The sequence below is a fragment of the Helianthus annuus genome, chromosome 17 (genome assembly GCF_002127325.2).
Source record: "Helianthus annuus cultivar XRQ/B chromosome 17, HanXRQr2.0-SUNRISE, whole genome shotgun sequence".
NCBI lineage: Eukaryota > Viridiplantae > Streptophyta > Magnoliopsida > Asterales > Asteraceae > Helianthus > Helianthus annuus.
Genome location: NC_035449.2, coordinates 39,113,864 through 39,178,674, shown reverse-complemented (window position 1 = coordinate 39,178,674; position 64,811 = coordinate 39,113,864). Strand labels below are relative to the sequence as shown.

The window sequence follows — 64,811 nt, the reverse complement described above, 5'->3', positions numbered from 1 at the left end:
CTTTCTATATCAAAACTGATTTATTATTTTTTAAATTAGGTTAATACTATTTTAAATTTTTGGTTTGATTAATAAGTTGTTTAATATAATTTCTTATAGTTAACAATAATAATACTAACATTAACAATAAATAATATGCATGTTTATCTATTGTTATGTGAAACAATGCTTTTTAGTTTAGATAAGAATTTACGATTTGAAGTTAAGTTTATGCCAATAATTTAGAGTTGATAAGATTTATATTAATTTAATTAATACTTAATAATTTAAATTAAATAATAATTATCTACAATTAAGGATTATTTAGAATAATGACAAGTGTCTTTATTGATTTCTTTTATTATATAGTATGAATGGATATGGATGGATGAATTATTATTATAAAAATTAAAACAAATACTTAAAAATATTGGTTACTATTCTACAAAGTTACCCCTAATATATTTTATATAATTTTTAAGGCCACACGGGGTGGCACGTTATTTTATCGTGATAAACTCTATCACGCGTTAGCACACCGCTGCCTCCACTCCCTTCACGCGTTAAACTTATAACTCGTTAAAAAGTTCACGCGTTGAACTTCAACAAATTTGGTGATGCATGTCCTGTTGCATGTTGACACCTGTTGCATTGATGATGCTCTGGACCCATTGCATGTCCTGTTGACCAACTTCACCAATTGCATTGATGATGCTCTGGACACGTGTTGTTTGTGAGAGTAAATATTTTTAAAATTTGGGAGTGGTAGAATTCCATCACTAGTGATACCACCCCCCCTCCCTACATTTCTATCACTAGTGATAGAATATTGGTTGTACACATGGCATGACTTGATTGGATAGTGGGAGTGATAGAATCTATCACTAGTGAACCACCCCCTCCCCTAAGTATAAAAGTGTGTGCTATGTGTCGGACAACGCGGCTCTTCCACGTCTCATCCCACACCTCCTATTTTTGCATCACGTCCTATTTCTGACACGTACTTACGTATCGTCTACATGTCGCATAACGTCCTATTTAGAGCCTGATATTCCAACATATATTATGTCCTTTATAACAAGGACATTGATCATTACTTTTTTCCCATCATCACGGCCTTTTTTACTCACTTTTTTTTTAACCTGGCTAATGTTTCACACCAAGTGAGGATCAAACCCCATACCTCCAAGTTAGATTGTTAGAAAGTTAGTCAGCAAGATAGTTGCCACCACACCACAAGGGGTGGGACTACCTTTTTTACTCATTTAAATAACAAAATTACTCATTATAATATTCATTATAATATTCTTTTAGTTTTCATTTGAGTAGTGAGTCAAATTTGTCATTGCTAGTTGTTTGACACATGACATTTCAAGCAGTAATAAAGACACTGCAAAGTGTCAACCATGCACTAGAGGCGGAGATCCCATAACCATTTTTTATATAAAACTGAGCCCATAATAATGAAGAACACAAACCACAAATATTCCAACAAAACTCATGGCAAAACCTCATGTTATAGTAATACCATACCCTGCACAAGGCCATGTTATTCCAACATTAGAGCTTGCTCAATGTTTAGTCACACAAGGAGTCAAAGTCACCTTTATTAACACAGAAGTTAGTCACAATCTAGTGACAAACAATTGTTTAGACAAAGATGGTTTTGGTGGTCTGATGCAGATGGTCTCACTCCCTGATGGGTTAGAGCCATGGGATGACAGGAGTGACCCTTGTAAGCTGGCCTTGTCAATATTGCAAACCATGCCACTCAAGCTTGAAGAACTAATAGTGAGGATTAACAAAGAAGAAGAGAGCAGTAGAGTAAGTTGTGTTATTGCTGATGATTGCTTGGGATGGGCTATAAAAGTGGCAAAGAAGATGGGAGTTAGAAGAGCTGCCTTCAGGCCTGCCTCAGTTGCTACTTTGGCCACCATATTGTCTTGTCAGAAATTGATTGATGAAGGGATTATAAACAAGAATGGTGAGTGAGAGGCTTATATTGTTTTGTATGTTGGAGGTGTCATTTTTTTTATAAACAGATTAAATCAAAAATTTTGGGAAAATCACTAATATTAACATTTTGAACCTTTTTTTTGTCAAAATAAACATTCACTTTTACCTCACTCACAAATAAACATTTTAAAAAACAACCAATGAAAATAATACACGTGTAAAGAGCTGGCTAAAAAAAAAAAAAAAAAAAAAAAAACTAGATTGATTTTAGAAAAGAAAAAAAAATAGGTGTTAGAATGCTTATATTGGTGATTTTTCCTTGTAAAAATGAATGTTTATTTTGACAAAAAGAAAATAGAGTCAAAATGTAAATATTAAAGAAAATAGAGACAAAAATGTTAATATTGGTGATTGTCCCAAAAATTTATGGCAACTTTTTTTTTCATTCAAATATATTTAGATTATTATTTAACAGAATTGTTCCTGTAGTTATACTTAACACGTTTATATATATATAGAGAGAGATTATTACTTTAATAAAAAGTTTCATTAGCAGTAAACCCAAACTAACCAAATTAAAAATGAGCTATTTCAGGGGTCCATTTAATCTTTCTTGAACCTTTTATATATTGCAGGCATACCTCTAAGTGATGAGATGATTCAACTATCTGAAACCATGCCACCTATAAAACCTCAAAACCTTGCATGGGCATGCTTTGAGGACTCAACTATCACACAAGTATTTTTTAAATTTGTAGTACAAACCGAAGAAGCTTCTAGACTGATCGAAAGATTTATATGCAACTCGTGTCCTGAGCTTGAGGCTGCAGCATTCAGCATGTACCCGCAGCTGCAACCGATAGGCCCACTCCTCGCTAGAAACCGACTAGCTGACCAAGCAGGCCAGTTTTTGCAAGAAGACACCACCTGCTTAACATGGCTTGATCAACAACCACCATGTTCAGTCATTTATGTTGCATTTGGGAGCTCCACTACTTTCAACCAAACTCAGTTCGAAGAACTGGCACTTGGTCTAGAACTTAGCAATAGACCGTTCTTGTGGGTGGTGCGACCGGGTATGACCAAGGAGACTGCAACTGGTTACCCGGATGGGTATGTCAAAGCAGTCGGTTCGCGTGGAAGAATTGTGAAATGGGCACCGCAACAGAAGGTCTTGGCTCGTCCTTCGGTTGCATGTTTCATGAGTCACTGTGGTTGGAACTCGACTTTAGAAGGTGTCACAAACGGAGTGCCTCTTTTGTGTTGGCCACATTTTTGTGATCAGTTTCAGAACGCGAGTTACGCTTGTGACATCTGGAAGACTGGATTGGAGTTTGAAAAGGATGAAGAAGCGGGTATTGTTACTCGAATAGAGATAATAAGTAAGGTGGAGCAGTTGTTGAGTGACAAAACATACAAAGTTAAGGCGTTAGAGATTAAAGAAAAGGTTACTAGTAGTGTTAGTAAAGGGGGGTACTCACACAGAAATCTTGACAGTTTTGTCCAGTGGATACATAAGAACGATGCAGATGCCAAGGATGAACCTGACTTTATGTGAACAACTGATCAACATGAATTTATAGAACAGGTTTTGGTGGAATAGGGGGAGGGGTGGTGAAACAAGATGGTGACAATAATGAATAAATGTTTTAGTGATTTGAATGATTTATAGAATATTTACAAATATAGAGTTATTAGTGGTGTGCACGGTTCGGTTCGGTTATTAGCATTATCCGTAACCGTAACCGAAGTCATCCGTTAATCGGTTCGGTTAATTCAGTTAATTTGTCGGTTTTCGGTTGGGTTGGTTAATTTTCGGTTAATAACCAATTCAAACATGGGCTAATTTTTTTTGCTTAAAAATACATGTAATGGAGGTATAAATACATGAAATACGTGTATAAATACATGAAATAGATCTATACATAAATGAAATAGATGTATAAATGCATGAATAGATGTTTAGGGGACCGCTAGAATGAGAACCACCTCGAGTTGTAAGAACCGCGAGAACCACACCGTACGGGGCGAGGTGGACCAAATTTTTTTTTTTCAAAAACGTAAATGCATGTATTATAAACACATTCGTAAAAAAAATTAAAAAAAATGTCGTGCGTGTAGTTTTTTACACCACAAGTTTGTGGTTTACGAGTTCCGTAAATTTACGGAACTCGTAAACCACAAACTTGGGGTGTAAAAAACTACACGCACGGCATTTTTTTTTAATTTTTTTTTTTTTTACGAATGTGTTTATAATACATGCATCTATGTTTTTGAAAAAAAAATTGGTCCAACTCGCTCCGGATCAAGTAGTTCTCGCGGTTCTTACAACTCGAGGTGGTTCTCATTCTAGCGGCCCCCGGATCAAGTAGTTATGTGATTTATGTATACATAAAATGGAGGTATAAATAAATGAAATAAAGGTATAAATAAATGAAATAGAGATATTATTATAAAAAATGAAAGTACGCCCCGCTTGCGGTATGCGCATATAATGGATATATGTGTGGACCATCGGGGGGCAAAAGTGAAAGTGCACGAATTTTAACGTTATTTTACTAACTTCGTGAAAATAACGTTAAAAGCTGAGGACGGTTAATTTTGCATCATGTGGTGGCTTAGAGACAAAAGGGTACTGTAACAACTGTCACTAAAATCAATAATTAGGACGATAATTAGTCAATAAGAAAACCCTAATTGAGACACCCAAGTAATTCTGCACTAACCCTAAAATTTTCAGAATAATCAGAATCAGGATCAGGGCCCCTAAAACTCGAGGGGGGCAAACCCTAGTTGATAATTATCTAAAATAAAACGTTGCTAGCATCTGATTGGCTGAAATTTTGATTCAGCAAGCCTAGTCCCGAGCCTAGGCAGCCTATAATTAGACTGCTTAGCTTACGGACCGTAAGGGGATCAGGCATACGGTCCGTAAGCGAGTCCCAAAAATTACTATAAATAGCTGACATTGGCACTTACCTGTAGAAGTTAAAACGTCGCTCAGATTCTGTCTGTACGTCGTGTTACACTACAATCAGTTCACAACACACACACACGATCACGAGGTGCTGCCGCAATCAGGGTAATAACTCGATCGCTATTACGATTCAACGTCCGATCGATTATAACTATCCAACGATTGTCCGAGTGCTGCTCAAATTGAGCTTGTACTTTGTTATTCATTGTGATTTCAACTTGAATGTTTGAGTGTTGTTCGAATTCGGACTATTCTCTGTCATTCGTTGTGAATCCATTGAATTGTTAAGTATCGCACTTGATAATAGTTGTGAGGGTTTAATCTCGTGAATTGACGTAACTGCTGAATTAGTTACTAATCCCGTTTGTGTGTGCATTATTATTTAAATTAGGTTAGAAGGCTAATCAGTAAAGCTTATACTCTGCTCGTAAATCTGCAATGTGAGTCATTCTCTTTTTATCAACTGTTTTACAAAACTCCAAATTATTTTCAAAGTTATAGTTACCGTGATTAAGTCTATGTAATCACCAAGTTACAGCCGGTATGTGGGGTTTTGTATACATTACTTATTTCCCGTCACACTTGGACAACGAGTTAGCCAAGGGGTGATCTGACCACAGTCACAGACACCATTTGGACAACGAGATAGCCAATGGGTAGTCGAGTGACAAGTACTGTGGGTAGTTGGTTTGATATCAGAAACATTGTAATTCCCCTTAATACTGTAATTATAACAAATGCATCATTTTAGTAAAATGAATGATTCACTCAGTATTTCCCCACTGACAAAACCTTTTTCAAACATGTTTCAGGTGATATGGTATGAGCAAAGAAAAGTGCCGTGGAGCACTCCCAGCTTAGAAAAGTGGCTCAATGTAAATAAATAAAAGAAGCATGTTTTGAAAATAAAAGATTTCCCGGAGAAATCATATTATTGTAAATTATGGGATTTATCCCTCAGCTATAAAACGGGCAGTTTGAATTATTAAAAGATCCTGTTTTAAAAAGACTTCCGCTGTCGCCTAAATTAAATACCACGGGATTCCTGTCCCCCGGCTCCTGAAACGGGTCAAACCGGGTCGGGGGCCGTAACAGGAAAAGGTGGTATCAGAGCCACTGTTTTAAGCTTACTGATTAAGCTCACTATTTTAATTTAAGTACTTAGGAAAATTTTAATTGTCATTCTGTGAATATATGCTTATTAACTGATTAATTGTTAAAATTACAGTATGGGTAAACAAAAGATTTCTGCTATCTACCGCAAATTAGATAGTACACCTACAGAACAGAGAACCTCTTTCTCCAAATCTCCCACCGATATAGAGGAAGGAATCTTTGTTCGTAAGGCAAATTATGAAAACCCTCTTACCCCGGAGAAAAGGAATTCAATTCTTAGAAAAGGACAAGAGAAAAAGAAACCCCAACCCAAGAGAGTGAGGTTTAACCCAGAAATTCAGGAAATTAGCAATAATCCACCAGGGGAAAATAACTTAGATGAAAAATGGGCAAATCTGTATCTGCTCGCTACTATAGCAGAAAATGCAAATCTTTAAAAACTCTAAATCTAGAAATAAGTACTTCCCAGTAAATAAATAAATAAATCTGATTGTGTTCTCCTTCCTGTTATGTTGTACAAATTAATGTGCAATAAAAATGTTTATTTGTTAAGCTTTGTTCCAAAGTTTTAACTTAACATTTTGTGCATTTTGCATATATGCCGTACAGCATGAATGAGATGTCAGAAGCATTTCAGAATCTCAACCTCTATCCTGTGCCAATTGAAGTCTCCCACAACTTCACTGGTTACATTGCTGACATAAAGGAACCTCTGGAATTCCAAGCTCCACCGCTGGAAAAAGCAAAACCTAAAAAGAGGAGAAGATATATAGGGTGGCGAAAGGTGCGCAGAAGGAAACCTAGGAGACTCCCTAAAATAGAAAATCCTGTGAGTGTGAGCAAGGGAAAAGAAATAGAAACCGGAGAAAGTTCCAAACCAGCAGAAATAGGGATAGACCTAAAGCAAAAGGGAATAGAGATCGGAGAAAGCTCTAAACAGCCTGAAGAAATCACATTCCAGGACGAAATAGACCGCCTACTGGATAATTGTGATGTACTAGAGCCTATCAACGATAATCTCTTCTCTTACCCCGTTACAGCCCAATTCCCAATAAACCTAGGACCAGCTATTCCAGACCCACTAGTTCACACCCGACCATTAGGCCAAATGGAGGAATGGTGGACCAATGACTGGCAATTCCAAAATATAGTCAATAGTCCCTATAGTTTTCTCCCACAGTTTGATCCAGAACCTATCCCTAATCCGCTAATGAGCTATGAAAATTTAGCTGAACTGTGTCAGTTTGGTGAAGAACTGATAGGCACCGGGAATAGGATTCGGGAAATGGGGGAACAAATCTCCTGGAAGTACGACGAGAGGGAGCGTCGTTACTGAAACTGCCAGTGAACCAAAAGATAGGATGGGTTTGGAGAAGATTGTTTGTATTATAACTAATATAGTAAAACTGACTCTGTAAAATGGGCAATAAAACAATGTAAGATAAAAAGTGTGTATTGAAGCAGGTATAATATATAAAACAAAACAGAAGTCGAGGCATCGACAATTTTGGCTATGCTTGCATGCTATAATGATTTATGTGTTTATCTGTGATTTTATTATCAGTAATTAGACACTAATAATTAATACTAATTAGCAGATGGAAAACGCTAATAGTGAACCAATTAATGAAGTGAATCAGTCTGAGCAAAATCAGGAAGATCAATATATAACTAGACAAGATATTGAGCACTTTATTGCTCAAGGGATAGCCAATGCTATTCCAGAAATTGTGGCTGCTGTTCAGAAACCAGCCGAACCACAATTAATTCCTAGTAAACGTACTCCGGAAGATAACGGCAGTAACAGCATAAATGGAGGCGGCAATCATGACGATCATGATCCGCAACAGGCCCCACTCCCTAAGAGAATAAAAGCTGCAACGCCTGGTTGCACTTACAAAGAATTTCTTGCCTGCAAACCCGCAGAATTTGCAGGTAATGAAGGGGTAACTGCAACACTGCGTTGGTTAGAGAAAACCGAGGCAGTAATTGCAATAAGTAAATGTGCTGAAGAAGATCAAGTGATGTATGCTTCAAATCTATTCAAAGAATGGGCGCTAGAATGGTGGAACACGGTGCTACAAGCAAAAGGAAGAAGGGTGGCCTATGCAATGAATTGGGAAGAATTTAAGAGTCTTGTAGAAAGAAAATTCTGTCCCGAATACGAGAAGGAACAAATGGCAAACAAGTTCCTGAGCCATCGTATGATAGGTGTAGACTGTCGAGGATATACTTCGACATTCTTCGAATATGCGAGAGTGGTACCTTCCCTGGCTTCGCCAGAACCGGTACTCATTTCCCGTTATATTTGGGGATTAATCGGAGAAATCCGTAACATCGTTAAAGCTGCGAGACCACGCACGATTGACGATGCTGTGGAATTAGCTAATACCTTAACCGATGAACTAGTCCGCACCAGAGAAGAAGATCGCAAGAAGGAATTGGCTCAGAAGATTACCCAAGGACTTCGTGTGGGTAATAATAGCAATAAATTCAAGAAAAGAGGAACCGGGCAATACTCGTCACCTCCTTTCTGTAGAAATTGCAAAAAGAAACACTATGGACAGTGCAATATATTTTGCAACTTCTGCAAGGCGAAAGGACATCGGGAAGAAGACTGCAGAAGAAAAACAAGAATCTGTTATAACTGTGGAGAAACAGGGCATATCAAACCTGAATGTCCTAAATTAGCCCAACCAGCAGACAATAAAGCTAAAACAGCCGACGGAACAACCAAGAAGAATGCTCGCGCATTCCAGCTGACCACTCAAGAAGCTAAACTTATTCCAGACGTGATAGCGGGTACGTTCTTAGTACATAACGTCTATGCAAAAGTATTATTTGACTCTGGTGCAAACCAAAGTTTTATTAATACTGCATTCTGCCAAGCTCTTAACTTACCTCTAACTCACCTTAGGCAGAATTATACAGTCGAAACAGCAGAAGGGAATTCTGTTAACATAGATAAGGTTCTGCAAGAAGGAGAGATAGAACTGTTAGGCCATAAGTTTTCTGCAAACCTGTTACCTATGAATTTAGCCGGATTTGATGTAGTATTAGGAATGGATTGGTTAGTCACCAACCATGCTCGAATCCTGTGTGATAAGAATTCCGTAGAAATCCGTACCCCCACAGGAGAAGTAATTCTAATTACAGGAGATAGACCTCGAAAGCCACTGAAATTTATTTCAGTAATGAAATTGGCTAGTTATTCAAGGAAACAATAAATGGTGTATATGATTTCTGTAATCATTAACACTAAAAGTAAGGAACTCCAGGACATCCCTATAGTTTCAGAATACCCAGATATTTTTCCTGAAGAATCACCTGGGTTACCACCTGATAGGGAAGTAGAGTTTAGAATTCATATAATTCCAGGCACTACACCAATAGCTAAGACACCTTATCGATTAGCACCTACCGAAATGCTAGAATTGAAAAAGCAGTTAGATGAATTACTAAGCAAATGATTTATACAACCTAGTTTATCCCCTTGGGGTGCACCAGTGTTGTTTGTGAAAAAAAAAGATGGATCAATGAGAATGTGTATCGATTATAGGGAATTGAATAAAGTTACAATTAAGAACCGATACCCATTACCTAGGATTGATGATCTTTTTGATCAATTGCAAGGAGCTAGGTATTTCTCTAAGATAGACTTAAGATCAGGATATCACCAGTTCAAAGTACAAGAGGAGGACATACCTAAAACTGCTTTCAGAACTAGGTATGGTCATTATGAGTTTACAGTCATGCCCTTTGGACTAACAAATGCTCCAGCTGCATTTATGGACATGATGAATAGGATCTGTAAACCATACTTGGATAAATTTGTAATCGTGTTCATTGACGATATACTCATTTATTCCAAAAGTCAGGAAGAACATTGTGAGCACCTGCATGCACTTTTAACTTTGTTAAGAAAGGAAAAGCTTTATGCCAAATTCTCGAAGTGTGAATTCTGGCTACAAGAAGTGCAATTTTTAGGTCATATGGTGAATCACGAAGGAATTCACGTAGATCCTGCTAAAATAGAAGCAATCACAAATTGGAAAGCTCCACGAACAGCTATGGAAGTTAGAAGTTTTCTAGGATTAGCTGGATACTATAGACGATTTATTAAAAATTTCTCTAAAATAGTTGTACCTTTAACTAAGCTAACTTGTAAAGCTGTTAAGTTTGAATGGGGATCTAGACAAGAGGAAGCTTTTAGGATTCTAAAGCACAACTTAACAAATGCTCCAATTTTAGCTTTACCTGAAGGAACAGAAAACTTTGAAGTATACTGTGATGCTTCAAAATTAGGATATGGATGTGTGTTAATGCAACGCAAAAAAGGTAATTGCGTATGCCTCTAGGCAATTGAAAAAGCACGAAGAAAATTATACAACTCATGACTTAGAATTAGGAGCCATAATTTTTGCCCTTAAAATTTGGAGACATTATCTGTATGGAAGTAAGTTTACAATCTATACCGGACCATAAGAGTTTAAGGTATATATTTGGGCAAAAAGAGTTAAATATGAGGCAAAGAAGGTGGATGGAAATCTTAAGTGATTACGACTGCGATATTCAATATCACGAAGGGAAAGCGAATGTAGTCGCAGACGCCTTAAGTCGTAAGTATCATGAAAAGCAAAAACGAGTCCGTGCTCTTAGGTTAAATCTACAATTAGATTTAATGGAACAATTGAAGGAAATTCAGGGAACGGCAATCAAGGACGATGCCGAAGGAATGAAAGGTTACCTAAAGGAATTAGAACAAGGAAAAGATGGAATTTGGAGATTCCACAAGAAACGAATTTGAGTACCTAAGCAGGGAGAATTAAGAAATAAGATTTTAGAAGAATCTCATAAATCTAGGTATACTATACATCCAGGAAATAATAAGATGTACCAAGATTTAAGAAATAATTTTTGGTGGATAGGAATGAAAAAGGATATAGCCGAATACGTATCTAAGTGTCTAACCTGTTCACAACTTAAAGCCGAACATCAGAAACCTTCAGGACTACTACAACAGTTAGAAATGTCTGTATGGAAATGGGAACTCATAACAATGGACTTTGTTACTAAGTTACCCAAAACCAGAAAAGGTAATGATGCTATTTGGGTAATTGTGGATCGATTAACCAAATCAGCTCATTTTCTACCAATGAAGGAAACCTTTAGCATGGAAAGGTTAGCCAAGTTGTATGTAGATGAAGTAGTATCCTTACATGGAGTCCCACTCTCCATTGTATCTGATAGAGATAGTCGTTTCACTTCCCGTTTCTGGACAAGTTTCCAAGAAGCAATGGGAACTCGACTTAATTTAAGTACTGCATATCATCCTCAAACGGACGGACAGAGTGAAAGGACGATACAAACTTTGGAAGACATGCTCCGAGCATGTGTAATTGACTTTGGTGGTAATTGGGATAGCCATTTACCATTAATTGAATTCTCCTATAACAATAGTTATCATTCGAGCATCGAAGCTGCTCCATTCGAAGCACTGTATGGACGCAAGTGCAGAACTCCCGTTTGTTGGGCAGAGATAGGAGAAAGTCAGTTATCAGGTCCAGAGATTGTACAAGAGACCACAGACAAAATAACTCAAATCAAGGAAAGACTGAAGACTGCTAGAGATCTCCAGAAGAGTTATGTGGACAATCGCCGCAAGCCATTAGAATTTCAAGTCAGAGACAAAGTACTTTTGAAAGTATCTCCTTGGAAAGGAGTAGTACGATTTGGTAAGAAAGGAAAACAAAGTCCAAGATATGTTGGACCATTCCCAGTGATCCAACGAATCGGACCAGTAGCTTATCGTTTACAACTACCAGAAGAGTTAGCTGGAGTACATGATGTGTTTCATGTATCCAATCTCAAGAAATGTTTATCAGACGAATCCCTGGTAGTACCTCTTCAAGATATAGAGGTAAATGAAAAGCTGAAATTCGTAGAGAAACCTCTACAAATAGAAGACCGGAAGATCAAATTTCTCAAACATAAACGACTAGTACTAGTAAAAGTCAAATGGGAATCCAAGAGAGGACCAGAATATACTTGGGAACTGGAATCAGAGATGAAGCGAAAGTACCCTCATCTATTTCAGTAAATCTCGAGGACGAGATTTTTCTTAAGGTGGGGAGGATGTAACAACTGTCACTAAAATCAATAATTAGGACGATAATTAGTCAATAAGAAAACCCTAATTGAGACACTCAAGTAATTCTGCACTAACCCTAAAATTTTCAGAATAATCAGAATCAGGATCAGGGCCCCTAAAACTCGAGGGGGGCAAACCCTAGTTGATAATTATCTAAAATAAAACGTTGCTAGCATCTGATTGGCTGAAATTTTGATTCAGCAAGCCTAGTCCCGAGCCTAGGCAGCCTATAATTAGACTGCTTAGCTTACGGACCGTAAGGGGATCAGGCATACGGTCCGTAAGCGAGTCCCAAAAATTACTATAAGTAGCCGACATTGGCACTTACTTGTAGAAGTTAAAACGTCGCTCAGATTCTGTCTGTACGTCGTGTTACACTACAATCAGTTCACAACACACACACACACGCGATCACGAGGTGCTGCCGCAATCAGGGTAATAACTCGATCGCTATTACGATTCAACGTCCGATCGATTATAACTATCCAACGATTGTCCGAGTGCTGCTCAAATTGAGCTTGTACTTTGTTATTCATTGTGATTTCAACTTGAATGTTTGAGCTTCGAATTCGGACTATGCTCTGTCATTCGTTGTGAATCCATTGAATTGTTAAGTATCGCACTTGATAATAGTTGTGAGGGTTTAATCTCTGAATTGACGTAACTGCTGAATTAGTTACTAATCCCGTTTGTGTGTGCATTATTATTTAAATTAGGTTAGAAGGCTAATCAGTAAAGCTTATACTCTGCTCGTAAATCTGCAATGTGAGTCATTCTCTTTTTATCAACTGTTTTACAAAACTCCAAATTATTTTCAAAGTTATAGTTACAGTGATTAAGTCTATGTAATCACCAAGTTACAGCCGGTATGTGGGGTTTTGTATACATTACTTATTTCCCGTCACACTTGGACAACGAGTTAGCCAAGGGGTGATCTGACCACAGTCACAGACACCATTTAGACAACGAGATAGCCAATGGGTAGTCGAGTGACAAGTACTGTGGGTAGTTGGTTCGATATCAGAAACATTGTAATTCCCCTTAATACTGTAAATTATAACAAATGCATCGTTTTAGTAAAATGAATGATTTACTCAGTATTTCCCCGCTGACAAAACCTTTTTCAAACATGTTTCAGGTGATATGGTATGAGCAAAGAAAAGTGTCGTGGAGCACTCCCAGCTTAGAAAAGTGGCTCAATGTAAATAAATAAAAGAAGCATGTTTTGAAAATAAAAGATTTCCCGGAGAAATCATATTATTGTAAATTATAGGATTTATCCCTCAGCTATAAAACGGGCAGTTTGAATTATTAAAAGATCCTGTTTTAAAAAGACTTCCACTGTCGCCTAAATTAAATACCACGGGATTCCTGTCCCGCGGCTCCTGAAACGGGTCAAACCGGGTCGGGGGCCGTGACAGGTACATTCACTAATCGGTCTTTGTCCCGAGTGCTGAGTGTTATGTGCCTTATGTCCAAGGCTTGATGCAAAACTACTATCGAGCCGGGAGTCTCACTGGAAGCAGCCTCTCTATTTCTATGGGGTAGAGGTAAGGCTGTCTACATCTTACCCTTCTCAGACCCTACCTTTGCTTTGCTATTGGTGGGATTTGCTGAGTATGATGATGATGATTATAAAAAATGAAAGTATAAAACATGAAATACTTGAAATAGAGGTATAAAAGCTAGAAATATATAAAAAAAATAAATGATTCGATTCGGTTCGGTTAATTTCGGTTAACCGATGGTAAAAAAAATATCCGTTAACCGACTTTTGGTTAATTCGGTTTCAGTTAATTTCGGTTCGGTTTTGTCGGTTTTCAGTTCGGTTTCGATTAACGGTCCAGTTAATGCACACCCCTAGCTGTTACAAGAGTATAATAAGAAAGATGAGTAACAAATAAGGGTGCAAACAAGCCGAGCAGCTTGCGAGCTCCTCGAGATCGGCTCGAGAAAAAGCTCGAAACGAGCCGAGCCTTATCGAGCCCGAGCCGAGCTTTAGCCTCAAAACAAAGCTCGTTTGTTTATCGAGCCCGAGCTCGAGCCTCACATGTGAAGCTCATTAGGCTCGTCGAGCCTTATCGAGCCTTAGTGTAAACGAGCCGAGTCGAGCCGAGCTTATTTAAACTTGTTTACAAGCCGACCTCGAACCTAAAAATAAGCTTATTTAGTAAACGAGCCCGAGCCCGAGCTTTACTTATCAAGCTCGCAAGCCAAAAAATCTATTATTTATATTATTTTTATTTAATATACTAATTAATAGATAATAAACGAGCCGAGCCCGAGCCAAGCTCGAGCTTGATAAAATACAAACGAGCCGAGCTCGAGCTTTGAAAACAAAGTTCGAATCAAGCCGAGCTCGAGTCCGAGCTCTCATAAGTTAATCGAGTTCGAGCTCGAGCTCGAGCCTAGCCGAGCTCAGGCTCAGCTCGGCTCATTTGCACCCCTAGTACTAACAAAGTACAAAAAATATGGCCTACCCAACATTTTGAAACCGCCTCCAAAAGACGTACAACGCTTTGGTTTTAGAGGATGGTCAAGAAGACGAAGACAAAGATGAAATACTGGATAATGAATTACCCGATAAAGACGAGTACGATATCATGACAAAGCCGAAATAGACCGCGGGTATTATAACAAATGGGACCATCCACGCTTTAATCCATACGACGACAAGTATGAGATGGACTCAGATTGGTCAAACGACGATAGTTGCTAGATGTAATCAACCTGTGTGTTATTTTTATATATATATATATATATATGGAATTGGTTTGTATTATTTTTTGTAATTCTAGTTGACGTGTGTTTTTATTTTTATTTAAGGAATGTTTTTAATCCATATTCTATCATTACTTTATAAACGTAATATAAAAAACAAATTATTATAAAATTAAGAAGATTTATATAAAAGTTAAAATGTAAGAGCATCTCCAATGCTTTCAACCAGACCAAGTCCGGAATCCAAACTTCACAACCGGGCTCAAGGCAGCCCCAGAGAGGATGAGTTGGATTAGTCCGGTCTGTTCCACCGGACTCATTCCGGACTAACGTGTGGGACCACACACATTTACATTGTTTTTGGAGGTTTGCATTGGAGGAAAAATGTAATTTTTTTATGGTAGAGATGATGTGACAAATCTGAAACCAAACCCACCCTTAACATTGAAGATGCTCTAATAGTAGGTAATGATGTGGAGTGTGAGGTGGTGGTTTCTAAAAATGTTTGGTGTTGTAGGAAAAAATAAAGATTAGAGTAAACTCCTAAAATGGTCCTTGTGGTTTGGTATTTTTGTCACTTTAGTCTAAAACTTAAACATTTTGAATTTGGGTCCCTGTGGTTTCAACTTTTTTGTCATTTTCATCCAAAATCAAAATCTGATCAATTTTTCAGTTAACATCCAGTTTTTTTGTCTTTTTGCTCTCTTTTAATGAATGGCAAAATGGTCATATTTATTTAATTTGTTATCATAAAACGTTAAAATACCATTTTGCTTTTCATTAAAAGGGAGGAAAAAGACAAAAAAAAAAAAAAAAACTGGATTTTAACTGAAAAATCTGACCGGATTTTGATTTTGGATGAAAATGGCAACAAAATTGAAACCACAGGGACCTAGATTCAAAAGGTTTGAGTTTTGAACTAAAGTGATAAAAGTAACCAAACCGCAGGGACCATTTTGGCAGCTTACTCTAAGGATTATTTAGGAGATTTGAAATCTGATGTGATATGCTAAAATGGAGATTTGTTGAGTTCTATGTTGTGGATTGTTCGTTGGATTTTTTAGGTAGGGTTGTAAACGAACAACTTTATTAAGGGATGAACCTGTTCAGGAACGTTTATCGAACGAGATTTCTTGTTCGTGTTCGTTCATTAAGAGAATGAAAGTGTTGAATTTGCCAAACACAAAAGAACTCTAATAAATACACACAAACATATATTTGTTTTGGAATAAAATCTTCATTATTCATCACAAAAATTACGAAGAATCCACCAAACTTAACATAATTATCCAAACACAGTAGACAATTATCAGAAACATGATTAACACAAAATTAAGAAGTTTGTCAAACATTAAGACAAACTGAAATTAAAATGGTCAAACGAGAGATATTGGGAGAGACATATAGCATAACCATGGTTTAAAATTATTAAAAGTTAAAACAATAAAACAAAAATACAACATATAAGAACCTTTAAATGAACGAATACAAATGAATATAAACGAGCGAACATAAATAAACACATTACCAAACGTTCACGAACATAGATGAATGGACGCAACATATGTTCATGTTTGTTCGTTCAACTTAACGAACAAAATATCTTGCTCGTCTTCGTTCATTTATTAAACGAAGGAACATAAACGAACTTACCGCCAAACAGTTCACGTAATGTTCCTTGAACTTTCGATCCGTTTAGTGCCATAGTTTTAGGGGCTATATTACAACTTTTAAAACTTAAAAGGCATAAACGTAATGAACACATAAACCAGGGCACATTTATGTAACCAAACAAGCATTTGTTTCGTACCAAAGTCCATACATATCCCCATCCCCAAGTCTTAAATCCTGTAACAACAAACGACACCATGACAGAAGACGGTCGATCTAGGGTTTCCATTCCCGAACCTCCATCTGCAACCGATTCATCCCATACAAAACAAAGGTACCCTCTTTCTCACCCCTCTAATTTCCCATATTCACCATCATTCATTAACACAATCACACCCAATATTCATTGTTAATTGCCATTAGGGTTTTACAGTTATGGTTTTAAAGTAATTATTCATAACTGGATTGGTGGGATTGTTAATTTTTTGTAGGAAAAAGAGGAAATGGGATCAGCCTGCTGAGTGTTTGGTTTCAGCTGGATTAACTGTTCCTGGTGTTCTTCCATTGGGTAATATGGGAGGCTATGTCGGGCCCGTGTATCCCGGTGTTGCTCCGGTTTCGACTGCGGGGTTGGTGAATCCTGTTACTGGTTGTTATGGGAATTTGCAGCAGGTTCCTGTGGCGCCGTTGATGCCGCTGCATGCTTCCTTGCTGGCTCAAAAGATTCAAGTATGATACCATGGGAGTTATTAGTTTTTTTCGATTGTTTGGTAGTTTACTTGTGTATGTTGTTACTTGTGTTTTGAGATGTGCACGATATAAGTTAGTTATAGACTTATAGGCAAGGTCAAGGTTTAAAAGAACGGAAACGAGTTTCGAGGCGTTTTCCCTTCGCCTCACGAGGCGTAAGCCTCGAGGCGAAACGAGGCGTAAGGCCAAGGTCGTATCAGTAAATAAATATAAAAATTATGTATATTATAAAATAATTATACTAACTAATTTCATCATCAGATTCATCAAAATCATCAAAAGCACACTTAAAAAAGACATGAAATGCTTGAAATTGACACAAAAAGTCAAAAACATCAAAAACAGCTGTCAAAATCCCCTGAGGCGCACCTGAGGCGCAGCTTTCTTAGCGCCTCAGCCCCTCTAAGACGCATATACATTAAAAACACCATGAGGCGCGCCTCAGACTCGTTTTTTGGCAGTTTCACCTCGAGGCGCGCCTTGAGGCACACGCCTCAAAACGTTTTTTAAAACCATGGTTATAGGAGTCTAGACTTGATTCGCTGTATGATTATGCTAATTGAACATCATTCTTGTAGCCGAAGATTCAGGAGGAGTTAATTGCAAGAGAGATTGTAATAAATGATGCAGAATCGTCTGTGCGGTACAGGCTCACGAAACGACAAACACAAGAGGAGGTTAATCTACATTTTATTGTTTTTTAAGTTATTGGTGAGGCTAAAAAAGTGAGATATACACAAGACGTTTTCTTTTGGGTGGAAATGGATTTGAAAGTTTGTTAATTGTTACCGAGCACTGATTATGTGTTTTAACTTGTGCAGATACAAGTATGCACTGGTGCCATAGTGATAACTAGGCAAGTAGCTCAATTTGATACTTTAATATGATTCTTTTTTCTTGTTTTCGTTATGTGTTACTGAATGGCTTCTGCAGGGGTAAATATCGGCCACCAAACGCACCATCTGACGGTGAAAAATCGTTATATCTTCACATTTCAGCTGGCACTCATGTGAGTTTGCTTTTTGTTGTCTTTTCCAGACTATAAATTTTGGTTGGCAGGATACTTTTGGTGAAAACACATGATTTGTAAAGCTAAGGAAATTAATTAGAAATTTTAATACGCTTATTATTGTCCAAATCAATTAGCGTAGTAAATGGTTGCTGACGGGACATCATGTGTGTGTTATATTTTTTGCAGACCACAACTGGTTTAGGATAGAGGCTTTCATGATTCAGGGTGTATTCTTATAGCTAACCAGTAACCAAACAAATATCAGTGTCCAAAATTAAATTCCCTGTCTTAGTCTAGGAGCCGACTTTTCTGATTATAATCCTATGGTTTCTCATTTTTTTTAACCAAACAAATAGAGCCGACTTTTTGTAGTGTGGTCGTATTTTAGATTTAGTGAAAAAGGGTAAAGGTGTTGCTTGAAACAATGTTGTAGAAGGCGCTAGTCGGGCGGTGAGGTACCGCCTAGGGATTAATCGGGATTAATCGGATTGGACTTTTTAAGTATAATTTTACAAATTTTTATATTTATATAGATAACTTTATACTTTTTATTAATAAATTTACAAGTTTAGGAGATAACTTTATACTTTTTATTAATAAATTTAAAAGTTTATGAACCATATGTAAACTAGTGAAAGATAGAGGGGGTTAAATGTTAAAATACCTAAACTTAAATGTTAAAATAGGTTTATAACTAAAATTTGGGCTTTAAACCATGGCCAGGTTTCAAAAATTGGGTTTTTTGGGTCAAAAAACATGGGCCCGATTAGTCCGGGTTTTACCGATTTTGTCCGACTTTGACCGATTTTGACCATAACCAATTTTTTGACCGACTAGCTTAAATTTAGGCAGTAACCCACCGACTAGCGCCTAGGCGCCGATTAATCGGCCCCCTAGGCCGATTTCTGCAACATTGGCTTGAAATCAACTTAACAGTCATTTTTAACGTCAACTAGTGTTTGGGTTGGGACCAAACGCATTACAAAGTACAAAGTAGTGAGACCAAGTTCATAATGTCTCATAGTTAGGAACAAAACCCAAAATATGGTCATACCAGAGGGCCAATCATGTAATTTAGCCTATATGCTTTTTTCCTTACGGGTGATGCTGTTCCAAATTCATTATTTGGTTTGCGACTGTAGTTGGAATCAACAGCAGACAGGATAAAAGCAGTCGATCAGGCAGCTGCCATGGTAGAGGAAATCTTGAAGCAGGGTCCTCTAACTAACGGATTAAAGGTGAAATGTAAATCATGATTTTTTTTAAACAGTGCACTGACCAAATCATTGACGCTAAATGCTTCATATGGTCGTGTTTGTCAGGTGGTTCAACCATTTAGTACATGTGTGTTCTTAGGCTTTGAACCAGACCCCTCGTTGAATATCACCGCTCGTATCCGTGGACCAAATGTGAGCTTCTCTATAGTTTGTCTTGTGCTTTTACAATATTGATTTTTTTTCTGTTATTTCTTTTTAATAATTTTATAAAGCTTCTATTACTCAAGTTGAAAAGTGCTAATTTTGAAGCTTTCCCTGACATCTCCATACGATTGGGAGAGTTCTTTTTTGTTGCTTCGGTTCGGTTTTGTACATGCAGGATCAGTATGTAAATCACATTATGAATGAAACAGGATCAAAAGTGTTATTAAGAGGGCGTGGTTCAGGAAATTTAACAACAAATGTCGAAGGTAGTATTTATTTTATATCGCTTTTTTATGTTTATCGTTTCTTTATCTAAATGCTTAAGTTCTATTTTCATTGCAGAACAACAGTCCTTACATCTCTTTTTGTCAAGTAGTAATCCTAAAAGCCTCGAACACGCAAAGCTTCTGGCTGAGAATCTTCTAGATACAATATGTGCAGAATGTGGTGCCTCTAGGTAGTCATGCGGACATGCTGTACATGAACATGAAAGATATTTACATTTTGTTGGAGTAAAATGCCATTTTCATCCTTGAGGTTTGGCCAGTTTTGCAACTTTCGTCCAAAGGTTTGTTTTTTCGCATCTGGATCCAAGGTTTGAAATCTTGTCATTTTCATCTGGCTTGTTAACTCCAACCAGTTTTCTCGGTTAAGTCGGGGGTATTTTTGTCTTTTTTGTTAACTAAAAGGGCAATTTGGTCTTGTATATTATGCTAAATGCTTGTACCTAAAGTAAAAGAAAAAAACAAATTGCCCTTTAAACTAACAAAAAAGACGGAAATACCCATGATTTAACGAAGGAAAATGGATGGAGTTAACGAGCTGGATAAAAATGGTAAGATTTCAAACCTTTTGGATCCAGATGTGAAAAAACAAACCTTAGGTCGAAAGTCACAAAACGAGCCAAACCTCAGGGACAAAAATGGCATTTTACTTTTTCATTTTATAAAAAAGTATTATTTCTGATTTTCATTTCACTATCTAAGGGTATCGTCGGTTAAGGTTTACGGTGCTGTCCCACCACCACAGAAGTTGTTGGCAGGGGTCCCGAATCCGACTGCTGACTTGGAAACCCCTGCCAGCTCAGCAACATCAACCGCAGGATATGTTCTACCCCCAGCAACTTCTTTGGTTACATACCCTGGCACCACCCCTGTTGTTTCACATGGTACGAGCTATAACGGATATGGGGGAATATATCCACAAGCAACGCCTTTGCAACAAGTTGCCTTGGCGCTTAAACAAGTAACTTCTCCCGTCACTTCTACAGTTTCCGTTAGCCAAAAAATTGGAAACACCACCGCAAGCACCGTTTCTGAGAAGGAAAAACAACCCGCTCACAAGCGCAAGTTTCAGGAAGGGCCCGTTAAAACACATCAGGTATCTGTGCTGTAACCGTGTATGGATAATTATATATTTGATCCACTATAAATAAAAAAGAGTAAAGTACACAGATGGTCCCTATGGTTGACCAAAATTTTGGATTTGGTCCCTAGCTTTTCAAAAGTACAAGGATGGTCCCTGTGGTTTGCACTTTGTAATGCATTTAGCCCCCAGCCAACAAATCTAAAGGTTTCAGCAAGTCCAAGTTAGAGACTAAATGCGTTACAGAGTGCAAATCACAGGGACCATCCAGGCGACTTTTGGCAAAGTTGGGGACTAAATGCGTTACAAAGTCTAAACCACCAGGACCATTCGTGTACTTTTAGAAAGCTAGGGACGAAATCCAAAATTTTGGTAAACCACAGGGACCATGCGTGTACTTTACTCAAATTAAATGATAACCCAAAGCTCCAATGGCTTGAAATGCCTGCTCTAGCTGGCATCTGATGAGAAAAGCTTGTGTTACATATGTTAGGTATATTTAGGAGTGGGTAGTTAAACGGATATTCAAGTTGGATCATGTGAACAAAACAAACTAATGTAGGAAATAATTAGATTGTTTTAAGAATCTAATATTCTTTTACACATGCGAATTCTTTTGTTTATATATTCGTCAGCATTATTTCGGCTCTGACTTTTGTTACTTATAATTACAGGTATTTTCTCTGACCTTGTATGAAGTTTACTGCTGATAGTGGACCTGTGTGTTGGCCATTTGTGTTTTCACAGGGTTTATAAATGCGTAGGAAGTTTCAAGACTGTTGCCGCTTTGGTGCTTTTATGTTTTAACTGGGATTTACCAATTCAGTCCGCTTCATAAATAATTAGTTAATTCAGTCAATAATAATCTATGTTTCTGAATAAAATAACTTTGTTTATTATTGATCTTATTTTTTTGTCGATTAACGGATCATTGAGAATCCTATTGGATTGTGTGCTTATGACGTGTCACAGGAATCAGGAATCTTAAACCCGAGTGAAGTGACATCATCAATTCCAGCTCCAAAGAAGCTGGTCAAACCCGCATCCAATGGCATGATGCCGCCACCTTCTCCGAGGACCATGCCCCCGCCTCCACCAAGGACACCGGCCCCACCACCTCCACGATTCGAATCATCGGTTTCCGTCACAAAGGCGGTGGAGGTGAAGAGCCCCTCCGAACCAGACACCAAATCAGTGCCTGGTAAGCTTACAATCTTAAGCGCTTGCAGTTTCCACTAGCTTAAATGTTATTGTGAATTTATGACCCACTATTCCAAAATATTTCAGAAACGTTAATAAGTCTTATGGAATATGGAGATGAGGATGACGATGAAGATGAAGAGACCCCTGAAGATCCCGTAACAAAAGGTTCGAAGTCATTGTCGGCTTCTAAACCTTTCTGGGCCGTGTGAAACTGTAGGTGCTTGCTTGTATTTTAACTGCTAATTTCAATGTCCACACACTGATGTCTTTTTAACTTGAGCATCAAGAAGTTGGGCTAATGGCAAACTCAACTTGATTAGAGCAGAACACAAAATGTATAACCCACACCAGTTATGCCACGCTTCACAACAATAGCGCGGCTGCTTTTTTTTTTTTATTACTTCTTTGGTAGTTTTGCATCGGTATTTCTACTTGCTTGATGAACATCAATAGTATATAAGCTTAAGATGATCTCATTCCCATGCTGTTTTAAGAATCTTATGGTTTTAGATTTGCTTATAAAAAAAGGTGCCAATCTAAAATAGAATCTGTGATTAAGAGTCCATTGTTGACCATAGGATCATATGATCTTGATCTGAAATGAAGATTCCATTGTTATACATGAATTTTTGTATCATTTTGTTTTTTATTGTTTTGAACCATTGTTAATATATCTTTTTCTCTTTTGATGATGCGATAACTTGTACGCAAAAAGCGACAATGAACTAACCACCAAGATGATATGTCAAAGAACATTCATACAAACACCGAACTTGGGATTGTTATCCGATAACCTTTAAACATTAAAGATTGCTTGTCGTTGGATGGTGATTTCACATGAGGGTCATTACAGGGTTATAATTGCGACATCAGGATCTTGGAATCCTTCATTTCAAAAAGGGTGGGATTGTATTAGTTTTATTGATGGCCGGTGTGGCGACAGTATTGGATTCAACAATCTGTGTACGAACGAGGGTAGAGTTAAATCGATCAAAAGATTGTAATATATCTTGATAGGAATTGACATCGCCATATGGCGACGATGGTGGTGGTTATTGTTGATACCAATTGATTTTTTTCTTTTTCACTTTGTTCTTCCCAACAAATTACACATAAAAAAGGTAAATGCGCAGTACCCTTGACCGCGGAAGGGATCCCCTTCCCAAGCTAGCGACCCGACAACGCTGCTTGGCGGTGAACACATCAATGTTAGCGTTTGAAGTTCCTTTTTTAAAAACTAAACATTTTATCCCTTTGTTTAAAAAAACATTAAAAAAAATAAATAAGTAACATTCTATCCCTTTGTTTAAAAAAACAAATAAACTTTTTAAAAACTAAACATTTATCCCTTTGTTTAAAAAAATAAATAACATTCTATCCCTTTGTTTTAAAAAAAATAAGTAAAAGCTAGAAAGACCGAAAACTAGGAGACGAGGTGATGAGCAAGAGTGCTCTTAAAACTCATCTTTTAGATGGGGAAGAGGAAGACCGAAAATTAGGAGAGGAGGTGAAGGGTAGTAGCGGACTGGTGTTGTGTCAGATTGCGTCGGTGACCAATGAGCATCTGACATGGGTTTGTCGAAGGAAAAAATAGTAAGTTTACACGATATAACAGGTTTGTCTTAATAAACATCTATATTAGAGACGGAAAGACGAAATTTGATCAAAACTACATGGAAAACTAGTTTTAGAAAATCTTAGGGCTGGCATATCGTGTATACCCGTACACGATAAGACACGACACGATAAGACACGATACACGAAATCCCATACACGAACACGACACGATAACTTATCGTGTCCTTTTTTTCAAACACGAACATGAACACGACACGATATACACAAAAATTACCTGTTAATACCTGTTAACACGGCTGTTCGACTGTTATACATGAAAATTACCTGTTAATACCTGTTAACACGAACACGACATGCTATCTGAGAGTTACAGAGGGAGTTTAGGGTTTTATTTATTTTTTTTAATTGAATGAGAAATGAAAATAGAAAGGAATTAAGGAACCCACACGCACATGGCTAATGAGTTTTATTTAATTTAATTTCTTATCGTGTACTAACGGGTATTAACAGGTAAACATGTATTTAACCTGTTTATACATGAAAATTAACAGGTAATCTCGTGTCTACCTGTTTGGTACACGATACCTGTTAAGGCCATACACGATACTTGTTAACTTCGTATAGGTTCGTATCGTGTATTCGTGTAAAATTGCAAGCCCTATCTATAACCAAAAACCGTATTCACTAAAGTTGCAACTTTTAATCAGCAAGGTTAAGAAAAAAACAATACAAAAGCCAACTATAACGGTAACGGTTAACAGGGTCGTCAACGTTGACCCTGGTCCAACCACAGACTTTCCCAACAACCAATACCCAGTTGCCACGTTAGCACAAGCCCCCATGCTTCATCTACGCCGGATTAACCGCTGGATAACGCCAATTAACAAAGCATCCAACATCCACCAGCTGCCCCTATTCATTCTATATTCAACCTTGACCTCCTTCACACTTTGAAACTTCCGAAAAAAGAGGAACAGGTTGTCTGATCTACCCTTTTTCTTGATTTTAAAAGCTTCAATTAGGGTCTGTTAGTTGGTTGGATGGTTGTGTTTCTTTTTGTCAGCTTATTAAACATCTTGATACCTAACACATGCACCCATAAGTGTAAGTTTTGTACTTTAGTCATCATTTAATTATTGATCACGTTCTAGGAGATGAAGTTTCTTTAGATTAATTAATAAAGTTGGGAGCTTTTTATATGGGATCTGCTTTTTTTCTTCTGTGTCAGTAACAGATTAGGAATTCTTTGATTTCAGCCTCTTTTTGGGACTTTTTGTTCAGGTCTAGTACTGGGTTTTATTATTTGCACACCAAGTGTTTGTTGAAATGTCTGTGTGAGTTCAGAGCGTTATTTGTTGGTTATTTTGTATATTTTGTTATGGGAAGTTGTAACCCCATGATGGAGGTAGTGGAAGAGGAGAAATTGATAGCTGCTGCAAGGCTGATTCTGCGGGAATTGGAGTCTAACAAGAAGTTATCGAATGAAGCGGTTAGGATCTTGGAAGATTTAGGCGCGCGATTGGCAGCGATGGCGAAGATTGATGAAAGTAAAGAAGACGAAGAAGATGGGAATGAGGAATTGAGTGATATGAAGGGGCGGATTGATTCAATATACGATAAGGTTATGACATTGGAAGTTGGTCAATCTATGATATGGGATTCTGGTACCGATGAAGCTAAGGAGTATTTGAAGACGGTCGATGAGGTTAGAAGATTGATCGAGAGATTAGAGGGTTTGAATCCAAGTAAAAACAGTGAAGAACACGAGCTTTTAAGGAAGGCTAACGATGTTCTTCAGACATCAATGGCGAGAATCGAGGAGGAATTCAAACATATGCTTGTTCATAACAGGCAAAACTTAGAGCGCGAACGGTTTTCCTTTCGGTCTACTGAAGACGAAGGGTTAGACGATAGCTCAAGATTCTCTTTCGGGGATGATTCGGTTGATGATTCGATTCAACGAGATAGTATAAGCCGAGGGTCCGAGGTTTTCATCATGGATTTGGTCAATCCTAATGTTATTCCCGATCTGAAAAATATCGCTAATTTGATGTTTGATGCGAATTATAACAAAGAATGTTCTCAAGCGTTCATTAGTGTCCGTAAAGACGCTTTAGATGATTGCTTATATATTCTTGAAGTAGAAAAAACGAGCATTGAAGATGTGTTGAAAATGGAATGGGCTGCATTGAATAACAAGATCAGGCGATGGACAAAAGCATTGAAAGTATTCGTACGGATTTATCTTGCAAGTGAGAAGTTTTTGTGTGAGCAGATTTTCTGTCAAAGTGAGTCAATGGCCTTGTTCTGTTTCGCTGAGTCATCAAAAGCGTCAATCTTGCAGCTTCTAAATTTTGCGGAAGCGATCGCGGTTGGGACTCACCAACCTGAAAAATTACTCAGGATTCTCGACATGTATGAAGTGTTAGTAGATCTTACGCCAGATATCGAGTCGTTTTATCCTGACGAAAATGGGTCGTATTTACGAGCCGAATTCCAAGACGTGCTTACGCGTGTTGGTGATTGCGTTACCGCAACATTTCTCGATTTCAAGAACGCGGTGGGGTCGAACGTGTCGAATGCAGCGTTTCCTGGAGGTGGGATACATCATCTCACTCGTTACGTGATGAATTACATTCGTACCCTTATCGAATACAGTTATTCCCTAAATACCCTTTTGAAGGACCATGGTGAAGATCAAGGTCAAGATCAAGGTTCATCGTCTTCACCGGACACAAGTCCCGCGTTCGAAGACGACAGCGTCAATGAAAACTCATGTTTATCTCCAATGGGGTTGCATTTTCGATCACTAATGTCGATTCTCGAATCCAACCTTGAAGAAAAATCAAGATTATACAAAGAAGAAGCATTGGGACACCTTTTCTTGATGAACAATATCCATTACATGGCGGAAAAAGTCAAAGGGTCAGAGCTAAGAACCTTACTCGGCGATAACTGGATTCGAAAACACAACTGGAAGTTTCAACAACACGCGATGAGTTACGAAAGATCCACATGGAGCTCAATTTTGAGCTTACTTAGAGATGAGGGGCTTTATCATTCCGGTAATTCCGGTTCGATCTCGAAGACGCTTCTTAAAGATAGGCTGCAGGGGTTCTACACTGCCTTTGAAGAAATTTACAAAAGTCAAACCGGATGGTCAATACCGAATAATCAACTATGTGAAGATCTCAGGATCTCAATGTCACTCAAGGTGATTCAAGCTTATAGAACTTTTGTTGGCAGGCATGCGAATAATATAAGTGAAAAGTATATCAAGTATAGTGCTGATGATCTTGAGAATTATTTGTTGGATTTGTTTGAGGGTTCTCCAAGATCATTACACAGTTTCCATAGAAAGTGATTTCATTAGCTTTTTTTTTTTTTTGTGTTTTTGTTCAGATATCTTGTGTTGTTCAGGTGTTGTGTGTGAATTCTTTTAAGTTACAGTTGTTATACTTGCCTTATGTATTGTAAGTTGTACATTTTATAAATTTGTAATATTTTGTGTTATGCTAACTTGTACCTGAGTTTTGTGCTATAATAATTCAATACCTCAATTTTAAGTTGAATCATATGAAAGTTAACTATCAAACAATGATGGGGTGTTGGTTATTTTGGGAGAATCTCAAAGCTTTCCGGGTTCTCCGGGGTAATTTCCGACATGACCCGAAACAATCAGGTTTTGGATTGTCATGTGTAACCCGTTTTATAGACGGGTCGTGTTTGGGTTTGCCTGTTTGATTAAACGGGTCGTATCTAGCTAACTTGTACCTGAGTTTTGTGCTACAATGATTTAACACTTGAATTTCAAGTTGAATCATATGAAAGTCAAAAATCAAACAATGATGGGGTGTTGATTATCTGGGGAGAAATATCTCAAAGCTTTCTTGGTTCTCTAGGTGGTAATTTCTGACACAACAAAAAATAATTAGGTTTTGGGTCGTCATGTGTAACAGTTTAATAGACAGGTCGTATTTGGGTTGAGCTGTCTGATTAACTGGGTCGTTATCAGGTTGACCTATTTAATTAAAAAGATTGACGTGATAACAATTTAACCCATTTTTACAATCCACCAACCCGATTAACATATTTACAGCTTAATTACCACCCGTCAACTCGTTTGACACATTTAGATAAATGAGTTAAATAAGTCGTGATTGGGTTACACTATTTTAAATGCGTAGGGTATGGTTGAACATATGGGTCGTGTTCGGGTTGAACAGTTCTAATGCTTCAACCACAACTACCGAACCCAAGACTTTTATAGATATAAAAATGTTCCTGTTTTCCCCATAAATAAAAGTAAAAGAAAACACCATCAATTTAAAACCTAAAGATGAGGATTAAAGTGTTTTTGTTTGGCCTTGAGAGTCAAGACTCAAGAGACTCAGTAAAATCTGTGACTCAAAAATCAAAAGTCAAAGATGATTGGCGGTGGTCTAAAAAGTCTACTTTAAAGTCAAACATTGAAATGTTTGACATAATCTAAAGTAAAGAAGTGACAAAGATTTGGACAGGGATGAGACCAACTTTCTTTGTGAGTGTTATGAACGGTAGTCGGTTGGTCAACAAGGGCATAGCGTGTGGTGGATCCTGTTTTTTTTTTCACCACGTATTGTTAAATGATAAATATATTTGATGAAAAGTATAACAAAACTAGGCGCAACCCGGTGGTAACAATAGAGACCCCCAACCACATTTTAACCTCTTCTTTTTGTTATTGTTAGAGTAAATTACTTTTTGAGTCTATGTGTTAGTGATTAACGCCCTAAATACCTGGATTTTTCATATGGTAGTGTGTTAGTGATTTTAACCACTTGAGTCCAGAATAAAAAAAAAAAATTTAACGCCCTAACTACATGGATTTTCATCTGGTAACAATATGTGTCCAAACTATTAACTCCATCCACTAAAGTCTGTTAACTTTTTGTGAAAAGACTAGAATGTCCATACCATTTAAAAGAAAATAAAAATTGAGCCAAATAATAATCTATAAACATACACACACTCTTACATTAGTCAAACACAAATACTTTCTTTTACACCATTCAAACACACACAAACACACACACTTTAGTCCTTACATACAAGAACCACCACCACAATACAACACCCGCCCACCACCACACCTTTACCACCACTACACAATCACCAACTCTCTACTCTCTTTCACCTTCAAGCCCACATCATTACCGATGCACCACCTCACCACCACCAACACGCCTACCCCCTCAACACTGCCACCGCACCTACCACTCACCACCGCCACTGCACTTACCACTTGCACCAGTATTTGATACTTAAACACTTTGTTATAAGAACTGACTCGAAGAGTATAAAACATCTTTTGGAACAAAAAATAACTACACCATTGCAATGCACATGGTTAAGCAAGTTGATGGGGTATTTGTAACACCCCAAATTTTGTATGTTATAAAATAATATTATTTTCGTGGTGCTTAATAACAAAAACGGTGACCGTAAAATGGTACCTTAAGAAAACGACAGTAAGTTTAAATTTATGTGTGTAACTAAGTTAAACTAAGAAAAGAGACCAAGTTAGTGTGGAAATAACAAATTTAAACATAATTTAAAAGATAAGGGGGCTAATGTGTAAATGTGTAATATATTTGATAAAAAAAAAAGAAGCCAGTGTGTGTGCCTGGCTAGGTCGATCGAACAAAGGCAAAGGAAAGGTGAAACCCTAGATTCACTAATTTCATCAAATTGGGAAGAAATCTCAAGGAAGCTTGGATGCATGAACCTGAATGTTGATCATTTAAGTGATTCTAACACAAAGTAAGTCGAATTAAGTGTTTTTGTGATGTTTGGTTAAGTGGGTTATGTGTAATCCGTGAATGGTTATTGAAATTGAGTAGGAAATCTAGACAATATGAATACATAGAAGCTATAGCATGCTTAATTTCGATTATGTTGATGTTTTGCGAAAAAACCCATTTGTAGTGGTAGTAGAATGAAGTTGATGATGACTATATGTGATATGTTCTATAGAATTTTGATGGGTGAAGTTAGATGTTGTAGATGTTGTAGAATGAACCTAATTAGAATGAAAATTGTATGGTAATTGTTGAATCAATGATTTTGATATGAGATAGTAAGCTTATGCACAAGATATTTGTACATTGAGTTTAGATTGTAGTACGCTCACAAGGTGCTCGATGAAATGTCTAAGTGATGTTATGATATGAGAATTATATGAAACATCTTGAGAATTATGAATAAATTGTAGAAAGACGAGTTTAGTATTAAACTAACATGAATAATGTGCTTTAGATGGAATTTATATGAGAATTCGGGTTGAATGTAGGATTTAATCAAAATCATGCATTTGGGGATTGTACCTTATGCTTGTATGGTGTGACGGTCACCATGGATTTAATTAATTGTTTAATGATGATTAGGAAGTGAATGTGTACTAAATGCATAACATATGACCATACTAGTAAAGGATGATGTTATGATTAAGTTGTTTAACTTAGCAAAGTAGTTGTCAAATGTAGAATCATGAAAGCATAAGTATGTGTGAATTAATTATGGGTATATTGTGTATGTGACTAGGTGATCATGTAGTAGTATGTGTCATACAACATTATATATGAAATGATTATGATGTCATTCATATGGTCTACCATATCAACATAAATGCGTGATCAATAGTTGGAAGTTATATGTTAGAAGGTTGACTTTCTGAAAGTCAACCGAGAATTTATAGCATGGTTAGGCATTTTTGACGCAAATATAGGAATCGAGAGATCATGGAATATGTGTTAGATAAATTACGTACTATGTGTGATAACGAGTTTGGATTTTGAAAATATTGAACAACGCGGTTGACAATTCATGTCGTATGCGTGTTAGTAAAAGATAATGTAGACAAGAGTTGGAGAATGCGTGTTAATATGAATGAGCATGGATACTAACATTATCATGGCATGACGGCATGAAAGGATAGGAACCACACTAGCATGGACCAAGCATGGGAGGCTAACGGGTCAAGATGAGGCAAGGAAGCGGTTACGAACACGGAGGCGCAAGGTAAGTGACTTCCGACTCACTTCTTAGTATGCATATAGAATTCTCATGTTCATGATTGTGGGGAAATTATGTAAGGTTATGTAATGATGAAAGTTTTAAGGTAAGTATTGAATTAGCTTAGTCGGGAGTAGTCTTCTAAGTCGAAGGTAATTTGATGGGTTTAAACGGGTCGAATAATTATGTATAAGTAAGGTAGCGGTAATGAAATTCGTAAAGACTATGGACCCGGGGCAAGGATTCTTAGTCTAAAATGTAGGGAAAGGTTTTACGGACAATTAGAAACAAGCTATTTGATTATGTGAATGTTTTGGAAAAGTAGGAAAGCGAGTAGTATGATTTTCGTAAGCCAAGGACCTTAAAATGCGCAAATACCTTTAACAGGTCAAAATAAGCTCTTGAGTGAAAATGGGTTAAGAGGATGCAAGTCATCCGAGAAATTTATCTTTTATGATAGACAAATGTTGAAATTATTAGGTTCATAAGAAGTTATGGTCAAACAAACAAGTTATGTTGATATATGCATGAACGGGTCAAAATTAGTAAAAGGGTAATAAGCCGAAGGCTTAAAAGTCATAAAGTTAGGTAGTCCAAATATTAGATTTTCACTCCATGTGATGGAGAATTAAATTACGGTCGCGTAGGAAAAAGAATCGGGTAAAACGGATCAAAAACGAAAAAGTTATGCTCGTTTCCGTGAAATCGAGTCGTGCTGGGAGTTATACAGCACCAGCTGCAACAGTCTGATGAAATCAGGCCGTGGCGTAGAGTGACGGGGAAGGCCCCAGGCCGTGGCGCTACGCGACGGGGGTCAATTTCGCGAAAATCGTTTATTGTAACTGTTGATGCATTACGAACCCGTCTGGACCGTTTTTAAACACGTATAAGCTAAGAATGATTAGTTTATTCCTTGTTTTAGGGAAAGTAGATACGTATGAATGTATGTATAGATACGTATGAACGTATGTATGTATGTATGAATATAAGTGGTATGTATGAATGAATGTATGTGTGTATGTATGCAAGTAGGTATATATGAGCGTATGTACGTATGTAGACATGCATGAAGATATGAATGTATGTATGTATGTATGTATGTATGTATGTATGTATGTATGTATGTATGTATGTATGTATGTATGTATGTATGTATGTATGTATGTATGTATGTATGTATGTATGTATGTATGTATGTATGTATGTATGTATGTATGTATGTATGTATGTATGTATGTATGTATGTATGTATGTATGTATGTATGTATGTATGTATGTATGTATGTATGTATGTATGTATGTATGTATGTATGTATGTATGTAGGTGTGTATGTAGGTAGTATGTGTATGTATATATATATATATCCAAGTGAGTATCTACGAATGTATGCACGTATGTAGGGTTGTGTGAAGGCATGTAATAGGTATGTATGTAGGCATGTATGTATGTAGGTATGCACGTATGTAGGCACGTACGCATGAATGAATGTAGGTACGTATGTATGTAAGTAGTTATGTGTGAACGGATGCATATATGTAAGTATGTATGAAAGTATATACGCATGTCATTGAAATTGAGTATTGACGATAATAATAGCGTGCCTTGTGAACGAAGTGTAACGTAGGTACAACGAGAAAGTCTCACCACGGATTGTATGATCAGATGGAAAGCTGGGATGTAAAGAGTTAACGGAACGAAAAGTAAACGTGAATAAATCTTGTATGTTTATAATGCTATAACAACCCTCGGTAAAACCGACACCCTCATAACAGTTCTGACACCCTAATATATCTTTAAATGTATCAATATGTCTTTATATGCACCACGTATGTGAAAACCGAGCCCAAAATAGATAAAATAAAAATAAAATAAGTTTATTCAAGTTGAGGCGGGCCGTGATGTGGAAAAAGTAGTTCAACTAAATAAACTAAATTACCCTAAATTAAGACTCAAGTGATAAAAATCTAGACTCTTTAACCTGACTAAACTACTCACCGGCAAGTGTACCGGTCGACTCTAGCACAGCAGAGTAAGTCCGGATGTCGAACCCACAAGGACTCTAATGAATTACGTTAACGACTAAACTTAGACTAGACACTGACACGACTAAACAAATATTGTGTTTGGGGGGGGGGGGTTTACTAAAATTCTAAAATTGCAATTAAATTGAAATTAAACTAAATTACGAATGAAACTAGGGTTTTAATTCAGATGCGATTAAGGACTACCTAGACTTGAATCCAGTTTAACTACAAATGGACTTCTAACGGTTTTATTGATGTACGGAGCCGGGATCGTAAAATACTAAACCTTAAGGTATTTCAATGCTAAGACTTCCCGATCCTTCTCAGGAAGAAACCTAGGAAACGCTACAAGGCTGTTATGATTACCGACTGTTAGATTTCCTCTCAGTCCTCTAACGACTCTAAAAGTGCCCTAGTACGACTATCTACCTCTCAGCGCGACAATCTAAGGCAATTCTAGGTTCTGACTTGGTTTACTAGACACAAATGCAATTAGGGAACTAACGTCGACTTCTCTCAAAATCTAAATTAGCTATATACTGCACCGCGACCTAATAACTAACTCGAGCCTCTCAGCGACAAGTTAAGCAGAATATTTACTTCTAATTATATTTTAATTACTGTTTCTAAGGCTATCGGCCGATTTACCCAAAGATCACCCAAACCCGCAAGGATGCAAATAATCAACACAGATCTATTATGTGAAAGACATCCACCAAAATCTATGTGAAACAGTAAACAATCCACAATCAAAAGTAAATACGCACACGCACCAAATCAGAAAATCTAGAACACGCTACTTTCGAAGTCAATCCATAATTAATTCAATAAAAACCGTTAAAAGATCCATAAGTAAATTAAACCATCATCAAATCTAGGTAGTATCTAAAGTCTAGCCAAGAAACATAATGTTCAAAACAAACAAAACAAGTTCAAAACAAGAATTCATCATAAAGTATCGAAAACGCGAAAATAAGGAACACCGGGAGATAAAACCCGAAAGATCTTCACTCTCACGATCCAAGCTTCAACCGGATGATTCCCGTTTGGCAAAATACTCCAGAATGCTCAAAATCACCTCCGAAATTCGTCCTAGGGTTTCTTGATTCGTATTCAGAGTTGTGTTCGGTTTCTTCTTCTTCTTCAATCCAACAAAAACCCTAATTTCCTCCGGATTTCACAACCCTCGCGTGACGCCTAGGGGGGGTCGCGTCACGCGGCGCCTCCACTGTATATTTTTTTTATTTTTTTTACTCTTATCAGCTTCCGGCTCTTCCCGACGCGCGTACGAATCCCGATTTTCTTCCAAACTGCTCGGTTTTGCTCGTTTTTCAACACTTTAAGCTACGGGACCTGAAATCAAAGCTTAACGTCAGCAGTATCGCAGTTCTAACCTAAACTAGACTCTAAACAACTGAAAACTGACCGAAATATACACTATAAACATATGTACTTTGCAGTACATCAATCATCCCCACACTTACTCTTTTTTCGTCCCCGAAAAAGAATTATGCAACGGAATCAGAGATAAATATTCACTTGGGTCGAAAATTATAGGTATAATTAATTAAAACCAAGGCTTGCGTTAACTGCGATTGCGAATATACTTTATCCACTTTAAACCCGAATCCAATCCCAAACCCTTATCATGTGAATTTAATTTAAGTGCGGTCAATCCCCCTAGGGTCTCACACTAGAATCAACAGTCCACCTACTCCCGCCTCAAGCTTATAGGACTAAAAGAACGATCATTTGACCAATTCCCAACCGTCTTATATCAAAACCAAGAGAGTTTACAATCAAACTTTTTCTTTCTTTTTTTTTTTTCGTTCATTCGTGAGACTAGACGGTGCTTTCCCTAGCCAAGAGGCAATCCGGCTGTAGAGTCGCTATCCCCAACCACAGATTACTTAGGTTTCGGTACTTATTTATTTATTCCTTTTTTTAGCACGGTCGATTTCACACACCCTAGAGGTAATTCGGTTGTAGAGTCGCTATCCCCAACCACAAACTACATAGGAATGCATTACTTTCATTTAGTTTCTAGCCCACTTTTTATTCTATTTTTTTTTATGATCAAAAACTCTAACGGTTTTAATTTATAACGGTGCCCCTTATACTATTATTGGCGGTTTTAGTTTCCCATATCTCCCAGGCGAAAACCCACTAGCGGACCGACAATTAAGGTATATTAGCTCAAAGGGACTTAAAACCAAACCCGGGCCTACCCACATATCCCTAACTAGACGCAAGCTCGATTTATTTAAATCTCATATTATTATTATTCGAACCCAAGCAAAAATTTTCTTTTCTATCATTTTCCGCTTTATTTTGCAAACTTCTTTTTATTTCGAAAGACATTTTCTGATTTTTCAATTTTTTTTATTTTTTTAATTTTTTTTTTTGGATTTTTATAATTAAGACTCGATTATGTACATGTATTCCCATCCCCACACTTAGAGATTGCATTGTCCCTAATGCAAGAACGAAAACACGACTCGACACTACCTAAAACTACGAAATAAATAACGAACTAACTAACTAGACTAGACGACGAAATAAAAATAAAAATAAAAATACAACAACAAAAAGAAGGAAAACGACTTAACTCAGTATGTGAGACTGTCAAAGTGCCAGTCGTTTCCACATAGGCCCTCCAATACCGAACGTGCTCAGCAAACAATACCAAACTCTCTCTCACACGAACGGAAAGCGGCTCCACATCATCAACCTAACATAAGTACCATACCAAGCATACTTCTACAAACGTTCATCGTAGCAACATCCCAAGTTCAAAAAGAAAATAAAAATATGTCTAACAGATACAACCATATCGAACTACAGAAACAGCATAAATAAAATAAAACATGAAAGGATATATATGCTGCTGCAGTCTGCCACATCACTCCTCCTCAGAATCTTCCTCCATCTGTTGCGTCCCTGAACCGCCAGCTTGCTGCCACCCGAACTGACCACTATAAGCATACCCACTCTGACCTCCCCACTGGTCATACCCCGGATACTGCCCGTAAACGTACGGGGTCTGCTGCTCGCCTCCATAGAGTGGTGGAGGTAGTAATCCTGCAAAGGGTGGGGGTATCGGAGCATTTAGTGACATACCCGACATCATGTACCTAAGCATGTCATCCTGTCAGTGGTGGCTCTGCATGGTCCACTGGTGGTCAACCCTCATCCTGCTCTCCATCTGATCAACCCTCTGCTGCATGTAGTCAAAAGCAGCCTCAGGAGTGAACGGGTCGGGTCTCGGCGGTCTAACTGGCTGTGGTGGTGGAATCTCACGCCTCTGTCGAGGCGCCGGCTGTCGTGGTGGAGGAGCACCAACCTCGAAGTTCCACTCTGGTGGATCCGAGTGTGTAAGAATACCTGCCAACTGTAGGTTCGCAACATCCCATCGAACCGTTGGCATACCCACATTCATCTGCTCAGTCTTGTACTTTGTAAGGGCCCGGATATTCTTCGCCAACCTAGCTATGTAAGGGCCTAGATCCATAGCAGCCCTTTTACCTCCCCGACGAGGCCTATTGAACGACCACGCAAAGAAACTAGCCAAGTTCCAGTTCCGCTTCTCCACCATACACATCAATGCGAAAATATCCAACCAATTCGCCTTGTTTTCCCCCGACTTCCTCGCTACAACTGTCATCGCCAACATCTTCAAAATATACCTGTATATAGGATCACGAACCGATGTAATAAGGTTCGTATGCGAGAATGGTTGAGACACAATTGTATCCCAAAATCTTTCCAAATCCACCGAATTCAAACACTTGGGCCGAGGGTGATTAAACACACCCCTTAAACCATTAATGAACTCCTCCGTCGCCACTTCTTCCGGAGAGTACAAACCCAACGCCACTCCAAACTGAGGTATGGTCATCTCATAAAGATTTCTACCCAAAGAAAACGATACCGCATTAGCTTCAGAAAAAGCACCCTCTTTGTGATGGAAGGTACAATGAAACTCGATAGTAAGCTCAGTATATTGCGTCTCGTCACAAGCATCCATAGCCATCCTCAACCTCGGTCCTAACAACTCTGCCACCCGCTCACTTGCCCCCATACTTTGCAACCATTCCTAGTCTATGACACGATGCTCCAGAGTCTGAGTTACCACATACTTTTTGAGCTTTACCCTTTCTTCGGTATCTTCTTCAAAATCCAACATCGGATGATCAACCAACCTTTCAATCCGGGCATACACTCTCCTGTCATTCCCACGATACGTAATTTTTCTTTTCCTTGGGTTTGACGAGGAACCTGCACCTGACATGAACTGCAAAACAAGAAATATTTGACAAGAAAAAACAATGCAGATTGTTAGTATCACAAGCTATTTTTGGTATTTTTAATTTTTAAAATTTTTTTTTCGAAATAAAAACATTTAAGAAATAGCCGTATAGCATTTCATTCGCGGCTAATTTCGAAAATATGGGTTACCGTTTACAAAAGCTTAAGTTACACATCATTCTACCCGAATGGAGATTGAGTACGGGCAAAAAGTTGTGAACTTGTACATGCATATAAGTAAACCCGACACTAGACTCAAACTACTATCCTAAAGACACTTCTAACCTCAACGACTCGAACGACCTACGACTCAATGTACATTATCTCCTCCCGGCACTTTAATTGTCCTCAATTAAGCTTAAGTGCCAAAGTATCCCCACACTTGAGGCGAACACACGTGAGAGTTTGACATTTTAAACCTTGACACAACTTTGGTGGCAACAAAATCTGTTTAGCAAACTAACTTCATTTGCAAAAATCAGTTCAAAAACTTATTTTTTTAGCAAAAATTCATAGTTATACCCAAACAAACCCATAAAGCTCAAACGTGATGCCTAGTAGTACAAACTGTAGGATCGTCGTTGACCCTGAATGAGTCGATCAGAAGAGTCGTTTTCCAATTCAAAGGCGGAATCAGTGAATTAGACGCTCAAACTAAATATAATGCTTCACTTTATTGATTTTAGCAATGTTTACAACCTGGAAGCAAATCGGCAGCACTTCGTTACAAGTTCCGAACCTTTACAAATGAAATAACCAGTCACCTATTTATAGTGTTCTGGAACCGCTAATACGACCATGTCATAAAAGCGATCCAGGTGAATATAGTGTGGATCGCTTTTATGGACAATGTCCATATAAGCGGTCCAACATGCTAATTAACCACTTCTCGTTTCTCGAACCTCGTGCACTGGTTATTCTAACCTATCCTATCCTATAACATGATACAAGACGAAGTCAATAGACGTAATGCACCAACAGACTCCCCCTCGGATATTGACGAAGTCTTCTATGAACATCCTCTGTTATGCCACCTCTTCAGTCTTGATCATCTTTGCCAACTTGTTCAGATTGTAACAATCTTCAATCTTTCTCATTGATCATCTTCATCATCAGTAAGCTCCCCCTCTCGTCAAGCTTCCATACTTTTAGGGATCATCACCTTGCTTTTCAGCTAACGATACCTAGCTCTTTGCACACTTTTGTTTGCAATAAACTCGTCTTCAGACTCCCCCTAAGACTCAGCTTTCGGGATCGTAATCTGGATCTTCCCTGTAATCACTCATACAAATGATAAGTAATAACATTTTAAAACCAGTAATCAAATTCTCTAACCTACTCCCCCTATCAATAAACTCAACAGATATGGCAGTAAACAAGAATCCAATTCCCTCTTAGATTATCATTCAAGTTCAAATTAATGACCTTGAAGATTTTCACAACCTGTTTTTGACGATTTTACAAGAAATTTCAAGTTTCAAATTAATGAACTCGTTTTATTTTCAGAAACACAATCAGCATACTAAGATTTTGAAACTCAGCAACTCAGACATCGGTTTATCGAAAATAACGCAGAAATCAAAATCTTTTTGTGTTTTCTGAAAATATTAAGCTGTAAAGAAATATATACAAACATATTTACAAACAGTATTTTTGTTTGAGTATGCGTCAGAGGATCATATCAGTTTTTGACCAGTCACAAGTACCGTTAAGCTTTAAATCATACTCAGAATTAAACAATTCACTTAGATTGTCGATATACTGATCCATTTAAATTTTCATACAAATTTCAACTGATCCAGGATACTATTTAGATGTTTTAAGACTTAAACTTATTCATGTGTCCCACCTCTTGAATATACTCCCGTATCCAGAATCCCAATATTCAGTCTTACAGGTAAGAATACTACAATGATGTCTGTACATAAATTAGGGTATGCGAGAACTGAGGGATCTCAGGTCAGAACTTCCGTTCAGCAGAGAGATATCAGCTTCGACTTTGCAGTGTGTTCCCTTTAGAGAATCTTTTCAGCTACAACAACTGATTATCAATTTTATCGTCTAATCAACTGAGGGCTTTATGCTATATTTCAAGCATTTTGGTGAAAGTATTAGCCAGGGACTAGGTCAGAACCACTGTTCAGCAGAAGTCCCGGAATAATACCCCAGACATCATAGAGTATAAACACCTAGTATATCAGAATACGAGACCTTTCAAACGAGATTTCAGGGGTTACCTATATATCCAAGTAATGTTCCCCACGAAATAAGCAAGTTTGAATTTAGGTTTATATCCCGAAAAAGCTTACTAAATGTATAAAAACCTATCGACATATCATCAGTGAGACTGTTTAACGCTATTTAATCATTACAAATCTTTAGCATACTGTAACTGTCTACTGATGTACTATCATTTCCTCTTTTTACGCAAAACTCAAATTTTTGATTTTATCATGTTTTTGTATTTTTCAAATTTTTCTAATGTTTTTGTATTTTCTGACAATATTTCTCCCCCTAAAATGCAAAACCATTAAAGAAATTTGACAAACCGATACTGATAGCTTTGTCTCGCCATCCATATTCTGCATCTCATGCTCTGTTTCGCAGAAAATATAACGTACCCCCATGATTTACAACCCATTGATTTTAACCGTTAGAAAAAACCGTTCTTCAACTTGTGAGAAATCATGTTTGTTCCGCCGTGAGGGTTTCGGCATAGTCCATTAAACCTAAATCAAACAAATTTAAACTACAACTATCACAACCATCACAGTCTATCACAATCTATCAACCAACAACCAAGTAAGCAACCAACCAACAAACACCACACAAACAAATCTCAAGTTGTTCAAAAATTTACACACAATCAAACACATACTTTCCCCGTCTGACCAAACCGGGGATCTTCTTCATATGCTAACGCCAGGCACTTGTTGGATTTGACAGTCTTCACCACCCTTGAGTACCTGCACATTCAAACTTTATCAAATATACAAATAATTTCAATCAATAGAGATAGATGCCGATTCATGCTTCGCGTTCCAGGAAGCTCCGGCAATTCCAACTGTTTAATCAAACATGGTATCCACCCAGGCTTGATCAGCCTTAGGTGTAACCTAGACTCTTGCAATTTGAATTTTAAAATTTTCAGCCTTAAGTGATGGAAAGTTTGCGTCATAATCAACTGGAATTGACTCTTCAAACTTTTTCACCCCAGAAGTTGAACCTTTCTCTTTTAAAACAATCTTGGGTTTCCAAATTTGTTGTTGTTTCTCTAGATCCTTCCCAACATTTTCATTGTTTATCAACCCAACACTTTTCTTAACCATCCACACTTGACCTTCTGGAGTACCTCGTCTGTAAAAATTTGTTCCTTTTTGAACCTTTTGATTTTGAACAACACTTTTAGGTTTCCAGATTTGTTGAAGTTTTGTCATAACAACTAGTGGTCTCCAAATCTGTGTTGTTTTCAATTTGGATATGTGAGAACTCCAAGTCTGTCTTGAATCAAACTTGTTCGGATTTGATTTCCATTTTTGATTTGAAGCAAACTTGTTTGTGTTATACATCCAAGTTTGTTTCGAATCAAATTTGGTTGACCTAGATTTCACATTCTCAGATTGGTGTTTTGTAGCATCAAGCTTCTTTTGAACAACATCCACAGGTTTTAGATTCTGACACTTGCGAGCAAGATGTCCTAATTGATCACATTTGAAACATGTTTTCATTGACACATCTTTGACCTGTGGTTGTCGCTTTTTCTTTTGTACCTCAAACTCAGTATTAGATTGTTTCATTTTGTTTTCTTTTTCTTTTGCTAAACTATCTCCCTTAACAAACCTCATTTTTTCTTGATAATTTGGTGTCACATTTTTCTTCCAATTTTGTTTCTTTTTATAACCCAACCCAACCTTCATGTTCTTCTTGTTGCCACCCGGTTTGTTATAAAAAGTTTTGTGACCTTTACCAGCAAATTTTGAAATTTCAGATTTTTCAATTTCAACCATTTTGAAAACTTTATCAACCTTTTCTGAGATCACATTCTGAATCGGGAAGACAACATCCAAGAATAATTTGTCTGATCCAATCATGGTATAAACCAATCCCTTTGAATCGTCATTCAAATTTTCTTCAGATTTGATGTTCTTTAGATAACCATCATGAAGATTTCCTTCATCTTCATCTTGTGATTCAGTTTTACTTGTTTCAACCGAGTTTTCTTGAAAAATGCTTTCAACAACCTTACCAACCACCTCTGAATCACTGATATCATCAGATTTGGTGTAAGTCACATCGATGTTGTCGGGTAACTGATCAACCATGTTGATAACTTTTTCCACTTCTTCGCCATCATAGAATGTATAATTATTCTCCAACGGTGGTGGAACTTGATGAAATTCAGACCCTTTTCCCTTTTTGTTCTTTTCAGACGCTTTCTCATCGGGTGTGATGTTGAAAATACGTTCCAGAATATATGACGATGAATGATAACTTTGCAATTTATTGACCAATTTTTCTTTGTCTGCCAATTCTTGTTTAAGCTTAGCAACATCATCAATATATTGGTTTACCACCCTTTGTTTATCTTCATATCTTGCTTCAAGAAATTTAGTGTTTCTTTGACAAGCACACAATCTATCATCTAGACTTTTGACTTTACTTTTTAACGTTTCATAAGCTTCTTTTACAGTTTCATATGACAATTTCGTAACATCATATTCTTTTTGCAACTCTTGAATTTTTATTTCTTTTGGAACACATTCGTTGCAAACAGCTGAACACATTTCTTTTAATTTCATGCTTTCTGTTTCAAGATCATCACATTTTAATTTCAATTTTTCATTTTCTTGTTTCAAAAACTTTTCATTTTCACTCATCTCATGACATTTTTCTTTGAAAATATTTTCTATTTTAGTGAATTCAATGTCCCTGTTGTTGAGTTTTTCATCTTTTTCAATACAAGCACTGCATGTTTCCATGCATTTCTTGCATTGTTGTTCAGCTTCATTATCAATTTTGACAGAAGTATCAGTTTGACTTATTACCTCAATGACTGGCACTGTCGTATCCTCAGTCTTCTGTATCTGAACTTCTTCAACCACTAGCTCTTTTTCTTCAGCACCTTCCTCGATTTTCTTTTCAACTTTCTTCACTTCATTCACCATCTTCTCACTTTCAATCACAATTTCCTCGACAGTCTTCTTCTTTTTCTTCTCCAGGCTTGCAAAAATGACTTTTCTAATTCCTTCTTCAACTTGTTGCTTGTATCTTGGATTCTCTCTAAGACCTTTACACCAGACATCCACAGTCGGAATAGCAGTAACCAATGCTTCAAGATCAACTGTCTTTGGATCAACAGTTGGGTTTCCTTCGGGATCAACATAGCATTGTTTATCTTTGCTCCACCTTCCAGCCCATGTTGCTTCTCTGTAAGCAGTACATACATCATCTAATCTCATACGTGCATGCCTTTCTTCTCGAGTAAGTGTTATTTCAGTAGTCATGGTTTTAGCTTCCACTTCAGCAACTTTCACTCTAATCAACTTGACCGAATAAGCGAATCAAATCGGACCGAATAAGCGAAACTGATTGAACAAATAAGCGGACCAGGTGTATCTGTATGAGCGAACCAGGACTTGTCACACGAGCGATCTAGGATATGTCATATGAGCGATCCAGGAATATGTCGTATAAGCGGTTCAGAATATGTCACTCGAGCGATCCAGACCAGAAATGTACAAAACAGCGGCCCAGACTAAAAGAAGCCCAAATAAGCGAACCAGAACTGTTCAAATCAGCGGTCCAGAAAGTAATTTGGAGCGGTCCAGATTCAAAAACGGACAAATGAGTGGTCCAAAATTGTACTAATGAGCGGACCAGGATAAACCTTCTAGCGGTCCGAGTTGTCTTTGGAGCGAACCAGGACCAAATGTGTATGAATAAGCGGTCCAAACTTTGACCTAAAAGCGGTTCATCATGACGTCATTTGGAGCGATCCACATTTCGAACATGTTTTGACCTGTTTTTAATTTGAATTTTAGTCTGAAACTTTCTAGGGTTTATTATTGTCCAATAATACACGTCCTGTGAAAAATTCGTCCGAATTTAACCGTGGAAACTTGTCTAAATCGAAAAAGAAGGTGTAGAAGACAGAAAACGGATCAAGTTTGAGCTGAACTCTTCTTCCTGAGCTCTGATACCACTTGTAGGATCGTCGTTGACCCTGAATGAGTCGATCAGAAGAGTCGTTTTCCAATTCAAAGGCGGAATCAGTGAATTAGACGCTCAAACTAAATATAATGCTTCACTTTATTGATTTTAGCAATGTTTACAACCTGGAAGCAAATCGGCAGCACTTCGTTACAAGTTCCGAACCTTTACAAATGAAATAACCAGTCACCTATTTATAGTGTTCTGGAACCGCTAATACGACCATGTCATAAAAGCGATCCAGGTGAATATAGTGTGGATCGCTTTTATGGACAATGTCCATATAAGCGGTCCAACATGCTAATTAACCACTTCTCGTTTCTCGAACCTCGTGCACTGGTTATTCTAACCTATCCTATCCTATAACATGATACAAGACGAAGTCAATAGACGTAATGCACCAACACAAACATACCCCACAAGTGTCAAACAACCTCAAGCAAACCAACCCGAACCATCCGCAGACCCGATTTGTATGTAAACATCCAAACATAACCACCCGCATATCACTAACATGACAAAAAGGTCAAAAAAATTCTAACTTTAAGACCCTACACAAACCCTAAAACCAAGACAAGACTTACCCGACACTAAAACAAAGCAATAAAGCTACCTACTAGTGAGAAATCACAGAAAACATACCTTAGAATCGGATTGAACAAGAAAAATGAAGTCTTGAACTTTTTGCACACGAATTTGCCCAAAAACGTGAAAATGGATTGCGAAATCGGGTGAAATAGATGGTTAAGATTGTGGGGAATGTGATTGTGGTGAATTAGGAAGAAGAACGGAGTGATTTGGTGAAGAAATGAGTGAGTTATGGTGATTTTAGTGCAATTTCGCGTTCTAGGGTTTGGAAAAAGGGAAAGGAACAAATGCAGTGAACAGGGTCAAAAGAAACGAATTTAAAAGGTTCAACAAGGCGTCGCGTGACGCGGTGGGGTCCCTGGGGGGGCCTCGCGTAACGCGGCGTGTCCGAGAAAATTTGTTTTTGAACCTTTACCCCTCGCGTGACGCGAAGGGGCTAGGCGTCGCGCGAGGCATCGTTTTTCACAGAATGTTTCGTCCAAAAATTTGTTCCATGCCTTAGAAATTTTTTTGAAAGTTTCCCAACCCATCCAAAACCCTCAAAAATTTTTCTAAGTGTCCAAGACACTTACCTGGGACCTCTTTTCTCATGCCTTCTCCGTTCCGTATCGGCGATGAAACCTGCAAAATTCTCAACGACACAAAACAAACACCGAAAAACTACGAAAAACACGAAAAATTAAGAAATTTACAAACGGTACATACTCTACACGCGAAACTTTTCGCGCTCACTGTTCGGCAAAGGTCGGTGGGTCCTCTAGAGGAATTTCTTCCTCTTCAGTAGTATCAATAGGACCTCCCAAGTAATGTTTCAGTCTATGGCCGTTTACCTTCCACACACCTTTGTCGACCTCATCGTATAGCTCAACCGTGCCGTATGGAAACACTTCTTTCACCACATACGGGCCACTCCACCTCGATTTCAATTTTCCTGCTATCAATTTCAACCGTGAATTGAACAAAAGTACTTTGTCACCTACCTTAAAATCTTTCAAACCTCTCAACCGCCTATCATGCAATGCCTTGGTTTTCTCCTTGATACTCCATGATCTTTCATAAGTGGCATCCCTCAATGCTTCCAACTCATGAATCTGGAAGAATCTCCTCCTTGCGGCTTCGGTAAGGTCAAGGTTTACGGTTTTTAATGCCCACAATGCCCTATGCTCTAATTCTACCGGAAGATGGCAAGCTTTGCCATACACGATCATAAGGGTGTTGTGCCTAACGGTGTCTTATAGGCGGTACGGAATGCCCACAAAGCGTCGTCGAGCTTTTCCGACCAATCCTTTCTACTTTTTCCTACCGTTTTCTCTAAGATTCTCTTCACCCCTCGGTTAGCATTCTCTACTTGGCCACTAGTTTGCGGGTGGTACGCGGTAGAAAAACGATGAGTGACACCGTAGCGTGCAAGTGCCTTTTCCATGGCGGAATTGCAAAAATGCGTGCCACGGTCACTTATGATAGCTTTAGGGACTCCGAAACGCGTAAACAACTTCTTAAGGAATCTCACCACCACTCGGGCATCATTGGTGGGCAAAGCTTGGGCTTCGACCCACTTCGAAACGTAGTCAATGGCCACGAGGATGTACCTATTCCCACTAGAGGATGGGAAAGGTCCCATGAAGTCAATGCCCCATACGTCAAAGATTTCCAAGACTTGGATAGGATTTTGAGGCATTTCATCCTTGGATGAGATGTTGCCGGTACGTTGGCAACGGTCACAAGTCCTAACAAACTCTACAGCATCCTTAACTACCGTTGGCCAATAAAACCCACTATCAAATACCTTTTGTGCCGTCACATTCGCCCCGTGATGGCCTCCCGTTAAACCCTCGTGCACATGTCTAAGGATGTCTAAACCATCCTCCTTTGAAACGCATCTCTTAAGCACTCTATCTCCACCTATCCTAAAGAGGTAAGGGTCGTCCCAAATATACTTCCTAGCCTCCCTAAGAAGCTTTTTCTTTTGTTGGTAGGACATACCCCTCACAAGATCTCCGGTTGCCAAATAGTTTGCCAAATCCGAGAACCATGGCAAACCCTCTACCTCGGCACTAACAAAATCTATGGTTTCGTGGGGAAAGGTATCTCCTATGGAATCCTCACGAACCTCCTCTCTCTTTGGATCCTCTAATCGTGACACGTGGTCGGCGGCCACGTTTTCTGCTCCTTTTTTATCCTTAATTTCTATGTCAAATTCGGAGAGCAAAAGAATCCATCTAATAAGACGTGGCTTTGCATCTTTCTTTTGGAAAAGAAATCGCAAAGCGGAATGGTCGGTGAACACGGTGGTTTTAGAAAGCACGAGATATGAGCGAAACTTATCAAACGCAAACATTACGGCTAAGAGTTCCTTTTCCGTCGTGGTATAGTTCTCTTGAGCATCGTTTAGAGTTTTGCTCGCGTAGTAGATCGGATGAAAGTGTTTATCGACTCTTTGACCTAGGACCGCACCTACGGCATAATCGCTTGCGTCACACATGAGCTCGAAAGGTAAGCTCCAATTGGGCGAAACAAGTATCGGGGCACTAACAAGTTTTTCTTTCAAGAAGTCGAACGCCTTGATGCACTCCTCGTCGAAGACAAAAGGTACATCCTTCTCTAAAAGCCTAGTCATCGGGCGTGTGATTTTGGAAAAATCCTTTATAAAACGCCTATAAAAGCCCGCATGACCTAAAAAGCTCCTAACAGACTTAACACTAGTAGGTGGAGGCAATCTACTTATGGTATCTATCTTGGCCCTATCCACCTCTATGCCCTCTCTCGACACCTTGTGTCCTAACACTATCCCCTCCGTCACCATAAAGTGACACTTCTCCCAATTCAACATAAGATTTGTCTCTATGCACCTCTTAAGCATCCTATCAAGATTAGAAAGACATTGTTCAAAATTGGTGCCATAAACCGAGAAGTCATCCATGAAAACCTCCATGGAAGTCTCAAGCATGTCTTGGAATATGGCAACCATGCATCTTCGGAAAGTTGCCGGAGCGTTGCATAACCCGAAAGGCATGCGGCGATACGCATAAGTGCCGTAAGGGCATGTGAATGTCGTTTTATCTTGATCCTCCGGGGCGATGGGGATCTGAAAATAACCCGAAAATCCATCAAGAAAACAATAGAATTGTTGACCCGCTAGACGCTCCAACATTTGGTCAATGAATGGTAAGGGGAAGTGGTCTTTCCGGGTGGCATCGTTTAACTTTCGATAGTCTATGCATACACGCCAACCGGTAACGGTACGGGAAGGGATTAACTCGTTCTTCTCATTCATGATCACCGTCATCCCACCCTTTTTTGGGACGACTTGGGTCGGGCTAACCCATGGTGAATCGGAAATGGGGTAGATCACCCCGGCATCTAACAACTTAAGAACCTCTTTCTTAACAACCTCTTGCATGTTCGGATTTAGGCGCCTTTGAGGTTGCACCACCGGCTTATAGTCATCTTCCATGAGTATCCGGTGGGTACAATAGGTGGGGCTTATGCCCTTGATATCCGAAAGACGCCATGCAATGGCTTCCCTATTCACTCTCAACACCTCTAATAACCTACCCTTCTCTCCCTCCTCTAACTTAGACGAAATAATGACGGGATACTCGGAACCCTCACCTAAGAAAGCATACTCTAAGTGGGATGGGAGGACTTTGAGTTCTAAAGGGGCGGGTTTCTCTATAGGAGTACTCTCACTCTCACTCTTAATTTCACTCAATTCTAGCACTTCGGGGACCCACTCGTCCTCGTCTACCTCTTCACTCTCACTAACAATCTCCTCTACCTTCTCAACTACCTCCTCTATCCTACTCTCGACTAGGTCGGCTCCACTAATATAGTCAAAGCAATGGTCAACACAAGATAAGAAAGACTCTATGAAATAGACCGAATGACAAGGACTACTAAGATCGTCGGAACCACTAGGGTGTTCCATGGAGCGTGCTATCTCGAAAGTCACCCTCTCCTCGCCGACTTGAAGTGTGATTTTCCCGTCAAAGACATCGATGATGGCCTTGGCGGTACACAAGAATGGGCATCCTAGAATGATGGGAACCTTTTCGTCGGCTTCCATATCAAGAACAACAAAGTCTACAGGGAAGACGAACTTATCCACTTTGACTAGAAGGTTTTCAATAATACCTCGTGGATACTTAACGGACCTATCGGCTAGCGACAAAGACATGCGTGTAGGTGACAACTCTCCTAGACCTAACCTCTCATACAAGGAATATGGCATTAGGTTTATACTCGCTCCTAGATCGGCTAGGGCCCTACACTCGGTATCACTCCCAAACAAGCACGGGATAGTAAAAAGGCCCGGATCCGTCAATTTTTCCGGAACCTTATTCAACACTACGGCGGAACATCCTCCACTAAGGGGGATGTTAGAAACCTCTCCTAACCTATCCTTGCGTTTTAGAAGGTCTTTTAGGAATTTTGCATATTTCGGCATTGATTGAAGAGCTTCTATAAAAGGAAGGTTGATCCTAAGCTGCTTAAAGATCTCTAAAAATTTCCCGTACTCTTTGGAATAGGTTTGATTTTTAAGGCGGGAAGGAAACGGAGCACGGGAAATATCAACATTGGGTGATGGAACGACTTGAACGGGTTTCTTTCCTACACTCTTCTCACTCGAAGGACGCCCGGTGTGTGCGGTACTTTCTGGGATTAACCTAGGTTGCACTTTACCGGGCGTCTCCATTTCAATCTCCTCATCTACGGGGTCCTCATCTTCTATCTCAACACTCTCGGGTCTCACTACCTCTCCTAAGGTCCTACCACTACGGGTCGAAATTGCCTTCAAAGAGCCAGATGGGTTGGGCCTTGTGTTGCCCGAAAATTGATCGGGAGGTCGTTCTTGCAACTGGCGTGCAATATCCCCAACTTGCCTTTGAAGGTCTAAGAAGCTTGAATGATTATTCTTTAGGAGCGTAGCGTCGTCCTCTAAGGTACGTTGGGTAGCTTGATCCTTAACCAATAATTGGGAAAGAAGGTCCTCTATCCTAGACAAACTACCACCCGACCCCTCACTCTTAGGTTGAACCTCTTGGTTTGACCCCTCACCTCTGAACTGCCCCCCTGAACCTGAACTAGCAAATTGACCTGTTTGACCCGACCCCCCACTAGAATAAAAACCTGGCCCCCTACTTTGGTATTGACCTGACGGAAAACCAGGGGGGTTAGCTGAGGAGCGATAATTGTTAGCACGCCAATTAGAGTTACTATTGTTGAACGGGTTAGTTGGACCCCTATTTTGACCTGCTAAATACTCGACCTGCTCTAGGGTGATGGTTGGGCAGTCTATGGTGTCGTGTCCCCCTCTACAAACCTCGCATCTATCTACCTTCTTCTTAATTTCTAGCAACTCTTTGGTGATATAGTCAAGCTGAGATATTACCTTTGAGTCTGAAATGACTTGATTCACTCCTCGAGAAGATGAGGAAGTAATCACAGGATTGGAATTCCTGCCGGTAGCATTATGATCTATATCCGCATGAGCGAAGCTCTCAAAGAGGTCGTTGCAGTCAGCCACAGTTTTCTTTCCCATTAGGTGGCCTCCTGCGGATGTGTCGAATCGGGCCTTGCACTCAGGGGTAAAACCGTTATAAAATTTTTCTACTAAGGCCCAATCCGACAGTCCATGTTGGGAACAACGCGAGAGCAATGTTTGAAACCTCTCCCATGCTAAGTGATAAGGTTCGTCAGGCTCCATTCTGAAGGAATGGATCTGATCTCGAAGGCGGGAGGCCTTCGCAGGTGGGAAATACTTAGCAAGGAAGGCATCTCTAAGTCCAGCCCAAGTGGTGTAAGTACCTGCCGGCTGCGAATCAAGCCAGGTGGCTGCGCGGCCAGCAAGAGAAAAGGGGAAGACTTGGAGATAGCGGGCATCAAGATTCACACCTTGGAGATAGCGGGCATCAAAATTTTTCTACTAAGTCCAGCCGAAGGTGCTACACAGACGGGTGAGACGGTTGATATGTGCTGGCGCGTCTTCATCATCACGACCGTGAAACTGACAAGAGTTGTTAATGGCAGTCATGATGTATGAAGGAATTTGCCAAGACTTATCATTGGTGATTTCAGGGAGGGTGATGGGTGAGTTTGCGGTAAAACCCGCGGTGGAACGCTGGTGGACAGTTTGGTTCTCGGCCATTTGGTGAACTGGTGGTGGACTAGGGTGACGGGAGGGTGGTGGGGAATTATGGGGTGATGACTTCGGGGTGAAGTCATAGTTCGGTGGTTTAGATGGAAGTTAGAGTCAGAAAGGGCTGAAGATGAAGTTGGGGGTTTTCGAACCTGAGGGATTGGTGTGGAGAAGGAAGACTTGTCAATTGATGGCTTCACTGGTCCCTGCGAACGCGTGTGGGGCACGAACTGCGAAACCAAGAATAAAACAAGTAAGTCAACTCCAATAAAAGACTCAAAGAAATACGAAAAAGACACTAAAACTACTTGGACTCCTACGACTCACAAACACACAAAAAGCACGTAACGATATCAGTTGAAATCCAAGCAAAGCAGTTAACGCAATTGCCAAGAGTCCCCGGCAACGGCGCCAAAAACTTGATGTGGAAAAAGTAGTTCAACTAAATAAACTAAATTACCCTAAATTAAGACTCAAGTGATAAAAATCTAGACTCTTTAACCTGACTAAACTACTCACCGGCAAGTGTACCGGTCGACTCTAGCACAGCAGAGTAAGTCCGGATGTCGAACCCACAAGGACTCTAATGAATTACGTTAACGACTAAACTTAGACTAGACACTGACACGACTAAACAAATATTGTGTTTGGGGGGGGGGGTTTACTAAAATTCTAAAATTGCAATTAAATTGAAATTAAACTAAATTACGAATGAAACTAGGGTTTTAATTCAGATGCGATTAAGGACTACCTAGACTTGAATCCAGTTTAACTACAAATGGACTTCTAACGGTTTTATTGATGTACGGAGCCGGGATCGTAAAATACTAAACCTTAAGGTATTTCAATGCTAAGACTTCCCGATCCTTCTCAGGAAGAAACCTAGGAAACGCTACAAGGCTGTTATGATTACCGACTGTTAGATTTCCTCTCAGTCCTCTAACGACTCTAAAAGTGCCCTAGTACGACTATCTACCTCTCAGCGCGACAATCTAAGGCAATTCTAGGTTCTGACTTGGTTTACTAGACACAAATGCAATTAGGGAACTAACGTCGACTTCTCTCAAAATCTAGATTAGGTATATACTGCACCGCGACCTAATAACTAACTCGAGCCTCTCAGCGACAAGTTAAGCAGAATATTTACTTCTAATTATATTTTAATTACTGTTTCTAAGGCTATCGGCCGATTTACCCAAAGATCACCCGAACCCGCAAGGATGCAAATAATCAACACAGATCTATTATGTGAAAGACATCCACCAAAATCTATGTGAAACAGTAAACAATCCACAATCAAAAGTAAATACGCACACGCACCAAATCAGAAAATCTAGAACACGTTACTTTCGAAGTCAATCCATAATTAATTCAATAAAAACCGTTAAAAGATCCATAAGTAAATTAAACCATCATTAAATCTAGGTAGTATCTAAAGTCTAGCCAAGAAACATGATGTTCAAAACAAACAAAACAAGTTCAAAACAAGAATTCATCATAAAGTATCGAAAACGCGAAAATAAGGAACACCGGGAGATAAAACCCGAAAGATCTTCACTCTCACGATCCAAGCTTCAACCGGATGATTCCCGTTTGGCAAAATACTCCAGAATGCTCAAAATCACCTCCGAAATTCGTCCTAGGGTTTCTTGATTCGTATTCAGAGTTGTGTTCGGTTTCTTCTTCTTCAATCCAACAAAAACCCTAATTTCCTCCGGATTTCACAACCCTCGCGTGACGCCTAGGGGGGGTCGCGTCACGCGGCGCCTCCATTGTATATTTTTTTATTCTTTTATTCTTATCAGCTTCCGGCTCTTCCCGACACGCGTACGAATCCCGATTTTCTTCCAAACTGCACGATTTTGCTCGTTTTTCAACACTTTAAGCTACGGGACCTGAAATCAAAGCTTAACGTCAGCAGTATCGCAGTTCTAACCTAAACTAGACTCTAAACGACTGAAAACTGACCGAAATATACACTATAAACATATGTACTTTGCAGTACATCAGGCCGCATAGACCCACCCCAACCTTTTACGCGGGCCGTATGAAGGTGTAACCGGATTCCTTTGATTTCTTTTGTTTAGGCGGGCCGCGTAAAGGTTATTGTTAGTTGATGCGGGCCGCGAGTGTCTCAAATGGTGGCGCAGCCCGGTGATGACACGTGTCATCATCGTGGCGGACCTACACGCTGACCCAGCCAAGCTACGCGTTGATGGGATGTTGACGCGGGCCGCGTAAAGCCTTGCCTTATCTTACGCGGGCCGCGAGAAAGTCAAGATCAGACCCTATAAATAGAGGCCATCGGCTTCAGTCGACAATTCGTTCATAATTCACTTCTTAAATCACAATTTCTGTAGTGGCGTTACTATACCCGGGCATTATACCCCCTAAAAATAGCGAGGTTCTGCTACGATGTAAGTATTATAACCCCTGGAGACGTATTAGATACGCTGCCCGATTGATCTAGGGTTCCGTAACGGCTGTCGTGGTTCTACCCGACGTAGTCGTTGGAATGCCGTCTCGAGAAGGGTATTACTAATGTTAAAATGGGTTATTATACAAATACACGTGCATTTGTGTAAATTATAGATATTCACCAGGAAACCTTAAAGAATAACCTAAGACAGCAATGTGAGTAATCTCCTTTTTGTTAATAGCTTTTACAAAACCTTAACCTTTGTACAATGCAATTTAGCAGTGATTGAGTCTTTGTAATTCTACAATTACTGCCGGTATGTTGGGGTTTTGTATACAAAATGTGAGTAACGTTACCATTGGACGAAGAGTTAGCCAATGTGTAATATGACCCACAAGTCAGGATTGACAGTACTGAATGAGTAATTGGGTAGATATAAACATTGTAATCGCCCTCAATACTGTTTAAATTAAATTAATATTTCTTGCTTAAACTGGGATTCACTCACCAGTATTTCCCACTGACAAAACCTTTTTAAAACGCGTTTCAGGTAACACAATGTGAAAGCCAACTAGGAGCCAGCTGGACAGCACTGAAGGCTTGGAAAAGTGGCTATAAAAGTTACCTAAATAAAAGAAAGCGTTTATTTCAATAAAGTGGGATTTATCCCTGTAAACCAGTTTGTAATAAAAACCTGGGTTTTACCCATTGTGTAATATTATAAAATATGGTGGTTTACTCTGATTTAATATTTCCTAACTACGGTCCTGATGAAAATTTCCGCTGCCAAATAAGTAATTAACATGATACCACCGAAACTGGCTCACGACCGCCCGTTCCCGGAAACCAGGGATCAGGGGCTGTGACAGAAGGTGGTATCAGAGCTATGCCACTGATTCAGCCACAGAAGTGTTCTGCTGACATCAAAATTCAAAGTGTTAGGAAATAAATTATGGAAATACGTGTATAATTGTATTTCTTGCTATGTGTTATCTGACTATTTGTTAGTTTACAGTATGAGCGACCAAGGACCTTCTGACACCTATCGTCAACTGTCTGGTTCGCCTAGGAGCGAAGGCACCTCCTCTTCTCAGCCTGCCCTCTCAGGGTATTCTGCTGACACAGAAGAAGGAATCTTTGTGTTTAAGGCTCAGTCTGAAGAGCCATTTCCTCAGAAAAAGAGGGGATGGTTCAGTAGGGGAGCGCACGAGCGTAGGAAAAGAATGAAAAAGTTACAGGAACAGCGAGTGTTAGCCGCAGCAAAAAGAGAGACTGATGCTTATAATCAGGATATGCTCAATAGGGGTATCGCTAATATCCATATTTTAGCAACCACTGCTGCTGACCCAGACCTGGAACAAATGCTAGCACCCCAACAACAAAATCCTGACCAACCCATGGAAGTAAAAAACCAGATAGAAATGCCTGATTACAACCCAGAGGAGATACCTAGGGTACCTGCACCAGATCCCCTAGACCCAAACAACTACGACCCCTGGTGGGACGATGTTAGGGACTACGTGCAACAGAACCCAATACAGGAAAATGTGCCAATGCCCAACTTAGGAGCTTACCCAGGGTTAGATCCTCAAGATCCCTACAACATTAGTGATGCATATGTTAGGGAAATTTTCGAGAATCCATACCCGTACCAGGCCCCTATGCCTCCGTATCAGGAACCCGTACCACAAATTCAAAACCCAGTCCTAGAACCTGCACCCCCAATGAGTGCAGAAAATGTCCAAGAACTTAGGACTTTTGGGGAGGAAATTTTAGAAAGCAGTGAGAGAATGCGACAGGTGGGAGAACGCCTCGTATGGAAATACGATGAGCGTAATATGGATTTTTGGATGAATCCATATCAGTGAATGTGATGACAAGAATGATAGTAGTAATAATAATAATATAATATAATAATATATATGTGTATATGTGAAAAAAAAAACTACGGATGCCTACTATTAGTATTGTAGCTTTATATTTCAGTCAGTATTGTAATTTAAATTTCAGTACTAGTGTGTAATGATGCATACTATATAAATAGAGTAAAAGTCGCAATGCTCGACGCTTTTGGTTAAAAGTGCGTGTTATGTGATTGGCTATATTCAAATATTATTTGGGATATTAATATTTGGTAATTGTGTAAAATTCAGATGGCCGACGAGGAAAATCAAGATAATCTGAATAACGATAACCAGAACATTAACGTGGTTAATGAGAATCCGGACAACAATAACAATGGAAACCAAATGGATAATAGTGCCGTTCAACATAGTGGCACAAGGAATTATAGATGCAATGCCATTTATTATTCAAACGGTTCAAGAAGCAAATAATAAAAGTAAGCATAGTAGTAAACGACCAAGTGAACCAGACCATAGCGTGAACAATGGACTCGTACTTCAAGCGCCCATTCCCAAAAGAAGAAGAACCATGCCATATGGTTGTTCTTACAAAGAATTCTGGTCCTGTAAACCAATAGAATTCTCGGGCAATGAAGGACCCATTGCAGCCTTACGCTGGATAGAGAAAACTGAGGCTGTTCTAAAAATAAGCAAATGTGCTGAAGAAGATAAGATAATGTTTGCTTCAAACCTGTTTAAAAACGCAGCCTTAGAATGGTGGAACACTATCCTCCAGTCCAGAGGAAGTGATAGGGTTTATAACATGGAATGGGAGGAATTTAAAAAAATGGTAGAAAGGAAATTCTGCCCTCCCAATGAAAAGGAACAGATAGCAAATAAGTTCCTGAATCTTAGAATGACCGGGGTAGACAGTAAGGGTTACACTACCACATTCTTTGAATATGCTAGGATAGTACCAACCCTTGCATCACCAGAACCTGTGTTAATCTCCCGTTATATCTGGGGATTAATTGGAGAGATTAGACATGTAGTCAAGGCAGCTAGACCTCAAACTATAGAAGAAAGCTGTAGAACTAGCCAATACCTTGACAGATGAATTAATCCGTACTAGGGAAGAAGATCAGAGGAGAAACTTAACTCAGAGGCTTACTCAAGAATTCCGTTCTGGGAATTCCAACCGTAGGAATGTAGGGTCTACATCTGCACCTTATTGCAAGTATTGCAAAAGGAAGCATTCTGGAAAATGCTCCATATATTGCAATTTTTGCAAAATGTCTGGTCACAAGGAAGAAGACTGTAGAAAGAAAGCCAACAACCGAATATGCTTCAACTGTGGAGAAAAAGGTCATATCAAGCCAAACTATCCGAAATTGGCTCCAGCTGCAAATAACAAGAACACTAAAAATGCTAGAGCATTCGTTCTAACTGCAGACGAAGCTAGAATGATTCCGGACGTCATTGCTGGTACGTTTTTAGTTAATGATATATTTGCTAAAGTATTATTTGACTCTGGTGCAAACCAAAGTTTTATTAATACTTCACTTTGCAAACTCCTAAATCAATCATTAACTAAACTACCACAAGAATGTCTAGTAGAGACAGCAAATGGAGAAACCGTTAAGATTTCTGAAATCTTGCAAGGAGCAAGAATAGAAATTTTTAATCAAAAGTTTATTGCAAACCTTTACCCGATGAATCTAGTAGGATTTGATGTCGTGTTAGGAATGGATTGGTTAATAGCCAATAAAGCTAATATCTTATGTGATCAAAAATCAATTCAGATAAAATCACCAAGAGGTGAAAATATCACAATTAAAGGAGATAAACCATCTAGATCCACTAAATTCATCTCTGTGATGAAAACTGCAAGTTATATAAGGAAAGGATCAATAGTGTATTTGATTTCTATAATCACTAACACTAAAGGAAAAGAATTAAAAGATATTCCAGTAGTGTCCCAGTTCTCAGATGTCTTTCCAGAAGAATTGCCATGAATACCGCTAGACAGGGAAGTTGAATTCAGAATTCACCTGTTACCAGGGACAGCACCGATTGCCAAAGCACCTTATCGTTTAGCACCCGCTGAAATGCAGGAACTGAAGAAACAATTAGACGAATTGTTGGAGAAAGGATTCATACAGCCAAGCTCATCGCCATGGGGAGCGCCCATTTTATTCGTTAAAAAGAAGGACGGATCAATGCGTGTGTGCATTGACTACCGTGAATTGAACAAAGTCACGATTAAGAATCGGTATCCATTACCAAGGATCGATGATTTGTTCGATCAACTTCAGGGAGCTCGATTTTTCTCTAAAATCGATTTAAGATCAGGATATCATCAATTAAAGGTACAGGAAGAGGACATTCCTAAAACCGCATTCAGAACAAGGTATGGTCATTATGAATTTACTGTCATGCCATTTGGTTTAACCAATGCCCCAGCCGTATTTATGGACATGATGAACCGAATATGTAAGCCATATTTGGATAAATTCATAATTGTCTTCATAGATGATATTCTAATTTACTCTAAAAGTAAAGAAGAGCATGCAAAGCACTTGCACTTACTTTTAAGTTTATTGAGAAAGGAAAAACTTTATGCTAAGTTTTCAAAGTGCGAGTTTTTGTTAGAACAGGTACAATTCCTCGGACATTTAGTTAACCATGAAGGAATTCATGTAGATCCAACAAAGATCGAGGCAATTACCCAATGGAAAACCCCAGAGTCACCAACTGAGGTTAGAAGTTTCTTAGGATTGGCCGGTTATTATAGAAGATTTATTCGAGATTTTTCTAGAATAGCCATTCCTTTAACAAAGTTAACCTGTAACTCTGTTAAGTTTGAATGGGGACCAAAACAAGAAGAAGCCTTTAGAATTCTTAAGCAAAGATTAACCCATACACCCATACTAGCGTTACCAGAAGGAACTGAAGACTTTGTAGTCTTTTGTGACGCTTCAAAATTAGGTTATGGATGTGTATTAATGCAACGTCAAAAGGTTATAGCTTATGCCTCCAGACAACTTAAGAGTCATGAAGAAAATTATTCAACCCATGATTTGGAATTAGGAGCTATAATTTTTGCCCTTAAAATTTGGAGACATTATCTTTATGGTAGTAAGTTTACCATATTCACAGATCATAAGAGTTTAAGGTATGTTTTTGGGCAAAAAGAGTTGAATATGAGACAAAGACGCTGGATGGAATTACTTAGTGATTATGATTGTGATATCCAGTATCATGCAGGAAAAGCAAATGTAGTGGCAGATGCTTTAAGTCGAAAGTATCATGAAAAGCCAAAAAGGGTACGTTCTCTTAAATTAAATCTTCAAGTAGATTTAAATGATCAGATTAGGAAAGTTCAAGAATCAGTAATCAAGGAGGATACTGAAAAATTAAAAGGAATGATTAAGGAATTAGAACAAGGAACAGATGGAATTTGGAGATTCCATAAAAAGAGAATGTGGATACCTAAATTAGGAAATTTACGTCACCGTATATTAGAAGAAGCCCATAAGTCTAAATATACGATGCATCCAGGAAGTGATAAAATGTACCAAGATTTACGGAAAAATTTCTGGTGGATAGGAATGAAAAAGGATATAGCAGCTTATGTTTCTAAATGTCTAACTTGCTCACAAGTTAAAGCTGAACATCAGAAACCCTCAGGTTTGTTACAACAATTAGAATTGCCAATCTGGAAATGGGAATTGATAACAATGGATTTTGTTACCAAATTACCCAAAACAAGAAAAGGTAATGATACAATCTGGGTGATTGTAGATAGGCTAACCAAGTCAGCTCATTTCTTACCAATGAAAGAAACCTTTAGTATGGAACAATTAGCCAAATTGTATGTAAATGAAATCGTTTCATTACATGGAATTCCTTTATCAATTGTTTCTGATAGGGATAGCCGTTTTACCTCTCATTTTTGGTCAAGCTTCCAAAAAGCAATGGGAACTAAGTTGAACTTAAGCACAGCTTATCATCCTCAGACAGATGGACAAAGCGAAAGGACAATCCAGACGATGGAAGACATGCTTAGAGCTTGTGTAATTGATTTTGGAGGTAATTGGGACGAACACTTACCTTTGATAGAATTTTCTTATAATAATAGTTATCACACAAGTATCAATGCTGCACCATTCGAAGCACTTTATGGACGAAAGTGCAGAACCCCAGTCTGTTGGGCAGAAATTGGGGAAAAACAATTATCTGGACCTGAGATAGTACAAGAAACAACTGACAAAATCATTCAAGTCAAGGAACGACTGAAAGCAGCACGTGATCGACAAAAGAGTTATGCTGATAACAGACGCAAACCATTAGAATTTCAAGTAGGAGATAGAGTATTATTAAAAGTCTCTCCTTGGAAAGGAGTGGTAAGATTCATTAAAAGAGGAAAGCTTAGTCCCAGGTATATTGGACCTTTCAAAATTCTTAAAAGAATAGAACTTGTAGCCTATCAGCTACAACTGCCAGAGGAAATGGCAGGAATACATGATGTATTTCATGTATCTAATCTCAAAAAGTGTCTAGCTGATGAATCACTCGTAGTACCTCTCAAGGATATAAAGGTTAATGAACAACTCAAATTTTTAGAGAGGCCTCTACAAATTGAAGATAGGAAAATTAAGAATCTCAAGCATAAGAGATTAGTTCTGGTCAAAGTAAAGTGGGACTCCAAAAGAGGACCTGAATACACATGGGAACTTGAATCAGAAATGCAAAAGAAATATCCACACTTATTTCAGTAGATCTCGAGGATGAGCTCTAAAACAAGGTGGGGAGGATATAACAACCCTCGGTAAAACCGACACCCTCATAACAGTTCTGACACCCTAATATATCTTTAAATGTATCAATATGTCTTTATATGCACCCCGTATGTGAAAACCGAGCCCAAAATAGATAAAATAAAAATAAAATAAGTTTATTCAAGTTGAGGCGGGCCGCATAGACCCACCCCAACCTTTTACGCGGGCCGTATGAAGGTGTAACCGGATTCCTTTGATTTCTTTAGTTTAGGCGGGCCGCGTAAAGGTTATTGTTAGTTGATGCGGGCCGCGAGTGTCTCAAATGGTGACGCAGCCCGGTGATGACACATGTCATCATCGTGGCGGACCTACACGCTGACCCAGCCAAGCTATGCGTTGACGGGATGTTGACGCGGGCCGCGTAAAGCCTTGCCTTATCTTACGCGGGCCGCGAGAAAGTCAAGATCAGACCCTATAAATAGAGGCCATCGGCTTCAGTCGACAATTCGTTCACAATTCACTTCTTAAATCACAATTTCTGTAGTGGCGTTACTATACCCGGGCATTATACCCCCTAAAAATAGCGAGGTTCTGCTATGATGTAAGTATTATAACCCCTGGAGACGTATTAGATACGCTGCCCGATTGATCTAGGGTTCCATAACGGCTGTCGTGGTTCTGCCCGACGTAGTCGTTGGAATGCCGTCTCGGGGAGGGTATTACTAATGTTAAAATGGGTTATTATACTAACACACGTGCATTTGTGTAAATTATAGATATTCACCAGGAAACCTTAAAGAATAACCTAAGACAGCAATGTGAGTAATCTCCTTTTTGTTAACAGCTTTTACAAAACCTTAACCTTTGTACAATGCAATTAGCAGTGATTGAGTATTTGTAATTCTACAATTACTGCCGGTATGTTGGGGTTTTGTATACAAAATGTGAGTAACGTTACCATTGGACGAAGAGTTAGCCAATGTGTAATATGACCCACAAGTCAGGATTGACAGTACTGAATGAGTAATTGGGTAGATATAAACATTGTAATCGCCCTCAATACTGTTTAAATTAAATTAATATTTCTTGCTTAAACTGGGATTCACTCACCAGTATTTCCCACTGACAAAACCTTTTTAAAACGCGTTTCAGGTAACACAATGTGAAAGCCAATTAGGAGCCAGCTGGACAGCACTGAAGGCTTGGAAAAGTGGCTATAAAAGTTACCTAAGTAAAAGAAAGCGTTTATTTCAATAAAGTGGGATTTATCCTTGTAAACCAGTTTGTAATAAAAACCTGGGTTTTACCCATTGTGTAATATTATAAAATATGGTGGTTTACTCTGATTTAATATTTCCTAACTACGGTCCTGATGAAAATTTCCGCTGCCAAATAAGTAATTAACATGATACCACCGAAACTGGCTCACGACTGCCCGTTCCCGGAAACCAGGGATCGGGGGCTGTGACAAATGCGTACTAATGTTATGAATTTTATGTGGTGAGTGCAGGTAGTACGAGTCATGAGGATCATCAAGGAGTAGAGATCGAGGATCGAGTCACTAGTGAGATTGTACGGGAACGTTGATGTATATAATGTAGTAAACATAAGCTATGTTTTTACCTAGTAAATAAGTCGATTGATGGATTTATGTGAAAGAGTTATGTTAAGGTTAAATTTTAAGTAAGTTAAGGTATTTATAATGAAAGAAATTTTATAACACGAATTTCCGCTGCGACTTTTAGTCAAATACGTATTAGGGCATTACAAGTTGGTATTAGAGCCCTGGTTTGAGAGAATCAAGTACGAGAAGATAGGTACTTGAACTCAAACCTATGTGCTCTTGTGATAAGGAACCTGTACAATCCATGACTCGATCAAGATCTAAAGGTAGAAATGGAATAAAAACGTGTATGTATGTATTCATATGAAGAAGCTAACGGTTTGATATGTGCAAGGTAAGCTTAAAAGTTTGGAGAGGATGATCCCTGAATGCAGTCTAAGGTAGATGCTAAGGCAGGCAAGGATGCGAATGGATGGACGGACCCCAGGCAGACAATGTTAATATGTATGGTACCGATGTTAAAAGAAAAAGGAAGAAATCTCCTTGGGAAGGTAATTAGTAAACGAAAGACAATGATATGGTCTTGGGGAAGTTTTAGAGACGTGCACAAAACTGAAACCCATTTCTCGGACATAAGGTGATGATTACACGAAGGCACGAAAATAGTATGTGAATTGCGCACCTGGCCAGTGCGCAAGAAGCATATGACGTCCGTGAGACCATAGTAATTATCGCATGTATGTCTGGTAGAACTGGGTAGCAGGGGGGCGTGCGGGTGAAATGGGTAGTAAGACTCTCGGGAAATCGAGAGTACTACGTAAGAGTAAAAAGTATGAGTGATAAGAATGAAGAGTGTTGAATCCGTAAGAAAGTACGGATCAACAAGATATGAATGCAATGTTTGAATCCGCAAGACGGATTCAAGTAATGAAATGTTTGAATCGGCGAGACGGATTCAAAGAATGAAAGATGTAAATGATATGTTAGAATCCGTGAGACGGATTCGAAACATGGAAGAAATGCGAATGATATGTTAGAATCCGTGAGACGGATTCGAAACATGGAAGAAATGCGAATGATATGATATAAACCGTGAGACGGATTCAAGATATAGAAGAGAATGAAAAGTGGAATGAAAAAGTTTGAACTCGTAAGCAAGTACGAATCAAATAAGTAAGAATTACTGGTTCGACTTCGAAAATGTCAAACTGCAAAAGTTGACGAATGAGTTAAAGATCCGCGATAGAATGGTTATGTAAGTTGACCCGTTATGAACGGGTCAAGCAACTAAAACGATTTGTTAAGAAATGGTCACATACCAACCGGTTTTGAATAGGTTAAACGCGCTAATGTCTTAAGAAAGAATTGAGAAAGTATTAATATATACATAAGGTGATGTAATAAACATCATGACTGATTGAAATCGAATGAAATGTGTAAACCCCCAATTTTATAATGAGAACGGCAGGAATCATGATGTGATAAATCTACCTAGGACGGTGAAAGAATGCTCATGGATGAAAGCTCATCACACGGATGAATGAGGTCAACCCGGAAGGTGGCATGAATGGTAACGAAGAGGATCGGTTCGCTTTTGCATGTCGTAATATTGCGCCGACATAGTAAGGTTAGTGAATCGTTTAGTATCTGAATATAAATGGTTAAGTGAGGGACTGAATGAGTACTTCTGCATGAATTCTTGATAGTGCAAGATGTGACATGAAAGGAAGGTTTAACTCGTATAGGTCAGCCAAGGAATGAATTTTAACTCGAACTTAGTTTTATCGAGTTGTATGAATGCTAGTGTCTGATAAGTAATCCATGAGACGAGATTAACCAGTATGTAGCAACCGTAAGCTACGGATGGTAGCCGTAAATTACGGCGGGATTAAGATGAAAGTTCGTGTAACCAGCTGATTCTGGCTCCGTCCCGGTACCTAGTAGGGTGCGCGTTAGACTTTAAAACCCATATGTGAATAGAACTAGAAAATACGAAAGTGTTAAAATATGTTAATTTTATGAAGGGACAGAACTCGTATATAAGTAGGTCTATTGTCAGATGATTAGATGCATGATTGAGTATGATATGTTGAATGCGTTCGAGTGAATGAAATTGTATGCGGAAATGAATATTGGAGTTATGGTAGGTATAAGTAGTGTGAACTAGTATATGTGAAAAATGTAGGGGACATGTTTGCATGTACATGAATATATGAAAAGGGGGTACACTCGGGTTGTAGTTCAATGAATGCATACTATTGGATGGTGTTCCTTTTTAGAAGGTATATAGGTGGGGTAGTTGACTTTCTAAAAGTCAACAATGAATGAGTGTCAAGGATTGGTCTTCGGACGCAATTGATAGAGTAGAAAGTTAAAGTGCTATAAAATGATAAATCAAAAGCCTGCGATATGCATCGTGAATGTAATGAATATATATATATATATATATATATATATATATATATATATATATATATAAAAGTAGAAACAATGATATTTGGGGGTTGGTTTTCGCAAGAAATTAAAAATCTTGATAGATATAGATGTATGTCGGAATGCTAGTTTCAAACTATGGATAAGAGGATATGTGACTAATGGCAATTTCTCACAACATACTTATGTAAGTCTTCCAATGAAACCCGAGTGAATGATCAACAAGGAATATAACTAGATGTGTTATAGAAGAAACAAAAGAGGTTTCGGGGACGAAACCTTCTATAAGGGGGGTAGACTTGTAACACCCCAAATTTTGTATGTTATAAAATAATATTATTTTCGTGGTGCTAAATAACAAAAAACGGTGAACGTAAAATGGTACCATAAGAAAACGACAGTAAGTTTAAATTTATGTGTGTAACTAAGTTAAACTAAGAAAAGAGACCAAGTTAGTGTGGAAATAACAAATTTAAACATAATTTAAAAGACAAGGGGGCTAATGTGTAAATGTGTAATATATTTGATAAAAAAAAGAAGCCAGTGTGTGTGTCTGGCTCTAGGTCGATCGAACAAAGGCAAAGGAAAGGTGAAACCCTAGTTTCACTAATTTCATCAAATTGGGAAGAAATCTCAAGGAAGCTCGGATGCATGAACCTGAATGTTGATCATTTAAGTGATTCTAACACAAAGTAAGTCGAATTAAGTGTTTTTATGATGTTTGGTTAAGTGGGTTATGTGTAATCCGTGAATGTTTATTGAAATTGAGTAGGAAATCTAGACAATATGAATACATAGAAGCTATAGCATGCTTAATTTCGATTATGTTGATGTTTTGCGAAAAAACCCATTTGTAGTGGTAGTAGAATGAAGTTGATGATGACTATATGTGATATGTTCTATAGAATTTTGATGGGTGAAGTTAGATGTTGTATGATGTTGTAGAATGAACCTAATTAGAATGAAAATTGTATGGTAATTGTTGAATCATTGATTTTGATATGAGATAGTAAGCTTACGCACAAGATACTTGTACATTGAGTTTAGATTGTAGTACGCTCACAAGGTGCTCGATGAAATGTCTAAGTGATGTTATGATATGAGAATTATATGAAACGTCTTGAGAATTATGAATAAATTGTAGAAAGACGAGTTTAGTATTAAACTAACATGAATAATGTGCTTTAGATGGAATTTATATGAGAATTCGGGTTGAATGTAGGTTTTGATCAAAATCATGCATTTGGGGATTGTACCTTATGCTTGTATGGTGTGACGGTCACCATGGATTTGACTAATTGTTTAATGGTGATTAGGAAGTGAATGTGTACTAAATGCATAACATATGACCATACTAGTAAAGGATGATTTTATGATTAAGTTGTTTAACTTAGCAAAGTAGTTGTCAAATGTAGAATCATGAAAGCATAAGTATGTGTGAATTAATTATGGGTATATTGTGTATGTGACTAGGTGATCATGTAGTAGTATGTGTCATACAACATTATATATGAAATGATTATGATGTCATTCATATGGTCTACCATATCAACATAAATGCGTGTTCAATAGTTGGAAGTGATATGTTAGAAGGTTGACTTTCTGAA

At 38.5% G+C, this 64,811-nt stretch overlaps 4 protein-coding genes across 5 annotated transcripts; 3 read left to right on the top strand and 1 right to left on the bottom strand.

The window, feature by feature from the left end:
- The first annotated feature begins 1,467 nt into the window (after window positions 1-1,467).
- On the top strand, window positions 1,468-3,719 carry LOC110921841 (UDP-glycosyltransferase 83A1). Its single transcript, XM_022166170.2, has 2 exons — window positions 1,468-1,963; window positions 2,571-3,719. The coding sequence occupies exons 1-2, from the start codon at window positions 1,480-1,482 to the stop codon at window positions 3,491-3,493; spliced, it is 1,407 nt and encodes a 468-aa protein (XP_022021862.1). The 5' UTR covers window positions 1,468-1,479; the 3' UTR covers window positions 3,494-3,719.
- A 12,953-nt stretch (window positions 3,720-16,672) lies between these two features.
- Window positions 16,673-22,738, top strand: LOC110926205 (protein RIK). Of its 2 annotated transcripts, none has more exons than XR_004886914.1 (12): window positions 16,673-16,845; window positions 17,003-17,240; window positions 17,840-17,938; window positions 18,083-18,117; window positions 18,195-18,270; window positions 19,416-19,511; window positions 19,596-19,682; window positions 19,870-19,960; window positions 20,037-20,151; window positions 20,681-21,074; window positions 21,734-22,260; window positions 22,347-22,733. XR_004886914.1 is itself a non-coding variant. In XM_022169958.2 (12 exons), exons 1-12 carry the CDS (start codon window positions 16,769-16,771, stop codon window positions 22,469-22,471), a joined length of 1,662 nt encoding a protein of 553 aa, XP_022025650.1. In that variant the 5' UTR covers window positions 16,673-16,768; the 3' UTR covers window positions 22,472-22,738. The 2 variants fall into 2 exon arrangements, 1 of the variants encoding a protein (XP_022025650.1); XM_022169958.2 differs by having other exon boundaries at window positions 22,032-22,260; window positions 22,347-22,738.
- A 1,980-nt stretch (window positions 22,739-24,718) lies between these two features.
- On the top strand, window positions 24,719-27,359 carry LOC110926312 (exocyst complex component EXO70E2). The gene has a single exon (XM_022170060.2). The coding sequence runs from the start codon at window positions 25,219-25,221 to the stop codon at window positions 27,202-27,204; it is 1,986 nt and encodes a 661-aa protein (XP_022025752.1). The 5' UTR covers window positions 24,719-25,218; the 3' UTR covers window positions 27,205-27,359.
- A 17,393-nt stretch (window positions 27,360-44,752) lies between these two features.
- LOC118488823 lies at window positions 44,753-45,232 on the bottom strand. The gene has a single exon (XM_035986202.1). The coding sequence runs from the start codon at window positions 45,230-45,232 to the stop codon at window positions 44,753-44,755; it is 480 nt and encodes a 159-aa protein (XP_035842095.1).
- Between the last annotated feature and the right edge of the window lie 19,579 nt (window positions 45,233-64,811).

Bases quoted from the DNA above. Each gene is read 5' to 3' on its own strand.
- LOC118488823 (XM_035986202.1), bottom strand. From the start codon at position 45,232: ATGATCGTGTATGGCAAAGCTTGCCATCTTCCGGTAGAATTAGAGCAT.
- LOC110926205 (XM_022169958.2), top strand. From the start codon at position 16,769: ATGACAGAAGACGGTCGATCTAGGGTTTCCATTCCCGAACCTCCATCT. The intron at 16,846-17,002 runs GTACCCTCTTTC...AATTTTTTGTAG, and splicing joins TCATCCCATACAAAACAAAG to GAAAAAGAGGAAATGGGATC. The intron at 18,271-19,415 runs GTGAGTTTGCTT...TTGCGACTGTAG, and splicing joins ACATTTCAGCTGGCACTCAT to TTGGAATCAACAGCAGACAG.
- LOC110926312 (XM_022170060.2), top strand. From the start codon at position 25,219: ATGGGAAGTTGTAACCCCATGATGGAGGTAGTGGAAGAGGAGAAATTG.
- LOC110921841 (XM_022166170.2), top strand. From the start codon at position 1,480: ATGGCAAAACCTCATGTTATAGTAATACCATACCCTGCACAAGGCCAT. The intron at 1,964-2,570 runs GTGAGTGAGAGG...TATATATTGCAG, and splicing joins AGGGATTATAAACAAGAATG to GCATACCTCTAAGTGATGAG.